Raw genomic sequence first — 60948 nt, 5'->3', positions numbered from 1 at the left:
GTCCAGTTAAGGCTCTGTCCATTAATCTTTGAAAAGTAGCGGGTGCGTTTTTAAGACCGAATGGCATTCGATTGAAATGAAAGTGGCCTTGCGGTGTCGAAAAAGCGGTATATTTTTTGGATTTCTCGTTCATTGGAATTTGATGAAATCCTGAGGATAAATCAAGCGCCGAAAAGAATTTCGCGTTTCCTAGTTGTGTCAAAATGTCGTCTATGTCAGGTAAAGGATAAGCGTCTTGTTCCGTGAGTTCATTTAGTTTCCTAAAATCAATGACTATCCTCCATTTCTGTTTTCCTGAGGCGTCTAATTTTTTCGGACCTACCCATACCGGAGAGTTATAAGGGGAATCTGATTCTTCTATAATATTTTTCTTTAACATGTCTCCTATTTGTCGCGAAATTTCGTCTCGATGACATTCCGGTGGTCTATACGATCGTGTGTTAATGATTTTATCTTTGGTTAATGGAATTGTGTGCTGGGTTAAATTAGTACAGGGCAAAAGGTCGGTTTCTAAATTAAAGATGTCAACGTAGTGGAGAATAATCTTTTCTATGGATTCGCAGATTGGCTTTTCAATGTGATCTGTTCTCACTAGGCTTTTTAGTTTTGATACGTTGGAAACATCATGGGAATTTTGAATATTATTAGAAATTTCAATGTTTTGCTCACCAGTGTTGATAAAACATACTTTAGTTGGTTTGCCTTCCAGATAGATTGTTTGAACTCTGTTTTCTCCAGGAGTTAATTGTATTGGTTTCTGAAATAAAATGGTTTTGTCATTTAGTCGGATTCTGTCATTGGATATTGAATAGTTATACTTCTCTAAACATGGTAGCCCAATGATTCCGTCTTCGATGATTGGGAAGTTATCCGGTACTATGTGAAAGATGTGGTCTTGTCCAAAAATTCGTTTCGTTACGTATTCGTTCGTTTCGTATTTGTCTCGTCCCATAGAAAATTTTTGTCTAGGCCCTATTTGTATCGCGTTGACAGTTTTGTTACGTTTCACTAGGTTTATCCCTGCTCCTGTGTCGACCAGAAATACTCGCTCTGTGGTTCGGGTTGACAAAGGTATTGTGAGTAATCTTCCTGTGGTGATGTTGACTCGTATGTTTCGCGCGGTTCGTCTATATTCTGGTTCGATGTTACTTCTCGTGTTTCGTCCCTTTCTTGAACTGCTTGAATTCTTGCGGGTGGTCGGTCGTATTGGCTCGGTTGTAGAAAATTTTGGCATTTGTTGGCCATGTGTCCCAGCTTTCCGCATTTGAAACACTTCATTTGCGCGCGTTCAGCGGGTGGCCTATTCTCTACTCGGTCAAATGTGGTAGGTTTCTGAGCTACTAGTGCGTTAGGCGATCTAGATAGTGTATTAGATCGTCTTACCTGCATTGATTGATTGTTGAGGCGATTACTAGCGGAAGGCAAGCGTCTACTTGACCAATTGGCTTGCCGTTCTTCTCGTGAATAGCGTTCTAAGTCGGCTGCTTTCTTTTCAGCTTCTTCAAGATTCACGGGTTCAATGATTAATAATGTTCGGCCTATGTCGCACCTGAGTCCCTTTAGGTACACACGGACAATCTTCTTTGTAGTTTCTTCGATCATTAGCTTGCGTAGAAGTGGTTGTGGGTACTCGTTGGTTACTGCGTACAGTAAACGGTTGAGTATTCTTCTGAACCGAATATTAAAACTCTGCACTGATTCTTCTCGTCCCTGTCTCAACTCTTTTAATTGTTCCCGATATTCTTCCGAAGTCACTTGAGCTGCCACATTGTTCCTCAGTGCGTTGTACAGATCACTGTAGCACTCAATGGGGATGTTGCGGATACTTTGAGCTGCTTTTCCTACTATTTTTTCTACCTTTATTGCTTTTAGCAATAAATCTTGCTCCATGCAACGATCTTTCATACTGCTCACTTCTTTGATAAATTCTTCCACACCTACATCATCGTCTCCGTTGAGCATTGGAATACAACGTATTGCATTCTTAATTCGCAGAGTGGAAAGAGCGGGTGGAAAATAGCCTCTTTCTTCAACCTCGGGTTGTTCGGTGTCAATGTGCGCAGGTGGGATGCCTGGAATCGTTAACCCGGTCGGTTCGCGTGCCCTAACCGTACTCCCGGTGCGATTAATCGCCGTCGATTTACTTTCGTTGCTTTCGGTAATGATGGAACCAGAATCATCGGTCGCAAGGGATCCGAACCCAGTCCGTAGCTCTGCGACGGTTCTCCCAAGACTTCCGAATTCTGTTACCCAGTATCTATTTGTTTCGTCACTTTGCATAGACAAACGTAATATATCCTCTTGTAAACGGGCAATACTCTCTTGCTGTTTTTGAATGCTATCCAATATTGTTCGCAACGTTGGATCCGTTGAGGTAGAAGTTTGAGATTCGTTTGTCTTAGACATCTTCCTGCTTTCGGGCGAAGATGAGTCTTGGCTACTGAAGCTAGATTTTCTTTCACGGTAACGTACGAAGGAATCCAGTTTACCTTCCTTTGTCACTTCACTCGGTTCGTGATAGTTACTTCGTTGTTGCGGATGACCGTAGTCCCAAATAATTCTATCTTCCGTAGATGATGAATGTCTTTTGGTTTCCGAACAAACACTTTTCACTATCCTGGCAGGATCGCCAAAAATGTCACGTAAAATAAAAAGCAGGAGGCTCGAACGAAAAGAAAAAATTAAGATAACAAAAAAAACGAGAGAATTTATTTCTGAATTTACACTGACGGCGATTTTGTTCTGAGCTCCAGCCGTGACTTTCCAAGACTGCAGCTCTTACAATTTGACTTTCGGTAACATCTGTTTCTTCTTTGTTTGTCATCCCTTAATATCCCCACTACCCTGTAGGCGTACGTGACCGTTGTCACACTTCTAGGACGTTCGGTGGAAGGACCGTTAGGATACAGATGACTCATTAGGCACTTCGGCGATATACATTGTCGCCAAGGCCGCCACATCTCTATCTCCATCATCGGTCCATCGGATTTGAAGTATGCCGGTCGTGACAACATCGTCGAGACGGAGATTCATTCTTTCGTACGATCTCATCGACGAATGACAGTGCCACCTTACAACCAGCGAATACATCACATCTAGTTAATAAAGAGTTAGACTTGAACTGTGCGAGAACATACGTTTACCATCCCGTGACCGCGGATTCGTTTCGAACCTAAGGTCATCATCACTAGTGCGTAATCTTGTTAATAAGCCCGTGCTAATAAACTCTCCATTGTATCACGGCAATGGCTAATTCCAATGAAAATTCACTAAACGCCCATCCCCATAATCCTGACTTTAATCCGACATCAGAAGTGGGATCAGGGCCATACGTAACGATGGAACAACTCATGGCCATCGTGCGCCAGATAACTCAGCCGCGAGAGCAAAGACCGAGTGAAACATCTACGATCGTGCCGCTTCCGCGTTTTAACCCCGGAAGCTTGGGTTCTGACCCAGCCGCATGGTGTGCGACTGTTGACGTGATCATGGAAGAAAAACCTTTGCAAGGCGGTGCTCTACTTTGTGCCTTGAGTGCCGCTCTAGAAAGCTCGGCAGCGCAGTGGCTTACACAAGTACCTGCTACTCAAATTTCCTCTTGGCCAAAGTTTAAAGACCGTTTCCTTACACGCTTTGGTGGGAAAGAGACAGCCGCCACGGCGCTATGGAAGATGAAAAACCAAGCACGACTGGAGGGTGAAACCCTGGGAGATTACAGCAGCCGTTTACGTTCCTTCCTGATGCCGAGGCGGGGTTGTACCAAGGACGAGATAGTCAACGCTACCGTGCTCCTTCATATAGGTTCACAGGACCAGCGCGTCCTACGGATAGCACTCACGAACGATATCAAGACCGAGGACCAGCTCACAGGCGAAATGACAGTGCTCTCCGATTCTGTGAAGAGGCCGGCGTCTTCAGTAAGCAACTCCTCCGCGAGTCCCGAAGCTAAACGGCATAAGCCTTCTGACTCCCGACACAAGTGCTACCACTGTGGTAGACACGGACATAAAGCATCTGAGTGCCGCGAGAGGACAAGACTGGAGGCGGAGAAACGCAATCGAAAATCAGGGGAAAACCGGGCTGCCACGTCTTCGAAGGTGTCCTGCTACAGGTGTAACGAGGAGGGCCACATCGCGCCCAACTGCCCGACCTTACGTAGAGGAAACCCTGCTACGAAAGAGGAGCGACAGGTTAACTTCTGTGTGGTGGAGGCCCTGACCGGTAAATTAAGTCACGAGGGTGAGTCGTTCCTGTTTTGTTTTGATTCCGGAGCTGAATGCTCATTAATCAAAGAATCGGTAGCTTCAAAATTTTCCGGCAAGAGAACGACCGAGATAGTAGTAATGCGTGGAATTGGGAACACTTGCGTTAAGAGTACGACCCAAATTCTGTCCGCCGTATGTATCAGCGGTCTTACACTGGAGGTAATTTTTCACGTCCTTGCCGACAATTACTTAAAACACGATATTATTATTGGGTGCGAAATTTTAAGCCAAGGCTTCGACGTACTCATGACGCGCAATAGCCTCGATATTTGTAAGTCGAAAACGGTTAATGTCTGTAATAATATCGCCGAACCTGCGATCGATCTCAATGATGTAGACACCGAGGTACTCGGCGACGATAAAGACCGATTGATTTCCATTCTCGGCAGATTCAAAAACTCGTTCATCACGGGTTTCCCACGTACCCGCGTAAATACGGGTCAATTAGAAATACGGTTGATCGACCCTAACATTACCGTCCAAAGAAGCCCCTATAGACTTAGCGAGGAAGAGCGGAGAATCGTACGAGCGCGAATCAGCGAACTACTCAGAGCTAACATTATAAGACCTAGCAATTCGCCGTTCGCGAGCCCCATGCTACTCGTGAAGAAAAAGGACGGTTCGGATAGATTGTGCGTAGATTTTCGAGCGTTGAATAAGAATACGGTCGCGGACCGGTACCCCCTACCCCTTATCGCGGACCAAATCGCGAGGTTACAAACGGCGAAATACTTCATTAGCCTGGACATGGCCAGCGGGTTCCACCAAATTCCTATACATACTAATTCGGCGGAATACACGGCGTTCGTTACACCCGACGGGCAGTACGAGTACGTAACGATGCCGTTCGGATTGAAAAATGCACCGTCTGTTTTTCAGAGGGCCATTTTCAATGCCCTGGGCGACGTTGCGTATTCCTACGTCGTTGTCTATTTGGATGACGTCCTAATTATCGCCGACTCAATAAATCAAGCCTTAGAGAGGTTGGACATCGTGTTAAGTACCCTTGTAAACGCCGGGTTTTCGTTTAACTTTTCTAAGTGCTCTTTCCTGAAGACGTCGATACTCTATTTGGGATACGTAATCCAGAACGGAGAAGTCCGTCCCAACCCGGGTAAAGTATATGCCTTAAGCTCCCTACCCGCGCCGACGACCGTCACACAGCTCAGGCAGTTCATAGGGCTAGCCTCGTACTTTCGGAAGTTCATCCCTAAATTTTCGCAATTGTTAAAACCCTTATACGCGCTTACGTCCGGCAGTAAAAATATAACATGGGCGGACAGGCACGAAAAAATAAGACAAGAGGTAATCTCCGTTCTGACCGACGCACCGGTGTTAATGCTATTTGACCCCAATTACCCAATAGAATTACATACCGATGCTAGCTCCGAAGGATTTGGGGCTATTTTGATGCACAAGGTGGAAGGTAAAAATCGAGTAGTAGAATACTATAGTAAAAGAACCAGCCTCACGGAATCCAGATATCACTCTTATGAACTCGAAACATTAGCTGTTGTAAACGCCATAAAACATTTCCGCCACTACCTGCACGGACGGGAATTTCTTGTCGTCACGGACTGCAATTCATTAAAGGCGTCTAAGAGCAAAGTACATTTGAATGACAGGGTACACAGGTGGTGGGCTTACTTGCAAACGTTTACCTTCGACATTGTGTATCGGGAGGGCAAGCGAATGGCCCACGTAGATTTCTTTTCGCGAAATCCCACAGGCGTTGACCCTATTAGATTCGATAAAATCAAAGAGAAAATGGTTAATCTGGCCGAAATTTCGGAAGACTGGCTACTAGCCGAACAACGTCGTGACCCCCAAATTTCGGGAATTGTCGAAAAATTGCAAAATCATGAGCTCGCGGAAGACATCGCGAATACTTACGAATTACGGTCCGGTACTCTCCACCGGAAAATTCAAAGAAGAGGCAGGACTCTCAGTTTACCTATTGTTCCAAGAGGGTTTAGGTGGTCCGTTATTAACCATGTGCATCAGTCAATTATGCACTTGGGTTGGGATAAGACGCTCGAGAAACTGTACGAGTATTACTGGTTCGAAGGAATGGCGAAGTACGTTCGCAAGTTCGTAGAGAACTGCCATGCTTGTAGAGTTTCGAAGGCTAGTTCAGGTAAGATACAAGCCGAACTGCATCCCATACCCAAGGCCAGCATACCTTGGCACACGGTCCACATGGATATAACGGGCAAGCTGAGTGGTAAAAGCGATTCGAAGGAGTACGTCATTGTGTTGATCGACGCCTTCACTAAATTCGTATACCTGCATCATACTCGTAGGATAGATTCTTTTAACACCATTAAAGCGCTTAAATCCGCTATATTTTTATTCGGGAGTCCCTGTCGGATAATAGCGGACCAGGGAAGGTGTTTTACGGGTAAAGAATTTCGCGAGTTCTGCGAAAGCAAACGAATTAAAGTTCACTTGATAGCGACCGGTGCCAGTAGGGCTAACGGACAAGTAGAACGTGTTATGGGCATGTTGAAAAACATGTTCACGACAGTAGAGACGACCGGGCGGCCGTGGCAAGACGCGATTGGGGAAATGCAGCTAGCGTTGAACTGCACCGTCAACCGCGTGACTAATTCGAGCCCCTTACAACTACTAATCGGTAGATCGGCGAGACCGTATGACCTATTGCTACCCGACAATATTGAAGAAAAAGAAGTCGATATCTCCGATGTAAGGCAGCAGGCCGTACAGAACATAGAAAGTAACGCCCAATACGACAAAGAAAGATTTGATAGGAACAAAGCTAAAGTGGTTAGGTTTAACCTCGGCGACTTCGTACTACGCAAGAACGAGGAAAGAAACCAAACCAAGCTAGAGCCGAAATTCAAGGGTCCATTTGTAATAACCAAGATTTTGGAAGGAGATAGATATATTCTAAAAACGCTAGACGGTAAACGATCGTATAAAGACAGTCACGACAGATTAAGAAAAATGCCGGACAGTCGCGTTCCCGCTGAGTTGGATGTCGGTAGTGACGGCAATAACAGTGACCACGACGACATGAGTACCTCGATCTCGGAAGATCCTTAGCACAAAGACCTTACGGAGTATGTTATGAAGCTCGGTAAAGGGGCAAGTGATGTGTTCACGCGCACCATGAGCTATAGAGTTATGAAGCTCGGTAAAGGGGCAAGTGATGTGTTCACGCGCATCATGAGCTATAGAGTTATGAAGCTCGACTAAGGGGCAAGTGATGTGTTCACGCGCACCATGAGCTATAGTGTTATGAAGCTCGACTAAGGGGCAAGTGATGTGTTCACGCGCACCATGAGCTACAGCGTTACGAAGTTTGGTGCGGTCGTGCGATCTAGAAAAACGAGATCCATTGGGGTACGAAATCGAGACTGGTCCATTTCGCCGTTATGACCCGACTGATAACCCACAGGATGCAACTAGCACTTCCAATATTAATTACAACGTTACTAATTCATGTTCTCTTCTATTCCTTTTGTTGTCAAACCTCCGAACAAAATTTTATTGTTACACTGGACCCTCAGCTTATTTAGACATTAAGTTAAATTGTAAACAATGTTAATTGTACCGAGACTAACGTTAAGAAAACTCTCAATATTGTAGCTACACCCGAGGACGTGTGATAGTCAGAATGGCCGTGTCGGAGATGAAAGAACGCCGGAGCTCCTCCTTGGATTCGCGGGAATACCGCAACTCTGTAACTTGGATTAAACGAATGCCGCTCCGATTGTTCGAGATTTATGATCATGAGCTTGGGCTCGAGGCGACAATCAGTCGCCGAACGTAGCCGCGGTCAAAGGGATGAACGTTTTATCTAACAAAGGCACAGAGTAACTCTATACCTCTCCTTAAAAGAAATAGTCGTAGCGATACGTGGCAGTAAATACTTCAATAGTTTCTATCCCGCGGCCCGCCACACGCAGATTTTGTCGTTCGGGTAAGATGATCGCCGGGTGTCGGCATGCCTTTGTGGCGTATGTTTAGCTAACGTAAGGACCCGCTATAGATCTTAAGATTTAGTCAAGCGAAGTCCGTCAAATAGACTTTGTTGCAACTACGGGAAGATAGGAGAAACCTATCCTCCACGAGCGTTGCCCCCCGTCAACAACCTCCCCTCAAGGGCGGCCAGCATCTCTTTCAAAACGCCGATATGGAGATCGACCAATTAGCAACAGCGCTAATTTCCCTCTCCTTTGGAACGAAAGCTTTCTTTGACGAATCCGAGGATCTCATATCCTTAGACCCACCCAATATAGTTTTCCTCGACGACATCGTCGAGACGGAGATTCATTCTTTCGTACGATCTCATCGACGAATGACAGTGCCACCTTACAACCAGCGAATACATCACATCTAGTTAATAAAGAGTTAGACTTGAACTGTGCGAGAACATACGTTTACCATCCCGTGACCGCGGATTCGTTTCGAACCTAAGGTCATCATCACTAGTGCGTAATCTTGTTAATAAGCCCGTGCTAATAAACTCTCCATTGTATCACGGCAATGGCTAATTCCAATGAAAATTCATTAAACGCCCATCCCCATAATCCTGACTTTAATCCGACATATATATATATATATATATATATATGTCGGGTTGGCGTTACGATTAGAGTTAGGGTTAAGGGCGTAAACGAATCCCTATTGACACTAGACGTGATCACTACGCAATAGAGGGGATATTTACTAGTGCAAACATGACCATGTTGGAATTGGACAAGTAATCGCAATAATTTGATACTCGAGAAGCTAATGACAATGATCTTAGGCTCAATAACGAATCCACGGTCAACGGGATGACGAACTCTACTCTTCTTTAGCGTCTAAGTTGTACTCAATGTTAATGCATGGGGCAATCACTACGTATCCGAGAGTTACTTGAATCGTCGTCGAGATCATACCGGAGAGTGGTTCTCCATCACGGTAACGCTGTCGAGGAAAACCATGATGGGTGTGCCCAAGGGCACGAAATCATCGGATTCGTGGAGAAAAGCCTCCATTCGGAAAGTGAGGGAAATTGGCGTTACTGTTAATTGGTCAATTTCCATGTTGGTGGTTAGAGAAGGGTGCTAGCCGCCCTTAAGAGAAAGTTCGAGAAGAGGAAGCGTCGTTGGTGAGAAAAATAGATTTCTCCTATTTTCTCGTAGTTGGGACGAGGACTGTTTGTCGGTTTGAAGGACTTTAGTTAAACAGACCTTAAGATTTATAGTGGGTCCTCGGGCTAGCCGAACATGTACTGTGGAGACGCGTCGACATCTGGCAATCATCTTACTCAAAGAATAGAGTCTGCGTGTGGCGAGCCACGGGGTAGAAATCGTTGAAATACTTACCGTCGTGCCCCGTCCTAATTATTTCTTTTAAGGAGAGCTATAGGGTTACTTCATGCCTTTGTTAGACAAAACGTTCATCCCTTGACCGCGGCTACGTTCGGCGACTGGTTGTCGCCTCGAGCCCAAGCTCACTCTCATAAACCTCGAACAATCGGAGCGACATTTGTTTAATCTAAATTACGGCATTACGGTATTCCCGAGAATCCGAGGAGAGGTTCCGGTGTTTTTCCATCTCCGACATATATATATGTAGTAAACAAATTCTATCAACAATACAGGAGTGATATTATTTAATATAAACAACGTATATAATTTAACAGAGACATTGATCTTTTTTCGTAAGTTTGATTAATTTCTTATTTCTTAATTTCTTCTCACTTTTTAATTCTATTTATTCAAAACATATATATTTAATATAATCGATACAGCTGCATAATGCGAAGCTTCATTAATTAATATCAAAAATGTTCATCGTTTTCAAACGTCAACTGTAAAAACAATAATAATATATAACAAATTATTAAAAAACAAAGTAGAATTGTAATTGACCATTGTTATAAAATTGATAGAAAACAAAATAAGTATGCGGGGAATTGAGAATTAGAATTAAAAAAATAATAAGATTAGTAACAATTAATTGTATCTTTCCATATATAACTTCTGCAGAGTCCTCTTCAACTTCGTCCCTGTAATTGAAAGCTCTGACTGACGTAGCCCATTTCTGTTGACCATTTTAGTGTCACGTAAAATAAAAAGCAGGAGGCTCGAACGAAAAGAAAAAATTAAGATAACAAAAAAAAACGAGAGAATTTATTTCTGAATTTACACTGACTGCGATTTTGTTCTGAGCTCCAGCCGTGACTTTCCAAGACTGAAGCTCTTACAATTTGACTTTCGGTAACATCTGTTTCTTCTTTGTTTGTCATCCCTCAATATCCCCACTACCCTGTAGGCGTACGTGACCGTTGTCACACTTCTAGAACGTTCGGTGGAAGGACCGTTAGGATACAGATGACCCATTAGGCACTTCGGCGATATACATTGTCGCCAAGGCCGCCACATCTCTATCTCCATCATCGGTCCATCGGATTTGAAGTATGCCGGTCGTGACATACCCCCCAGTTTAGATTGATCTTGGTCCTCTAAGATCGTAGTAGAATTGGTTGGATTTGTTTATAAATCGTAATTCCTATCCTGTGAATTTAAGACAACTAACCAAGGGTATTGTTACTAGTGCTAGGGTCAGCATTATCCTGGAAAAAGTACGTTTTCAATCGGTTACCATGTATCTTTTTCTTAATATTGTCGATAAATATAATGTAGTAAGGAGTTTTCACATCATTGATTCTATAGGGTCCTAACCATTCAATGTCCAACTTATCTCTTTTATGGTCATTGTGAATTAAAACAAAGTCTCCTTTCCTAAACACGGTCTGAGTTTTAACAATCTTTCTTTCTTGGTCTCGCTTGTAGCGTTGCTTATTTTGAATAAGTGTTTTGTGAGCTGTTTCCCAATATTTATTTAACTGTTTTTGCCAAAGTGAGTACATATCGTCATAGGTAAATGTGGGGAATTTGGATATTGCGGAAGGTAGGTTCGCTTTTCGCCCAAAAGTCAATTCGAAGGGGGAGAATCCTGTTCCTTCGTGTTTTGCAGTGTTGTATCCTAAACAAATGAAATTAAGTACTTCGTCCCATTCTTTGTCATTGTCGTGTAACGCAGTACGAATTAAATCTTTAACCGAGGCATGTGTTCTTTCGAGGGATCCGTTACTCTGTGGGTGAAATGAAGTTGTTTTGACGTGTTTAATTTTAAAGGCCTCTTCAAATTTCGTCATTAAATCGCTAACAAAATTTTGTCCTTGATCTGTCAGAATCGTCTTTGGTGCCGAAAATATGTAAATATAGTGCTCAATGAGCGCGTTAATTATAGATTCAGTTCGTTGCGTTTTAAGGGGAACAAGGATCAGATATTTCGTAAGTTCGTCGTGAATTGAAAGTATATATTGATTTCCGCGTTTGGTTTTCGTCATCGGTCCTATGATGTCCATAGCGATTTTGTCGTTAGGGTGAAGTGGTGTGTCTGAGATCTGTGGGGACTCTTTGGGTCTGATACGTGTTAGTTTCTCCTTTTGACATGTGTCGCATGTCTTCACGAAGTTTTCTACTCTTTCAAAAAGGCCGGGGATTTTGAACTTATCCTTAATCCGTTGATACGTTTTCTGTATCCCTAAATGTCCTACGGTGTCGTTATGGTTTTCCTTTATTGCTTGTAGTATTTCGCTTTCGTCTAGTTTTAAGATGGGGTTGGGCGCATAAGTAATTTCCTTGTATGTGTCGTTGAAATATATTAGCATGAGTTTAGTCTGTGTTTTCTCTAATTCAGTGAAATCGTTATTTCCTATGCCGATTTTTGTTGTATTTTTAAGAATTTTGTAAAGTTTTCTGATCCAAAGTGTCTCGTCGTATTCTCCTAAATCGTTTCGAGTTAATTGGTAAAATGTTTGATCATTCGGTTTAATTTCTAAGAGTTTCGGGTTTTCGTTGTTGTTTTTCCATTCGTTGAATGAATTAGTGTGGTCAATTAATAGGTCGAGATTAACTATTTCGTTGCGAGTTACCGCGTGAACCCTAGATAGGGCGTCTGCAGCTGTATTATCCTTACCCTTTGTGTATTCGATTTCATAGTTGTATTCTTCGAGTCTAAGTCTCCAACGAATCAGTCGACTAGAGGGGTCTTTGCAATTGTGTAGCCACTTAAGGGCTTGGTGGTCGGTTCGAATAATGAAGCGTCGTCCTAACAAGTATTGCCTAAGTCTTTTCACGGCCCATACGATGGCCAAGAGTTCCTTTTCTGTCGTGGTATAGTTTCGTTCGGGTGGGTTTAGTGTCCTTGAAATGTAACAGCAAGGATGACCGTCTTGTGACAGTATTGCTCCTAGTCCTTCGTTACTTGCGTCGGTGGTTAGGGTAAAGGTTTTGTTAAAGTCCGGATAAGCTAGTATTGGGGAATTACAGAGTTTGTCCTTTAAAGTATCAAAGCTAGTCTGGTGTTTGTCAGTCCAATGGAATGGTGTGTCCTTTTTTGTTAAGTCTGTAAGGCTTTTCGCGATTTTAGAAAAATTCCGAATAAATTTGCGGTAATAACCTGCTAAACCTAAGAATGATTTAACGTCCGTGGCATTGCGGGGTAATCGAAAGTTTTTTACAGCGTCTAATTTCTTGGAGTTTGGTTTAACTCCTTCGGCTGAAACTACGTGGCCTAAGTATTCTAGTTCCGGTTTTACGAATTCGCACTTATCCGGTTGCAATTTAAGTCCTAATTCTCTGAGTCTCTGAAATACTATCGCGAGGTTTTCATTATGTTCTTGAATCGTTTTTCCGAATATCACTATGTCGTCCAAATAAACAAGGCAATATTTTCCTACAAGTCCAGTTAAGGCTCTGTCCATTAATCTTTGAAAAGTAGCGGGTGCGTTTTTAAGACCGAATGGCATTCGATTGAAATGAAAGTGGCCTTGCGGTGTCGAAAAAGCGGTATATTTTTTGGATTTCTCGTTCATTGGAATTTGATGAAATCCTGAGGATAAATCAAGCGCCGAAAAGAATTTCGCGTTTCCTAGTTGTGTCAAAATGTCGTCTATGTCAGGTAAAGGATAAGCGTCTTGTTCCGTGAGTTCATTTAGTTTCCTAAAATCAATGACTATCCTCCATTTCTGTTTTCCTGAGGCGTCTAATTTTTTCGGACCTACCCATACCGGAGAGTTATAAGGGGAATCTGATTCTTCTATAATATTTTTCTTTAACATGTCTCCTATTTGTCGCGAAATTTCGTCTCGATGACATTCCGGTGGTCTATACGATCGTGTGTTAATGATTTTATCTTTGGTTAATGGAATTGTGTGCTGGGTTAAATTAGTACAGGGCAAAAGGTCGGTTTCTAAATTAAAGATGTCAACGTAGTGGAGAATAATCTTTTCTATGGATTCGCAGATTGGCTTTTCAATGTGATCTGTTCTCACTAGGCTTTTTAGTTTTGATACGTTGGAAACATCATGGGAATTTTGAATATTATTAGAAATTTCAATGTTTTGCTCACCAGTGTTGATAAAACATACTTTAGTTGGTTTGCCTTCCAGATAGATTGTTTGAACTCTGTTTTCTCCAGGAGTTAATTGTATTGGTTTCTGAAATAAAATGGTTTTGTCATTTAGTCGGATTCTGTCATTGGATATTGAATAGTTATACTTCTCTAAACATGGTAGCCCAATGATTCCGTCTTCCATGATTGGGAAGTTGTCCGGTACTATGTGAAAGATGTGGTCTTGTCCAAAAATTCGTTTCGTTACGTATTCGTTCGTTTCGTATTTGTATCGTCCCATAGAAAATTTTTGTCTAGGCCCTATTTGTATCGCGTTGACAGTTTTGTTACGTTTCACTAGGTTTATCCCTGCTCCTGTGTCGACCAGAAATACTCGCTCTGTGGTTCGGGTTGACAAAGGTATTGTGAGTAATCTTCCTGTGGTGATGTTGACTCGTATGTTTCGCGCGGTTCGTCTATACTCTGGTTCGATGTTACTTCTCGTGTTTCGTCCCTTTCCTGGACTGCTTGAATTCTTGCGGGTGGTCGGTCCTACTGGCTCGGTTGTAGAAAATTTTGGCATTTGTTGGCCATGTGTCCCAGCTTTCCGCATTTGAAACACTTCATTTGCGCGCGTTCAGCGGGTGGCCTATTCTCTACTCGGTCAAATGTGGTAGGTTTCTGAGCTACTAGTGCGTTAGGCGATCTAGATAGTGTATCAAATCGTCTTACCTGCATTGATTGATTGTTGAGGCGATTACTAGCGGAAGGCAAGCGACTACTTGACCAATTGGCTTGCCGTTCTTCTCGTGAATAGCGTTCTAAGTCGGCTGCTTTCTTTTCAGCTTCTTCAAGATTCACGGGTTCAATGATTAATAATGTTCGGCCTATGTCGCGCCTGAGTCCCTTTAGGTACACACGGACAATCTTCTTTGTAGTTTCTTCGATCATTAGCTTGCGTAGAAGTGGTTGTGGGTACTCGTTGGTTACTGCGTACAGTAAACGGTTGAGTATTCTTCTGAACCGAATATTAAAACTCTGCACTGATTCTTCCCGTCCCTGTCTCAACTCTTTTAATTGTTCCCGATATTCTTCCGAAGTCACTTGAGCTGCCACATTGTTCCTCAGTGCGTTGTACAGATCACTGTAGCACTCAATGGGGATGTTGCGGATACTTTGAGCTGCTTTTCCTACGATTTTTTCTACCTTTATTGCTTTTAGCAATAAATCTTGCTCCATGCAACGGTCTTTCATACTGCTCACTTCTTTGATGAATTCTTCCACACCTACATCATCGTCTCCGTTGAGCATTGGAATACAACGTATTGCATCCTTAACTCGCAGAGTGGAAAGAGCGGGTGGAAAATAGCCTCTTTCTTCAACCTCGGGTTGTTCGGTGTCGATGTGCACAGGTGGGATGCCTGGAATCGTTAACCCGGTCGATTCGCGTGCCCTAACCGTACTCCCGGTGCGATTAATCGCCGTCGATTCACTTTCGTTGCCTTCAGTAATGATGGAACCAGAATCATCGGTCGCAAGGGATCCGAACCCAGTCCGTAGCTCTGCGACAGTTCTCCTAATATTTCCGAATTCTGTTACCCAGTATCTATTTGTTTCGTCACTTTGCATAGACAAACGTAATATATCCTCTTGTAAACGGGCAATACTCTCTTGCTGTTTTTGAATGCTATCCAATATTGTTCGCAACGTTGGATCCGTTGAGGTAGAAGTTTGAGATTCGTTTGTCTTAGACATCTTCCTGCTTTCGGGCGAAGATGAGTCTTGGCTACTGAAGCTAGATTTTCTTTCACGGTAACGTACGAAGGAATCCAGTTTACCTTCCTTTGTCACTTCACTCGGTTCGTGATAGTTACTTCGTTGTTGCGGATGACCGTAGTCCCAAATAATTCTATCTTCCGTAGATGATGAATGTCTTTTGGTTTCCCAACAAACACTTTTCACTATCCTGGCAGGATCGCCAAAAATGTCACGTAAAATAAAAAGCAGGAGGCTCGAACGAAAAGAAAAAATTAAGATAACAAAAAAAAACGAGAGAATTTATTTCTGAATTTACACTGACTGCGATTTTGTTCTGAGCTCCAGCCGTGACTTTCCAAGACTGAAGCTCTTACAATTTGACTTTCGGTAACATCTGTTTCTTCTTTGTTTGTCATCCCTCAATATCCCCACTACCCTGTAGGCGTACGTGACCGTTGTCACACTTCTAGGACATTCGGTGGAAGGACCGTTAGGATACAGATGACTCATTAGGCACTTCGGCGATATACATTGTCGCCAAGGCCGCCACATCTCTATCTCCATCATCGGTCCATCGGATTTGAAGTATGCCGGTCGTGACAGTATCGACGTCAAAGGATTAACACAGACAAATACACAATCCATACAATCCGATTTGATTGATTTTAGATCTTGCATCAAACAGATCTCTATATAAACAGATAATTTCTGATTCTAAACATTTGTATTACGTTCATCTAATTATTAGGATATTAGATATATTATAAAGGAAGATATTATGTATTAAATAATCTGCCTCTTGCAAAATATACGAATGCGATCTATATGTATAAACGATCACAAACAAGACACAACTACCGTCTGATAAATAACATATAAATAACATAATAAACAAATTTTTTTGTAAATAGTAAAATCTTATGATGATTGTAAGTATCGTAATAAATGTTAACTTATTATAACTCTGTCCTTGTTTTTGCACCTATCTAATACTATATAACGTAATATTATATAACGTAATATTACGTTGGCAACTAAGTGATTGCAGATTTTGTCATTACCACCTAATGTATATAGTATATATTATATAGTATTATATATATGTCGGGTTATGGTTAGGGTTGGGGATAGGGGCGTCAAAGGAATGTTCACGAGAATCAGCCATTGGTGCGGTACAACACAGGTGAAGTTTATTACAATAATGGAGATGTTACAGTCTTGACAATTAACCATGGCGGTTAAGCGCTCGCGACACTAGTGACAATGGCCTCAGGTTCGATAACGAATCCGCGGTCAACGGGATGATAGATGTACGTTCTCGCAAAGTCCAAGTCTGACTCTTTGTTAACAAAACGTGAAATATTCACTGATCGTAAAGACGTTACTCTTTTCGTCGATGAGATCGCACGAGAGAGAATGACTTTCTGTGCCGATGATGCCACCGAGGAAAAACTATATGGGGTGTGTCTAAGGACACGAGATCCTCGGATTTGTCGAGGAAAGTCTTCGTTCGGAAGGTGAGGGAAATTAGCATTGCTGATAATCGGTCAATCTCCATATCGGTGATTAGAAAAAGATGCTAGCAGCCCATGATGGAAAGTTGCTAGCGGGAAGCGTCGTTCGTGGAAAAATAGATTTCTCCTATCTTCCCGTAGTTGGAACAAAGACTGTTTGTCTGTTGGAATGTTTACTGTCACGTGCCGCTATGACTATTTCTTTTAAGGAGAGCTATAGAATTACTCCATGCCTTTGTTAGACAAAACGTTCATCCCTTGACCGCGGCTACGTTCGGCGACTGGTTGTCGCCTCGAGCCCAAGCTCACTATCATGGTACCCGGATGAAATATCTGGGTCTGACTCTCGACAGCCATTGGACCTTCGGCCATCATTTCGAGCGTCTGGTACCGTCCGTCGAGGCTACAGCCAACGCTCTGGGGCGTCTGTTGCCTCGGCTCGGCGGACCGGGCGTCGGAGTGCGTCGGTTGTACGCCGGGGTTGTGCGATCGAGGCTCCTTTACGGTGCTCCGATCTGGGCGGGAAGCCTGTTGGCCAATCGTTGCAGTCTCCTGTTGGTCAGAAGACTGCATCGTACGGTAGCCGTTAGGACGGTGAGAGCGTATCGCACAGTCTCGGCCACGGCGGCGTCGTTGCTCGCGGGGCTCCCCCCGTTCGAGTTGGAGGCCCTACGGTCTTGCGAGATTTATCAACACACGCGAGCACCGTCAGGCGGGGTGGACGAGGCGGCACGCGGTGACGCTGTGATGCAGGCTCGACGAACCTTATTGGATTCGTGGCGGGCCGGTCTCGCAACGGGATCCGGCGCGCCAGGCCTCAGGGTCATCGAGGCTGTTGTGCCAAACTGGGACGATTGGTTGGACGGCGGCGGACCTCCCTTGACCTACAGGGTGACGCAGGTGCTCACTGGGCACGGGTGCTTCGGTGAATACCTGCACCGAATCGGGAAAGAAGCGACCGCGCGTTGCCACCACTGTGATGCGGATGTGGATTCGGCGCAACATACACTGGAGCACTGTCCGGCGTGGGCGTTACTTCGCCGCGCCCTCGTTGCTGAGATAGGGAGAGATCTCTCTCCGCCGGCCGTGTTCGGTGCGCTGCTGGCGAACGAGAGGAGTCGGAAGGCGGTCGTCACATTCTGCGAGCAGGTGATGCTTCAGAAGGAGGCGGCAGAGCGCGAGAGAGAACGGGATTCCCATTTCGAACGGATAGGTGGACGACGTCGGGCTGGGAGTCGCGGGCACGCCATTTCCAGGCGAGCTCGGACCGCTTCGCTGTCAGGTGGGTTTTAGTCGCCGGCCTCTTCGGCGCCGCGGTGCCGCCAAATCACCTGGTCGGGGAACCAGGAGGTCTTGCACGGCGGCCCGTCGGGGGTGGCGCGATGCGCGGCCACCGCGCATCGCGCCGTTAGTTAGTTTGGCATAACTCGAGGTGAACTCGGCGCGGAGGGGGCTCGTGATGACATGCTAATGAGCGTTTCTAGGGCCCTTTCCGCCAGGCGTCAAGTACGGCCACCGTGGAGGTTTTAGCCGGTACGAATCCGGCACTACCCGGCGTCCTCTCCCCGGAGGGCGCGGGGCGCCTATGAAGGTTTCCTTCACGAAAAAAAAAAAAAAAAAAAAAAAAAAAAGGTTGGGGTTAGGTTGGGGTTAGGTTGGGGTTAGGTTGGGGTTAGGTTGGGGTTAGGTTACGATGTTAGCGCATCGTATACCTGGCGCGCCCATCAGCCTCGCAGTAGACGCGTCCGACTTTGCAATAGGGGCGGTGTTGCAGTAACGCGCGAATGACACTCGGCAACCATTGGGTTTCTTAACTAAAGCCTCAAATTTCGCGCAGCGAAAATATAGCGCGTACGATCGCGAATTACTCGCTATGTATACTGTGGTCAAGCGATTTAGACACGCCGTAGATGGGAGGAATTTCATTATTTTCATAGATCACAAACCCCACACCTATGCGTTCAGTCAAAATCGCGACAAGTGATCGCCGAGACAATTCCGTCAACTAGATTATATCGGGCAGTTCACGACCGATATAAGGCATATAAAAAGGCTGAATAACAATGCAGCCGACGCCCTATCTCGCATCGAAGCCATAGGACAATCCGTGGATCACACAATTCTCGCCGCCGCGCAAGAAAACGACAAGGAGCTCCGCGACATCATCAACTCCGATATATCCGCGTTGCAGGTTAAGAAAATTCGTTTTCCGGATTACGACGCGGAAATATACTGCGACGTATCAGGCGACATCGTACGACCGTACGTACCGAAACCCTTGCGGCGCGACGTATTCAATTCGCTCCACGGACTTTCCCATCTAGGGATACGCGCGACCCAAAAATTCGTAAAATCGCGTATAGTTTGGCCGGCGGTAAACAAAAATTAAATAAAAGCCAAACATGGACACGGCAATGCATCCCGTGTCAACAATGTAAAATAGCGAGACACGTATCAACGCCGACCGGAACATTCGGAGAGCTCGCAGGACGATTCGAGCATATACATTTAGACATCATCGTCATGCAATATTCACAAGGCTACCGATATTGTCTAACATGTATCGACCGTTTTTCACGTTGGCCCGAAGCGATTCCAATACCAGATATGGAAGCGACGACCGTTGCCTCGGCTCTTCTTTCCACATGGATAGCGCGTTTTGGCGTCCCAGCAAAAATAACAACCGATCAAGGACGCCAATTCGAATCCAGTCTTTTCAATGAACTATGCCGGATGCTCGGCATTAAGCATTTGCGTACCACAGCCTACCACCTCGCGTCCAACGGGATGGTAGAGCGCTTTCACAGGCAGCTTAAGGCCGCAATCAAATGCCACAATTCGAGCAACTGGGTTGAAAGCCTTCCCATAGTTCTTTTAGGCATTAGAACCGCTATCAAGGAGGACCTGAGCGCAACGGCAGCCGAAATGATTTATGGTACGGACATACGATTGCCAGCAGAATTCTTTGTACCAGCAAAACAACCGGCCAACGCGGAATTCGCAAACTGTCTGCGAGAGCGAATGAGCGATATTAGACCTCTGCCAACTTCACAACACGCCGAGAAGACGACATTCATGTTCCGCGATTTAAAAACGTCGCCGTATGTGTTCGTTCGTCACGATGCACTTCGAGTTCCGGTTCCGGGTGAGAGTGCTGGTCAGGCAGAATCGATGGTATGTGCATGTATTTTCACTTACATCGGGTTCACATTATGATTAGAGTTAGAGGCGCGAAACGAATCTTCATTTGGTTTAGACGTTTGTAGTTATGCAATAGAGCAGATATTTACTAGTGTAAATATGATTGTTATATAATTGGCAAGTAGTCGTGGTGATGAGGTACTCGAGAAGCTAATGACAATGATCCTGGGTTCAATAACAAAGCCGTGGTCAACGGGACAACAGAATTCGTTTTCATCCTGATTCCAAGTTGTACCATACTTCCTTATCTACGGAATAGGTAGGACTGAACAAACTCTTTGTCAAAACATAGAATATCCACCGAGTGTTATGCTCTTTGTAACTGGCTAATGTGACCTCACGAGAGAATGATTTTCCGGCACGATGATGCTGCAGAGGAAAACTATGATGGGTGTGTCTAAGGGTACCAGAACATCGGATACGTGGAGAAAAGACTTCGCTCGGAAAGAGACTGAAAGTGACGTTACTGTTAATTGGATAATTTCCAGGTTGATGGTTAGAGAAGTATGCTAGTAGCCCTTGAGGGAACGTTGCTAGCGGGAAGCGTCGTCCGTGGAAAAATATATTTCACCTATCATCCCGTAGTTGGAACAAAGACTGTTTGTCTGTTTAGGACTGTTAAGGACTTTAGTTAACTAAATCTTAGGGTTTATAATGGGTCCTCAGGCTAGCTAAACATATACTGTGGAGATGCGTTGATATCTGGCAATCATCTTATCCGACGGATGTCTGCGTGTGGCGAGACTGGGGACAGAAACCGTTGGAATGTTTACTGTCGTGTCCCGTCCCAAGTATTTCTTTTAAGGACAGATATAGAATTACTCCATGGCTTTATTAGACAAGACGTTCATCTCTTGACCGCGGCTACGTTCGGTGACTGGTTGTCGCCTTGAGGCCATGTTCGGTATCACAAGTTTCGAACAATTACAATCGGACTGGATGACTACAATTGTTTAATTGCCGCTACGGTAGAATCTAGATTGAAATGTTTCGGGATTTTCCCAAAATTCCAAATAGAATGTTGCGGTGTTCTTTCATCTGCGACTTATATTTATGTCGCTGGTAGTTCTTTCGCATTAGCTTATCGACGGCCTGGCTGGGAACGAATAGGGAAGCGAACTTTTCTGCCCGCGCACCTGGAGTGATGAATTCCTGAGTCCTCTTCGTTTTGCTCGTTTCAAACATCAGGTGGTATTATTACTTCGCGATTTTCGCTGTAATGGTGTTCAATGTTACCGTGCAATAAAAATTCACGCATTTCGGACGGTCTAAGTGTACGATTACGTTCTTGTTGCTAACTTCAATCGCAATGGTCCTTTTTGCTCTCGATATAAATTGATGCTGTCCGCCGTAGGGTGGTTGTAAGGGTGGTTTCCGATGTAATCGTGACGTAGAAATACGTAAGACTTTAGACGGCTTCCGTATTTCGACTTGGCCTGTTGCTTCGTTGGTACACAGAATTCTGCCGGCAATCGTATGCCGGTGCCATAAACCATTTCGGCTGTCGTCGTTTTCACGTCCGTAATAACTGTTCGTATGCCAAATAAAACTGTTGGAAAGATTTCTACACAGTTGCTCGTATCGTGGCATTTGATTGCTGCTTTTAGTTGACGGTGCAGGCGCTCTACCATCCCGTTGGTCGCGGGGTGATAGGCTGTCGTTCGTAAATGCCTAATGCCCAGGAAGAGGCATAATTCGTTAAATATGTTTGATTGGAACTGGCGTCCTTGATCGGTCCTTATCCTTAAAGGTACGTCGAAACGGAATATCCACGTGGAAAGGATGGCTGAAACAACGGTTGCCGCCTCCATGTCGGCGATGGGAACGGCTTCGGTCTAACGCGAAAAACGATCGATTTCCGCCAGGCAATGTCGGTATCCTAGCGTCCCGTGTCTGGGGGGGTTTGCCATAAGGTCATCGACGTCCTGTAGCTGTTGATCGCTGAGGCATTTGCCCAGCGTCACGTTCCTAATTATGCTCTAGCAGTTTATATTTCTCTAGGCAAGTTGTTTGAATGAACTGTAATTTATACCTGTTAAATCAGCGTATACTTAATTGAACCAGCCCGATGATCCTAACAGAAATAAGGTTATCGATCTGTTCGTGGCTGTTAGGAACATGATACATTTACACTGTACATGTGAATGTGCGTGTAAGCGTCAGAGGACGTCGAGGCCTTAGTTGGGACAAAAGACAAGAGTCAGTCGTTTCAAGTATCTGGAAGAGTTGGTTGGCAACAAGCGTGCGTGCGAGTAGGATTTCGAGGTCTTTAGAGTATAAGATATATGTATAACTGTTGTGTGCTAAATAAAGGGAATTATTTGTATTTCCGAACCCCTTCTATGTCCTTACAGTGGCGTCGATTATCTGATGGTAACGGTTACGACTCTCGTTTACGCGAAACATAGTTGATTTTGTTTAAATGCTAGATATAGTTTCACGTGAGTAGGGGCAGAAGGAAAGAAGGGTATACACGAATCATTTATAAACCACTTAAGAAGTATGGGCGAAAATGATTTGAAAGAGTATTTCTTTACTCAACTTGCCTTATTTTCATATTGCTATTATAACATAAATGTCATGGTAGAAACCCGGATGATAAATAAATGGCTTATTTCGTTAAACAAATTATTGCCTTTCTGACTTAAATTAGATACTTTCAATAATCCTCAACTACGAAATTTATGTTGACTCTTCTATAAATGGTGCATGCCTGTCAGTGAGATATTATAAGAACGAAGAGTTTACCATTAAAACTTTAAGATTTCGACAAAAGTTTTAAAGCGTAGGCGTCACTGTGTAGGTACGTAGGTAGGTAAATTGAGGTCAGCCGGATGTAGAGTTAGTGCCGCATTGACTACGCTGGTCTTTACCTTTCTCTCATTGCGTTCGTCAGATAATAAATATAATTTACATGTTATTATAAACTGTATTATAAATTATTATAAATTTTTGTACATAATATATATTGTTGAGGTAAATAAATTCAAAATTGAGGGAACAACGAATTCAAGTATTATCCTGTGCTTTCGGGTTACTATTGGTGGCGGGGCAGTAGCCGCTTGGGGTACGTGGGCGTTGCCTCTGGGCCGCTTCGGTCAATCTCACTCCGCGAGTAGTTGGGAACGGCTATGTCGAAGTCAGTTATGAAAGTGCGCAGTGGTTTCTCAGTCTGATTCGTGTATTTTCCATGTATGTCATATCAGATTTCTTGGATATTATTTCGTCACAGTGTAAAATGTGTCTTTTTTATACTTGCGAACTGGTTAATTCTATCGTTGTTACTGAATATTATAATATTCTGGTACATTAGTGTATTTGTAATGGTATAGAATGGATTCGGAAATACAAATAATTCCCTTTATTTAGCACACAACATTTATACATATATCCTATACTCTAAAGACCTCGAAATGCTACTAGCACGCACGCTTTTTGTCAACCGGCTCCTCCAGATACTTCTAACGCCTGACTCTTGTCTTTTGTCCCAACTAAGGCCTGGACGTCCTCTGACGCTTACACGCACATTTACATGTACAGTTTAAATGTATCATATTCCTAGCAGAATTGTTATGCGACTGATGCATCAACATACCATGCAAGAAGAATTGGAAACTAGGACAAAAAGGAAGAGCTTTGAAAGAGATACTTATAGTCATAGTAAACGACAAAAAATTCGTAGATGTTCAAGTGAATCTGACGAGGAGGATATTGATGAAAAGGTAGTTGACAATAGAAGAATACAAGTAATAACACAAGAGTCAAACAATCTCCTCGATAACGGCAAAAGTATGATGCGAATGATGGGATATAAGGCGGTTACGGCCTCGGAAATAATGAACAAGGTCGTTTAGAGTCAGTTCAAGCACCTAGACAGCATGGTCGCAGAGTCTTTGGACATCATGTTCCTGGACATGAAGATTCAGGTCTTAAATGGAATCCTGCAGAGGAAGTTATAAAGTTTGTAAAAGATATGAAATGGTGATATGAAAAGTTGACCACAGCTGATGAAATTGATTTCTGTTGTGAAGATATAGTGAAAACTGTTATCAATGCGAAAACGGTATTCGCCCATTTGGATGACGTTGATGTGCGTCGAGCAAGGACACGTTGTAATCCTCATGAAACAATTCGTGGTGCATTTTTTTTAAATCGTGCTACTGTTAAAACTGCAAATACAGATAGAGCATGTAACTTTATGTTTACTAACCCAAAAGGTTTGAGGGAGAATGGGCTGCTATACTTTGCAGATGTATGTGCTGGACCAGGAGGTTTTAGGGAACATGTTCTATGGCGAAAGAAATGACGTGCTAAAGGATTTGCTCTTACTTTAGAAAATGAACATGATTTCAAATTAGAAGATTTTTATGCGGGTCCTTGTGAAACATTTCATCCATACCACGGACCAAAGGAAAGTGGTGATGTCTTTGACCCAGATAATGAAGAGGCATTTACAAATCATATAATGCAGCATACCCATGGCAAAGGAGTACATTTTGTGATGTCTGATTGAGGATTCTCAGTAGAACGACAAGAAAATGTACAAGAAATTCTTTCAAATCAACTGTATCTTTGTCGATGTTTAATAGCATTGATGGTTGAAAGAGAGGGTGGTGATTTTGTGACAAAATTATTCAACCTTTTTACACCCTTCAGTGCTGGTTTAGTTTATTTAATGTATCGCTGCTTTGAAGAAGTTTGTATTTTTAAACCAAACTCTTCTAGACCAGGAAATTCAGAAGGTTACATAATATGTAAGAAGAAACGATCTGGGGTACAAGATGTTGTTGAATATCTGAAGCATGTTAATCGTCTGCTTTTAAAAGGTGGTGTAAATGACGACGTTTTACAACTAGTATCATATAATGAATTAAAAAGAGAGAAACAATTTGTTCAATATCTACGTGCTTCTAACAAAGATTTGGCCGGAAAGCAAATACTCGACCTGTGTAAATTTGCAGCATTTTATGCGGATAATACTCTTGTTGAGACAAAACAAGCTGATATGCGCAAACAATATCTAGAGTATTGGAATTACCACCAAATACACTTGTAAACGCAGAGGTTGTATATGAAATAACTAAGGAGTTTATATATCAGCAAAAAGTACTTGCATTGCATATTATAGATGCATTCTACTTAGGAGAAGTGGACATTAGCAAAAAATATTTGAGGAGCAGGTAAGCAACTGAATCTTATTGAGTTCAATAATAAACTTTTAGATTTCCAGTAATGAAATGTTTTTTCAAGGAGTACGTTCATGTAATACTAATGTATGACTGTTGTTTAAAGGAACGAGGAAGCGACGTTGTTCTGTGAAGCTTTGTGGAAACCAGCAGGAAATAACTATACTCGAATACGTGCCAAAGATCTACTTCCTGTTGGTACATATATCTGTGAAAAGTTGCGAGTAACACAGCGTAAAATGAAAAATAATTCCGATGCCATAGTATACGAACTTCCAGAAAAGACATTAGATGTTAATGGTTATAATAAGGGCAAATTATATTTCATACAACAGATTGTAATATTTTTAAGAAGCACCGGAAATCCTTGGAATCGGTATGTCAGTAAAACACATTCCATAAAGTATGTCTTTAATTGAAAAACAAACGAGAAGCTATTCGACCTTCATAGACCAAGTTCAGCAGAAGCAAGTTTCGTTAAATCTTTTAAAGGTCGCCTTATTTGTCATTGGCCTAATGATTCATCACTTACTACAAACAGATTTGCAAAATTTATTAAAGATAAGTGTCCGGCATACAATACGTGCTTAGAATATTAAAACTACAGGCTGTACATATATTCGTACACGACTTGATCCGCATAGATGTCAAACAGATTAATTCCGTTAATTTGACTGTTATTTCAAATATGAAATACTTGTGATATATTTCAGTATTTAGCATTATATTTGTATAGAAATAGAAGTGTAGCGGTACATGTGTCATAGGACAAAGCAAATAACGTCGTTGTCGCCTCGAAGTACCTAGACCGCTGAGCTACAATTAATGTAAAAACAATGTCACCGCAACCAGCAATTGTCGTCAGGTAGGCAAATACGAATTCTTTTAACCCCCCCTCCCCCGGCGACTAGTATAGGTAGCCTTAACTCAAATACATCTGACGCTTACAACAACAAAGACTCCGTTATTAGTCCACATGACCTTCGTCCTCTTCACACACGACAACTACAGAGGTAATACCGGAAAATATAATTAATAAGATGGTCTTCTGAGTGGTTTAATTGCAATACTATTTGGGATGAAATATACTTTTTCAAATCATATGCGGCATTTCGTATAATAACTGAATGGTTATAGGAAAGAATGATGACGTTAAACTGTACGATACGATTGCATAGCATATTTTATAATTGTATAACAAATATTTCCCGCAGGGAGGGCTCGCTTATGTGAGCCTATGAGGGCTGGCAAACCCACTTTCCCGAAGCCAGGGGGACCGTCGGGACAAGGGTCCCGCTTACGTGAGTCCCTGTGTACTCCGCAGGGAAGGTCGTCGGAGGTGTAAGGCGTTTAATTACTATTACATCCTCTCTACGTGGCCTTGGGCAGTAGCGCACCCACGATCCTGATGCCAAGGATGGGACCGCCGGGATAAGTTCCCGGGTACAAAAGTACCTTGAGGCCCCCGCTTACGTGAGTCCCATCTGGAACTGCCGAGATCGGTTAGCAGGTCGCTGGCCGGCTATCACGTGGTCGTACATCCATACGATAGTCCCACCAACGACTAAGGTTGGTACCACGGGCGATCGAGTTACAGCCCGGAGGGAGAAGCGACCCCTCTGATCGGCCAATTAATGGGTATGGACTCGTGGTGGCAGTGGTTGATGGACAAGATGCTGGCAAGAGGGCCGATTTAAGGTGGAGACTCCACGGAATGGACTTCGGCGGATGAGCAGCGTCCCACCTGCTCCGAAACCGTACTGGTGAGACGGGATGGCTTAGAATGTGCCCCGTTCGACCTGATACGAGCGACAGCTCCTGCAGGCTAAGCTGATCCAGGGAGCAAGGTATTGGGTGCCTTGTGCGATGGTTGGGCGTAATCTCAACTCCTATGGTCCTAGGGGGCCCGGCTACTGTGTGGAATTATAATCGAGGAAAGCACCCGTTACCAAAAGACAATGCTATTTGTATAACAAATATTTAGTCGACACAATTTGTCTTTATTTGGAATGATTAGATACCTGCTTGTGGCAGCTGCTCCCATAATAGAATAAGTTGCAGTACCTTAGTCTACAATCCATTACTTCCCAACATCAATATTTGACTCAGGTCTTTTATAATGAAATATGTAGAGGACAGGGTATATGGGACTTTTGACCGTCAGACTTATTTGAGGTTATCGATTGTCGTCGTAATCGCCGAATTTACTTAAAATAATAAGGTAAGGTACAGCCTATGGGCCCTGAGTCGTAGATACAATGTGTAAAAATATTCCATAAATGTTCGTCACGAAATTCAGCAGATCGCTCGTTGATACTCGTAGGTATTCGAAGATACTTTACTCTTTGGGTTGCCTCGGTTTACTTATACTGGTCGGGGCGGAAGTCGGAAGATTCAAAATCGACTTTGTTCGAAGTAGCGGCATCATTTTTATGCTCCGAGTGTATTTACTTGTATCCTTACGATCCTGATACTCCGAGGCAAAATAACAATAGGATTTGAATTTCCCTCTGGCTCATATGCCGCAACAAATTTTTATAGTTTGTGCTCATGTATAGGTACTTATGAACTATCTAAAATATATAATAAGCTGAAGTACTGTAGGGAAGTAATTTACAGTGTTACTAGGTTTGGTTACATATTTCAATATCGTTCACGCCATCGCAAAAGCTAGTATGATGCTGCGTCGGCGTATATGCACACGGGGAGGTGATGGACGAGGCGAGGATGATAGCCTCCCGCGAAGTAGCGCCTGGCCCTGACGGAGTCCCGTGACGGGTATGATGGGAGATGATGCGGGTCATGGCACCTAGACTGCGACTTCTATTTACATCGTGATCGAAGGAGGGTGCCAACCCTCGGATATGGCGCACGGCGAGGCTGGTATTGCTTCGGAAGGAGGGACGACCAGCCCTTGTATCGTCCGGTATGCCTATAGGATGAAGTGTGCAATTTCTTCCAAAGAATCATTGCCAGAATCATTGTACTGTTCTCAGTCGAAAATGTTCGTGAGATGTCAACAACGACTTTTGGCATCAATGACGTAGTGTAGTGATAACTACACTATCAGCTAGGGCCATCTATAGGCAAATTCCGGTTTCATATTTACAGACCTGATACGCTCGATTTGACAGGGATCAGTGCGGATGTCACGTAAAATAAAAGAGAAATTTTGTAAGAAGAAGAAAACTTTATTTTTACTTCATTTATACAATTATAAGACACTTCCGAGCTCTAGCCGTGACCGTACGAGAGTGAGTCTCTTACAATCTTTTTACATTCGGTCATCTGTTCTCTCATTATCCCCACTACCCTGTAGGCGTACGTGACCGTTGCTACGCTTCTGGAACATTTGGTGGAAGGACCGTTAGGCCATAGATGAATCCTCAGGTACTCCGCCAATATACATTGTCGCCAAGGTCGCCATGTGTTTCTCTCGTCGGTCCATCGGGTTCGAAGTATGCCGACCGGGACACCATCCTGCCCGCGGTATGTGTGTGTGTCCTGGTCTCTGATGTGATTTACGTTACATACCTCCCTTCTTAGATTGATTTTGGTCCTCCAAAATCTCAGTGTTTCTTCAGGATTGTTTTATGGAGGCTAATTGGCTAAAAAGTGTGTTTTCTTCTTTGTCTTAATCAACAAGACAAAACAAAAACAAAGTGCATAACTGCTACTTATGGAGAAGGTGAAGACCCTCCTGGAAAATAAGGTTTAATACGATTACCATGTATTTTCCTAATCGAGTCATTCACCATTATTTCGTAATAAGGGGTTTTTACTTTTTCAATGGTGTATGGCCCTAGCAATTCAGTATCTAACTTGTGTTTTTTATGATCATTATGAACTAATATTAAATCTTCTTCTCTAAAAATGGATTGAGGTTTAATAATTTTTTTTCTTTGATCTCTTTGGTATCTTTGTTTACTCTTCATTAAAGTTTCCCTGGCTTTAAGTAGCTTGGCATCCCATTCTCGTTTCCTGAAGCTGACCTCATCAGCGTATGTTCTTTGCGTATTTTGGGATATGGTAGATGGGAGATTGGCCTTGTTTCCAAATGTTAGTTCGAAAGGGGTATATCCAGTGGCATCATGAACCATAGTGTTATATGCTAGACACAAAATTTAGGTTTTGATCCCATTCTGTTTCATTATCGTTTTGTATATCTTTTAACATGTCGGATATTACAGCATGTGTCCGTTCTAGGCTTCCGTTGGATTGTGGATGGAATGAGGTGGTTTTTATGTGTTTGATCCTAAATGCTTCTTCGTATCGTTGCATTAGCTCGCTAATGAAACTTTGTCCTCTGTCAGTTAATATACGTTTCGGTGCGGAGAATATATAAATGTAATGATTCAATAAAGCATTCCAGATTGATTGGGTCTGTTGTGTTTTTAGGGGCACAAGTATTAAATATTTGGTTAGTTCATCGTGTATAGAGAGAATGTATTGGTTTCCTATCTTGGTCTTTTTCAACGGGCCTATCACATCCATAGCGATTTTGTCGTTAGATTCTAACGGGGTGTCGGTTATCTGTGGTTCCTCCTTTCCTCTTATCCGAGTAGTCTTTGATGTTTGACATGTCGCGCAAGTTCCTATTCTGCCTTTTATTCTGTCTATTAGGTGTGGGATATCATATTTGCCTCGGATTCTGTCGTACGTCTTTTGTATTCCGGGATGTCCTACCAAGTCATGATTTTCTTTTAGTACTTGTTCTATTTCCTCTTCGCTTAAACTCTGTATTGCTTCGTAAGCAAATTCTATGTCGTCGCGTTGGTCATTGAAAAATAAAAGAAATCTTTTTATGTGTGCTTTGTCTTGTGCGTTTAAGTTATTGTCTCCTATTCCTATCTTTCTATTTGTTTTAAGTATGTCTGATATTTTCTGTAACCATACGGTTTCGTCATATGGGCCCAGATATGGTTTTGTTAATTGGAAAAAGTTGTCTTTGTTAGATGTTAGTTTCAATAATTTTGGTATTTCTTCTGATTTTTCCCAGTCTCTGAATTGTCTTAATAAAACGTCAGTTTGTGTTATCGCGTGTACTCTGGATAGGGTGTCAGCTGCTACGTTTTCCTTTCCTTTTACGTACTCTATATCGTATTTATCTAATCTCAATCTCCATCGAATCAATCGACTAGAGGGGTCCTTGCAGTTGTGCAGCCATTTAAGGGCTTGGTGGTCTGTTTGAATTTTGAATTTGCGGCCTAATAAATATTGCCTAAATCTTCTAACTGCCCAAACGATGGCCAATAATTCTTTTTCCGTCGTAGTATAATTTCGTTCAGGGGGGTTTAATGTCCTTGAAATGAAGCAACAAGGGTGTCCGTCTTGTGAAAGGATGGCTCCTAGACCTTCATTACTGGCGTCCGTTGTTAACGTAAATGTTTTCGTATAGTCGGGGTATTTTAGTACTGGTGCTTGGCATAGTCTTTCTTTTAATGTATCGAAGCTAAGTTGTGTTTTGTCAGTCCAGTGGAATTGTATGTCTTTCTTAGTTAGTTCCGTTAACGGTTTGGCAATTTTCGAGAAATTCCTAATAAATTTTCTATAGTATCCGGCTAACCCAAGGAACGATTTTACATCCGTAGGATTTTTGGGTAGTTTGAAGTTCTTTACTGCTTCTATCTTTTCAGGGTTAGGTTTTACTCCGTTTGCTGTCACTAAGTGTCCTAAGTATTCCAATTCGGGTTTTAGGAATTCACATTTATCCGGTTGTACTTTTAGACCTACTTCCCTGAGTCTTTGGAGTATAATGGCTAAGTTTTTATTATGTTCCTCTATCGATTGTCCGAATATAATGATATCATCGAGATAGACGAAACAATGATTATTAATTAAGCCTCTTAACGCGGTGTCCATCATTCTTTGAAAGGTAGCGGGTGCGTTCTTGAGCCCGAATGGCATTCTGTTATAGTGGAAGTGTCCTTGTGGTGTGCTAAATGCAGTGTACTTCCTCGAATTCTCATCCATGTGTATTTGATGGAATCCCGAGGATAAGTCTAAAGCGGAGAAATATTTTGCGTTCCCTAATTGCGATAGCATATCGTCAATGTCGGGTAATGGATATGCGTCTTGGTCCGTTAATTCGTTTAACTTCCGAAAGTCAATCACTATTCGCCACTTTTGTTTCCCCGACGCGTCGATTTTCTTTGGGACGACCCAGACGGGAGAGTTATAGGGAGAGTCGGAGGGTTCTATAATCTTTTTGTCTAACATTTCTGTCATTTGTTTGTTTATTTCGATTTTATGGTGTTCGGGAGGACGGTAGGATTTTACGTTGATGATTTTATCTTCTTTCAATTTAATGGAATGTTTAGCAGGAGATGTACACGATAATGTTTCGCTGTCTAAATTAAATACATCCATGTAATAGAGAAGAATCTTTTCTATAGGTTCTCTGAGAGGTTTTTCTATGTGCGATAGTCGAATCGAAGATTTGAAATTTTGGATTTGATCTATGGTATTTGTATTTTCGATAATGTTAGAAACTTGAATTGAGGACTTACCACCATTGATAAAGCACACTGGCGTTGGCTTCCCTTCGAGGTATACAATTTTTTGAATGGTTTCTCCTGGTGCAAGGGTTGGTTCTTGTTGCAGCAGAAGGGTGTTGTTATCTAATTTCAATGTTTCGTTGGAGAGTTCGAATCGATATTGATTCAAACCGGGTAAGCCTAATACGCCATCTTCTGTAATTGGGAAATCGTCACCTATTAAAGAGAAGTCTATCTTTTTGTCGAACAAATTCAATTTGACTTTGTAATTAGATTCGTATTCGGAATGTCCCATGGAGAATTTCTTTGTGTCTGGTATTGTTGTCTTTCCTGGGTAGCATCTTTGTTTAAGCAAGTTGATTCCTGCCCCGGAGTCAACGAGAAATCGCAATCCTGGTCGTCCTGGTAATTGTAATAGTATTGTGGGTAATCTTCCTGAGGTAGCATTGTTAATTCTGATTGTTCTTGAACGTGGTTTATTCCTGGAGGGGCTTTTCTTTGAGGCGGTATCGGAAAATTTTGGCATTGATTGGGAAGGTGTCCCAATCGATTGCATTTGGGACATTTCGCTTGCGTCCTTTCGCTTAATGGTCTGTTCCCAAACTTCGTAAAATTGTTCGTTCTTGGTAGAATATTTTGTGTGAGTGGAGTTTTATTATTTGTGTTACTTGTAATAGCGAGGCGATTGTCTACTGGATGAGAAGCCTGGTTACGATAAAATGGCGGGGCGGTTGTCTGTCGCGTCATCTGTCTGCGAGAGCTGTGCTCGCGGAAGTATCTCTCCATATTCATTGCTTTCTTTTCTGCTTCGATGAGATTTGGGGGGAGATTGTCCATTAGCGCCTGCCCTATTTCTGGACGAAGGCCTCTTACATAGTCGGTCACAGAGTCCATGTATAGTTGCTCGTTCATCACCCGTCGAGTTAGTTCGTCTCTATACTCGTTGGTAATGCTGTGTTGGAGTTTGTTAAAAACACTTCGAAATCTGATGTTATAGTTTTGCACGCTTTCGGTTAATCCTTGCCTCATTCCTCTTAATTCGTCCTGTTGTTCTCTCACTGATACTTGCGCAGCTACATTACGTCTCAATGCTTCGTACAGAGATTCGAATTCGGTAATACGAATATTGCGGATTGCCATTGCGGCTTTTCCTACAATCTTCTCTATTTTAATCACTTTTAGTAATAGTGTTGGTTCGCTACACGTTATTCTTACTTCTTGTATTTCATGAATAAAATCCTCCACGCCTATATCATCCTCTCCGTTTAATATCGGAATGCATTTTAATGCACTCTCAGCTTTTATCTCTGGTTGCGTATATTGTTCAGGAAAAGTCCTTTCCCAGGATGGTTGAGGTGGTGTTTGAAGTAATGGGCGATGTTCTCGAAGGACCGATTGATCTTTAGCGGTGTGGGTTACTTCGTCTACGGTTATTAGGGAACTGGCTTCGGATACATTTCCCGTTTTTGTTTTTACTAGAACTTCATCCATACGCAGTGTAAGCATACTCATTTGTTGGGTCAGTCTCTCATTCTGCTTCTACATTGCATCAAGCAAAGCTTTAACTGTTGGGTTTATTCCGCTGTTAGTTAAAGCGGCGCTAACAGTTTCGGTTTTGTCTTCTCGTGGCGTTGCCATTGTTATACTAATTGTGCTGTCTGTTCTCGATCTGTATTTGACAAAAGAATCCAGGGCTTGCTCACCTTGATCGTTTAACCCGTAGGAAAGGTTCCGTTGCGGTGTTCCTTTGTCGAAACTTCGAAAGTGTCTGCTCTGTTACAGTGGTCCACTGATCCTCAATCTTCAAAGTTGACCGTAGCCCGAAATGCGTATTTTCGTTTTCTTGAAGTTGATGGATCCTGGCAGGATCGCCAAAATGTCACGTAAAATAAAAGAGAAATTTTATAAGAAGAAGAAAACTTTATTTTTACTTCGTTTATACAATTATAAGACACTTCCGAGCTCTAGCCGTGACCGTACGAGAGTGAGTCTCTTACAATCTTTTTACTTTCGATCATCTGTTCTCTCATTATCCCCACTACCCTGTAGGCGTACGTGACCGTTGCTACGCTTCTGGAACATTTGGTGGAAGGACCGTTAGGCCATAAATGAATCCTCAGGTACTCCGCCAATATACATTGTCGCCAAGGTCGCCATGTGTTTCTCTCGTCGGTCCATCGGGTTCGAAGTATGCCGACCGGGACACCATCCTGCCCGCGGTGTGTGTGTGTCCTGGTCTCTGATGTGATTTACGTTACACGGACATAGCGCTAATTGTCTAGTGTGCGCTGAATTGGGCAAGAAATCTGGAGTACCGGGCATATCGAATACTCGGCATGTCTGCAACAGCAACGGAAATACGGGGATTTGAATATTTGAGTCTGAATATGCAAACCTGCAATGACGCCGTATTTGACACGGCCCAGAGTTGACATAGAGCAAACCGGCTGGAGTATGCTGTATTTGGCAGCAAATGTGGAGTATAACATGCATCCTATTGTGAACATACTTACTATGAAAACGGAGATACATTCAGTTGAATATTTAGGCTTGAATGAGCAAAACTACAAATACGCTGGATTTGACTCGTTCCGTATTTAACATGGCTTAAACCAGATCAAGCGCCCAGTGTATGGCAGTCGATGTGGAATATAACGCGCACCGATTTGTCGACATATCTGCAACAGAAACTGAGTCACGTCGATCTGAATATTGAACCCTGATCATGCATTACTGCATTTACGCTTGATTTCACGGGGTCCGGATTTGACATAGCGCAAACCAGATGATGCGAGCTGTATTTAATAGCAACTACGGAGTATAAAGCGCATCGAATTTTCCACATATCTGCAATCGAAACGGAGATTCGTTGATTTGATTATTTAGGTGTGATAATGCAAAACTGCAGTTGCGTTGGGTTTGACCGGACCAGAGTGGACATAGCGCTAATTGGATGATATTGGTTTAATTTGCAACAAATGTGGAATGCAAGTATTGGCGACACATTTCCAACAGTAGCGGAGATGCGTGGATTTGAATATATAATAATGTATATGAAAAACTGCAATTACGCTGGATTTGTCGGTGATCGGAGATGACATAGTTTAAATCGAATGATGTGCACTGTACTGGCGGCAAATGTGAAGTATAACCTGAGTCGAATTGTCGGCATATCTGTAATAGAATCGTAGATACGTTGATTTGATTATTTATGCACGAATTTGCAAAACTGCAATTACGCGGGTTTGACACGGGCCAGAGTTGACATAGCGCCAGCCCACTAATGTGCGCTGTATTTGGCAGCAAATATGGAGTGGATGTCGGCACATATGTTATAGAGGCGGAGACACATTGATCTGAACGTTTATTCCTGAGTATGCAAAACTACAATTACGCTGCACTTCACAGGGTCCAGAATCGACATAGCCCAAAGCGGCTGATGTGTGCTGTATTTGGCAACAATTTTGGCTTATAACTCGCTTTACGTTGTCGGCATATCTGCAATAGAAGCGGAGATACGTTGATTAGAATATTTCAGCCTGAATATGCAAAGCTGAAACTAAGTTGGATTTGTCGTAGACCAGAGATGACATAGCACAAACCCTCCGATGTGTGCTTAATTTGGGAGCCAATGTGGAGTATAACACACATAAATTCATCGTCATATCTGCATTAGAAACAGAGATACGTAGATTTGAGTATTTAAGCCTGAATATGCAAAACTGCAATTTCGCTGGATTTCACACGTTCCAGAGTTAACTTAGCGCCAGCCCACTTAGGTGCGCTCTATTTGGCAGCAAATGTGGAGCTACCGCGCATAGTATTTTCGACGTATATCCAATCCCAGTGCAGCAGTTGAAAAGTCGCATCCCGGATGATGCGAGCTGTATTTAGTAGTAAATGTGGAATACAACTTGCATAGTATTGTCGACATATCTGTAATAGGGATGAAGATACCTTCATTTGAATATTTAAGCCTGAATATGCAAATTTGCAATTACACAGAATTTGATCGGGTCCAGAGTTGACGTGGCACAAACCGGCTGATTTGGCAGCATATGTGCATTATTATGCGCATCGAAAGGTCGTCATTTGAGCTCTTGAGGCGGAGATACGTGGATTTCAATATTTTAGACTGAGTATGCAAAACTGCAAATACGCTGGATTTGACACGGTCCAGAATTGACATTGCGCAAACTGGCAGATATGCGCTGTATAGGTTTATTTGAACATTTAAGCATGAATATGCGAAACTACAATCATGCCGGATTTGACTGAAACCAGAGAGGACATAACGGAAACAGGCTGGTGTGCGCTGCATTTGGCAAGAAATGTGGGGTGCAAGTCACATCGAATTCTCGACATATTTGCCACAATGACGGAGATACGTTGATTTGATTATTCGTGCATGAGTATCCAAAATTGCAATTACGCTGGATTTAACAATGGTCAGAATCGACATAGCGCAAACCGGCTGATGAGTAATACATTTGGCAGTACGATACTAACTCGAATTGTGGACATATCTGCAACGGAATCCGAAATAGCTTGATTTGAATATTTAATCCTGAAAATGGAAAGCGCTATCAACACCACTCTCAGCATCGCTAACACCTCTCACAACTCGACAACGCTAACAACTCCACTCTCAACAACGCTAACACCTCTCGCAACTCGACAGCGCTAACAACTCTACTCTTCGACTTCTCGATTAACTCTGAGCTCTCGACTCACTCTTATTTCTCGATCAACCGCTCAACGCTTCACGGTCAGCCAATCTTTAAAGTTAAATCGTCCCCTACCATTAGCGTTAGATTTTCCAACTCTCTAACCTAATTCTGTCAACGCTCCACAAGTACAAGGTGACTTTAGTCACATAAGCTTTCTCCCCGATGTAAACTAACAACCGAAGGACAGACGACATTGTTTTGATCGATTTCTAATGAGGAATTTCCCTCAGGATGCTACAATATGTTGACTTGAATATTTAAGCCTGAATATGCAAAACTGCAAATGCGCTGAGGTTGGCTGCGCCCACACGTTACATAACTCAAACCAGATAATATGCACTGTATTTGGCAGCGAATATGGAGTATAACGCGCTTCGTTCTGTCGGCATATTTGGAATGCAAACGGCGATACGGTGATTTGAATAATTAATCATGAATATGTATAGCAGCAATTTCGCTGGATTTGACAGAGCCCGGAGTTGACTTTTCGGGTAGTTGACTCGAGGGCATATGATCACGACAAAATCTACGGATTTTTATTAACCTTCGGTAACCGCCTAAGGTTGTCGGATCTATAATAAACTCATCTTTCAGTAAACACGATTTTTTGTGTAGCGGGTTCACTAGACCGAAACCGTTATGAATTTTACCTACGAGTGCCGCTACAGTACCCGCCTGCCAGTGTTAACGTTACTTCTTTTTATAATTGTTTATGTATGTTAGCGCGGTGCCCATGCTAACCGCTTCATTCAAACCGGTTTGAAAGCGGCGAGGAGAACGAACTCTCCTGCCCGAACGCGTGGTATAATTGGTTCTTGCGTCTCCGTCGCTTTGTTGCGCTTGCTCGCTGCTTTGCGGTCGGAAGATTTTCCCAGGTAAAAATACGTCGTAGGTTTCTGCGCTCCTTTCCAGATGCTCAATATCTTCCGACACGATGAAGGCGGGTTTTATACGATCTACGGAGACTTTCACGCTTTTGTCCTTCATCCGTATGGTAATGGTTTTCATCCACGCTGTGTAACCTGATAGGGGCCATCGTATGGTGGTTGCAGTGGACCTCCGATTGCATCGTGGCGTACGAAAACGCACAGCGACGTTTCTAAATCGCGGAACATGAACGTTTTCTTTTCGCCGTGTCGTGAAGTCGGCAGAGGTCTAATATCGCTCATTCGCTCTCGCAGACAGTTTGCGAATTCCGCGTTGGCCGGTTGTTTTGCTGGTACAAAGAATTCTGCTGGCAATCGTATGTCCGTACCATAAATCATTTCGGCTGCCGTTGCGCTCAGGTCCTCCTTGATAGCGGTTCTAATGCCTAAAAGAACTATGGGAAGGCTTTCAACCCAGTTGCTCGAATTGTGGCATTTGATTGCGGCCTTAAGCTGCCCGTGAAAGCGCTCTACCATCCCGTTGGACGCGAGGTGGTAGGCTGTGGTACGCAAATGCTTAATGCCGAGCATCCGGCATAGTTCATTGAAAAGACTGGATTCGAATTGGCGTCCTTGATCGGTTGTTATTTTTGCTGGGACGCCAAAACGCGCTATCCATGTGGAAAGAAGAGCCGAGGCAACGGTCGTCGCTTCCATATCTGGTATTGGAATCGCTTCGGGCCAACGTGAAAAACGGTCGATACATGTTAGACAATATCGGTAGCCTTGTGAATATTGCATGACGATGATGTCTAAATGTATATGCTCGAATCGTCCTGCGAGCTCTCCGAATGTTCCGGTCGGCGTTGATACGTGTCTCGCTATTTTACATTGTTGACACGGGATGCATTGCCGTGTCCATGTTTGGCTTTTATTTAATTTTTGTTTACCGCCGGCCAAACTATACGCGATTTTACGAATTTTTGGGTCGCGCGTATCCCTAGATGGGAAAGTCCGTGGAGCGAATTGAATACGTCGCGCCGCAAGGGTTTCGGTACGTACGGTCGTACGATGTCGCCTGATACGTCGCAGTATATTTCCGCGTCGTAATCCGGAAAACGAATTTTCTTAACCTGCAACGCGGATATATCGGAGTTGATGATGTCGCGGAGCTCCTTGTCGTTTTCTTGCGCGGCGGCGAGAATTGTGTGATCCACGGATTGTCCTATGGCTTCGATGCGAGATAGGGCGTCGGCTGCATTGTTATTCAGCCTTTTTATATGCCTTATATCGGTCGTGAACTGCCCGATATAATCTAGTTGACGGAATTGTCTCGGCGATCACTTGTCGCGATTTTGACTGAACGCATAGGTGTGGGGTTTGTGATCTATGAAAATAATGAAATTCCTCCCATCTACGGCGTGTCTAAATCGCTTGACCACAGTATACATAGCGAGTAATTCGCGATCGTACGCGCTATATTTTCGCTGCGCGAAATTTGAGGCTTTAGTTAAGAAACCCAATGGTTGCCGAGTGTCATTCGCGCGTTACTGCAACACCGCCCCTATTGCAAAGTCGGACGCGTCTACTGCGAGGCTGATGGGCGCGCCAGGTATACGATGCGCTAACATCGTAGCGTTAGCTAGGGCGCGTTTTGACTCGCTAAAGCTCGTTTTGGCTTCCTCCGACTAAATAATGGGCATGTTGCCCTTTTTCGCCCCTTGCAACAAATCGTTGAGGGGTTGCAAAATTTTAGCTGCCACCGGTATGAAACGTCGGTAAACGTTAATCATACCGAGGTATCCGCGTAGTGCCTTGATGTTCGCGGGGAGCGGTGCTTCGTTTATGGCTGTAACGCGATCGGCGAGCGGTTTTATTCCGTGCGCGTTTACCGTATGGCCTAGGCAGGCTATTTCATTAATTCCGTACTCGCACTTTGCGAGGTTCATAACTACGCCGTACTGATTTAGACGTTCGAACAAGATCCGCAAGTGCCAGCGGTGCTGCTCCTCGGTTTCCGAAGCTACCAAGAAGTCATCTATGTACGCGTAAACGAAATCTAAGCCTCGCGTCGACAAATCTTTGACACGTTTGCGCGGCGTTTCGAAGCCCAAAGATCATGTTGTTTGCCTCGAAAAGGCCGAATGGTGTCGAAATCGCGGTTTTTGTAACGTCCTCAGGCGCGATTGACATTTGATGGTAGGCTCGAACTAAACCAATTTTTGAGAATATTCGCCGACCGTGTAAATGCTGCGCGAAGTCTTGTATGTGCGGTGGAGAGCACCTGTCGGGTACAGTTCGGGCGTTTAGCGCCCTGTAGTCACCGCAATGTCGCAGACTTCCATCCTTCTTTGGGACGACGTGTAGTCGAGATGCCCGGGAACTCTTCGATGGGCGCATGACTCCTTGCTCGATAAGTGTTGCAAATTCCGCCTTGATTGGCTTGAGACGGTCCGGTGCGAGAGGGCGGGGTTTGCAATATACGGGCGGGCGGGGTGTGGTTTCGATGTGGTGCTCCACACTGTGCCGTATTTTCTCTCACCCAAAGGCCGGTGGGCGCGTTAGATCTGCACATTTCTCCAACAATTGGTGGTAGACCAAATCCCCGTTTACGGTCTTAATCATAAGCTTTTCGCAGTTGACGGCGTATCCCCTGGTCGATAGCTGGTTTGTTGTGTCGAGAAGTCGTCTTTTTCTTGGATCCACAAGCAACCCGTAATGACTTAGGAAATCTAGGTCGATGATGGGGGTTTGCACATCGGGGACAGTGAAGTGCCATTTGAAGGCACGTCTAAGGGACAGGTTCAGCTCAATCGCTATAGTGCCGTACGTTGCGATGCGCGTCCCATTGGCAGCGAATAGTTCATACGTTGTTTTCTTTACGTCCCTAGATAGCCTGCTTCGGGGATGAACGCCGATATCAGCACCGGTGTCAACTAAGAACGAAGTCTTCGTTCTCTGGTCCAAAATAAAGATGCGGCGAGATCCCAAACCGTCGCCGTCCTCCGCTTTTACGAACGGCTGGGGTCGTTTCCCGACTTCCACTTACAATCGTGGCGCGATCGCCGAACCTCGCATGATAGAAGCAAATTCCGTCCTGGCGCGGATAGTCTCGGGAACGCGAACGGCGGCGGGGTCGAGTGAGAGAATTCGAACGTCTTCGTAGTCGATGATACCCGCTGATTCCCATAGCCTTAATCTGTTCTCGCAGTCTACTGACCTCGGCGGCCAGTGCGTCGTTTTTGCCTTCGTGTGATGCCGGTGGCTCGATTGTGACTACCTTAGCGCGCTGCCTGTTACGATTATACGCCTCATCGAGTTTATCCGCTCTCCTGGTCAGTTTCTCGATACTCGTATCGTCCACTGCAGCCAGGACTTCCCTGACGCGATTCCTCCACAAGCTGTGGATGAATTCATCGGAAGCGAGGGGGCTGGCTAATTTTTTAAGTCATTATAAAACTGTGAGGGTTTTCTGTCGCCCATCTCTTCACGTTCGACTAACCTTTCGAACTTGGCGCTGTCCGATTCGGTCAGGGCGCGGATCAGCTCGCTCTTCAATTTGTCGTACTGGCCTGTGGCGAGGAGGTTGGTCACTGTATCCTCAATCTTCGCGAGGTAATGTGGGTCGAGGAATCCCATGAGGGCTAAGGATTTTTCATCGTCGTGGAAGATGCCGGGTACCCCGAAATATTTCTCTAAAATGGAAAACCAAATCCTGGTCATCGTGGGCATAAAGGGCGGCACGCGGAACGATGAGCCGCCTGGAGTTCGTTTGCTCTCCTTTTCCATTGTGTGAGTTGCGGACTATGATATTCAAACTGCGACTAGCCTATCGCTGTCACCTCTTACACAAAAATCACGTCGGTGTCACCAGTTTGAGATGTATGGTAGCGATTTAGGCTTAAAAACACAAGAGTATATTTAACTGTGTAGTTTATTAAAATATACCCTACGTGTACACTAGACGTATAATACACTTGTTATCTTGATTCGTGATTACGAATAGATCGGCGCAAAGAAGTATCGACTTAACTGCTACTGCTCGTGTCATTCGATAACAAAGAATGCCTCGCTACCCTGTTCGCTATATTTATATGCGTCGGAGTTGACAAAAGGCGTTGGGATTTAAATTTCCAAGATGTTCTCGAAAAATCACAACGGACGCTGAACTCTCGACCTTGTTTACAAATGTTGACATTTCGGGTAGTTGACTCGAGGGCATATGATCACGACAAAAACGACGGAATTTGATTAACCGTCGGTAACCGCCTAAGGTTGTCGAATCTATAATAAACTCATCTTTCAGTAAACACGATTTCTTGTGTAGCGGGTTCACTGGACCGAAACCGATATGAATTTTACCGACGAATGCCGCTATAGGTGTATAATGAATCCTCAGGCTAGCTTAACATATACTGTTGAGATGCGTTGACATCTGGCAATCATCTTATCCGACGGATAGAGTCTGCGAGTGGCGAGACACGGGACAGAAACCGTTGGAATGTTTACTGTCACGTGCCGCTACGATTATTTCATTTAAAGACAGCTATAGAATTACTCCATGCCTTTATTAGACAAAACGTTCATCCCTTGACCGCGGCTACGTTCGGTGACTGGTTGTCGCCTCGAGGCCAAGTGCAGTATCAAAAGTTTCGAACAATTACAATCGGACTGAATGGCTACAATTGTTGAATTACAGCTATGGTAGAATCTAGATTACGATGTTACGGGATTTTCCCAAAATTCCAAACGGAAGGTTCCCGTGTTCTTTCATCTCCGATTTATATTTGTCCTTGATCTGTCTGGGACCAGTCTGGATATAGCGCAAACTGGCTGGCAAACGATGTATTTGGCAAGAAATGTGGAGTACCAGGCACATCGAATTGTCGACATATCAGCAACAGCAACGGAGATACGTGGAGTTGAATATTTGAGTCTGAATCTGCAAAACAACAATTACACTGCATATATCAGAGACCAGAGTCGATGTTCTGGCGCGCAACACATCTGCACTCCATCCCCCGCGGCTTGACAGCCAACGGTCCACGTGCCATCCTTCGAATCTTCCATAGGCCCAAGGACCCATCATAAAGCCGAAATCCCAACTGCATTGTTCGCACATATGGTCTAAGTCAATCTGTTTGCCCGAAAAGACTTTCTAATTCTAGAAGTGTTTTCGGTCGGTTTTTAGAAAGGTCCTTGGGTTCATTACGCCCTCTTAAGAATTACGGAGAAGGCGGATATTGGCCTAACTAAAAAAGCGGACATCTACCGAACGGAAATTCTGAGTTTTCCCATAAACAATGTCGCCTAGGACCCACGTTAGTAGGAGGCTTCTTCCTCCTCTCTTCCTTTCTAACATTAGTCATAACCAATCGGCATCGCGGATAATTGCCCTCACTTTCCTAACTAACAATGTAATCAACGAATCCGCGTTCTTCGCTCAAAGGGCACACCAATACCGAGCTTCGTACTCACATCAGAATAAACTTTAGAGTTACATCATCTCTCACGGTGACTAGAGTTCCTGCAATCCCTATAACTCTTACCGTTCCTATATCTCTCAGAGTTCCATCGTCTCTCACGGTGACTAAAGTTCCTGCAATCCCTATAACTCTCACCGTTCCTATATCTCTAAGAGCCTCCTATTTCTCTCACAGTATCCAGAAGTCCGACAGCTCCTACAGCTCTCACGGACCTGGAGCTCCTATAGCTCACACTCTCATCTAAGAATAATCCATCTCTTCGTTACCTGAATCTTAAGCAACGGAGTTCTTACTCAGTGTGATTGTATAAATCGTTGGAAATACATATATTTTTTATAACTTTGTGACTTCCAGTGTTATACCACAACGACTACACCTATTATCCTAAACGAAATACGGGGATCGAACTATTCGTGGTGTCGATTATTAAAATGGTAACGGGAATTTACGACTCCCATTGACGCGTATTCAAACGACCGCGTCTCCCCGCGATAGCTCGAAAATACAGTCGACATGGCGCAAACCGGATAAGTGCTGTATTTGGCTGTAATTGTGGAGTATAGCGCGCATCGCATTTGCGACATGTATCCAATAGCAGCGCTGATACATTGGTTTGAACATTTAGGCATGAATATGCAAAACAGCAATTACGCTGAATCTGTCAGTGACCAGAGAAGACGTAAGACAGAAGAGAAGATAGAATCCGAAGATGTGTTCTGTGCTCACCAGCAAATCAGGAGCATAACGCTCACCGAATTGTCGTCATATCTGCCACAGAAACGGAGATAAGTTGCTCTCGATATTCAAGCATGAATATGCTAAACTGCAATTATGGTGTATTTGACAGGGACAAGAGCGTACATAACTCTAACCTACTTATGTGCGCTGTATATGACATCAGATGTCAAATATAACGCGCACCGAATTGTCTGTAAGTGTGCCATAGAAACGGAGATTCGTTGGTTCGAATATTGAATACTGAATATGTAAAACTGCAAATACGCAGGGTTCGGCTGGGTCCCGATTTTACATGCATCAAACGGGAAAACGTGCACTGTGTTTGGCAGCAAATTTGGAGTATAACGAGCATCTAATTGTAGCCATACGTGCTATAGAATCGGAGATACGTCGGTTTGAATACTTAATCCTGAATATACGAAACTGCAACTACGCTGGATCAGGCTGGGTCCAGAATTTACATAGCGTAAACCGGATGATGTGCACTGTAGTTGGCATCAGATGTGGAATATAACGCGCATCGCATGGCCAATGTTTCTGCAAAACAAGCGGAGATACCTTGATTTGAATATGTAAGCATTAATATCCAAAACTGCAATTACGCTGGATTCCTCCGAGTCCAGTCTTGACAGTGTGCAAACGGGCTGATGTGTGCTGTATCTGGCAAATGTGCAGTATTACGTACATCCTATTGTCGACGTACCTACAATGGATACGGAGATACTTTCACTTGAATAACAAGGCTTGAATATACAAAACTACAAATACGCTGGATTTGACTCGGTCCGGATTTAACACGGCTTAAACCAGATGAGGCGCTCTGCGTATGGCAGTCAATGTGGAATATAACGCGCATCGAATTGTCTACATACCTGCAATCGAAATGTAGTCACGTTGATCTGAATATTTATTCCTGAACATGCAAAATTGCATTTTGGCAGGTTTTGGCAGAGACCAGAGTTGACATAGCTCAAACAAGCTGATGAGTAATGTAACTGTAGCAAATGTAGGCGTATCGTATTATCGATATATGTGCAAAACAAGCGGAGAGACTTTGAAAGCAATATTTTAGCATTAATAGCAAAAACTGCAATTCTGCTAGATTTTACAGGGTCCAGAGTTGGCATAGCACAAACCGGCTGATTTGGCATCAGATGTGGAATATAACGCGCATCGTATGGACAATGTTTCTGCAAAACAAGCGGAGATACCTTGATCGAATATGTATGCATTAATATCCAAAACTGCAGTCACGCTGGATTTCACCGAGTCCAGTCTTGACAATGTGTAAACTGTCTGATGTGTGCTGTATTTGGCAGCAAATGTGGAGTATAACATGCATCCTATTGTCGACATACCTACAATGGATACGGAGATACTTTCACTTGAATAACTTGGCTTGAATGTGCAAAACTACAAATACGCTGGATTTGACTCGTTCCGTATTTAACATGGCTTAAACCAGATCAAGCGCCCAGTGTATGGCAGTCTATGTGGAATATAACGCGCACCGTTTTGTCGACATATCTGCAATAGGAACTGAGTCACGTCGATCTGAATATTGAACCCTGATCATGCAGTACTGCACTTACGCTTGATTTCTCAGGGTCCGGATTTGACATAGCGCAAACCAGATGATGTGAGCTGTATTTAATAGCAACTACGGAGTATAAAGCGCATCGAATTTTCCACATATCTGCAATCGAAACGGAGATTCGTTGATTTGATTATTTAGGTGTGATAATGCAGAACTGCAGTTGCGTTGGGTTTGACCGGACCAGAGTCGACATAGCGCTAATTGGATGATATTGGTTTAATTTGCAACAAATGTGGAATGCAAGTATTGTCGACACATTTCCAACAGTAGCGGAGATTCGTGGACTTGAATATATAATAATGTATATGAAAAACTGCAATTACGCTGGATTTGTCGGTGATCGGAGATGACATAGTTTAAATCGAATGATGTGCACTGTATTGGCGGCAAATGTGAAGTATAACCTGAGTCGAATTGTCGGCATATCTGTAACAGAATCGTAGATACGTTGATTTGATTATTTATGCACGAATTTGCAAAACTGCAATTACGCGGGTTTGACACGGGCCAGAGTTGACATAGCGCCAGCCCACTAATGTGCGCTGTATTTGGCAGCAAATATGGAGCGGATGTCGGCACATATGTTATAGAGGCGGAGACACATTGATCTGAACGTTTATTCCTGAGTATGCAAAACTACAATTACGCTGCACTTCACAGGGTCCAGAATCGACATAGCCCAAAGCGGCTGATGTGTGCTGTATTTGGCAACAATTTTGGCGTATAACTCGCTTTACGTTGTCGGCATATCTGCAACAGAAGCGGAGATACGTTGATTAGAATATTTCAGCCTGAATATGCAAAGCTGAAACTAAGTTGGATTTGTCGTAGACCAGAGATGACATAGCACAAACCCTCCGATGTGTCCTTAATTTGGGAGCCAATGTGGAGTATAATACACATAAATTCATCGTCATATCTGCATTAGAAACAGAGATACGTAGATTTGAGTATTTAAGCCTGAATATGCAAAACTGCAATTTCGCTGGATTTCACACGTTCCAGAGTTAACTTAGCGCCAGCCCACTTAGGTGCGCTCTATTTGGCAGCAAATGTGGAGCTACCGCGCATAGTATTTTCGACGTATATCCAATACCAGTGCAGAAGTTGAAAAGTCGCATCCCGGATGATGCGCGCTGTATTTGGTAATAAATGTGGAATACAACTTGCATAGTATTGTCGACATATCTGTAATAGGAACGAAGATACCTTCATTTGATTATTTAAGCCTCAATATGTAAATTTGCAATTACACAGAATTTGATCGGGTCCAGAGTTGACGTGGCACAAACCGGCTGATTTGGCAGCATATGTGCAGTATTATGCGCATCGAATGGTCGTCATTTGAGCTCTTGAGGCGGAGATACGTGGATTTCAATATTTTAGACTGAGTATGCAAAACTGCAAATACGCTGGATTTGACACGGTCCAGAATTGACATTGCGCAAACTGGCAGATATGCGCTGTATAGGTTTATTTGAACATTTAAGGATGAATATGCGTAACTACAATCATGCCGGATTTGACTGAAACCAGAGAGGACATAACGGAAACAGGCTGGTGTGCGCTGCATTTGGCAAGAAATGTGGGGTACAAGTCACATCGAATTCTCGACATATTCGTCACAATGACGGAGATACGTTTATTTGATTATTCGTGCATGAGTATCCAAAATTGCAATTGCGCTGGATTTAACAATGGTCAGAATCGACATAGCGCAAGCCAGCTGATGAGTAATACATTTGGCAGTACGGCGCTAAGTCGAATTGTGGACATATCTGCAACGGAATACGAAATAGCTTGATTTGAATATTTAATCCTGAAAATGGAAAGCGCTAACAACTCTACTCTCAACAACGCTAACACCTCTCGCAACTCGACAGCGCTAACAACTCTACTCTTCGACTCCTTGATTAACTCTGACCTCTCGACACACTCTTATTTCTCGATCAACCGCTCAACGCTTCTCGATCAGCGAAACTTTAAAGTTAAATCGTCCCCTACCATTAGCGTTAGTTTTTCCAACTCTCTAACCACATTCTGTTAACGCTCCGCAAGTACAAGGTGACTTTAGTCACATAGGCTTTCTCACCGATGTAAACTAACAACCGAAGTACACACGACATTGTTTTGATCGATTTCTAATGAGGATTTTTCCTCGCGATACTACAATATGTTGACTTGAATATTTAAGCCTGAATATGCAAAACTGCAAATGCGCTGAGGTTGGCTGCGTCCACACGTTACATAACTCAAACCAGATAATATGCACTGTATTTGGCAGCGAATATGGAGTATAACGCGCTTCGTTCTGTCGGCATATTTGGAATGCAAACGGCTATACGATGATTTGAATAGTTAAGCACGGATATGCAAAACAGCAATTTCGCTGGATTTGACAGAGCCCGGAGTTGACATAGTACAAACCTGCTGATGTGTGGTGCATATGACATCAGATGTGAAATTTAACGGATATCGAATTGTAGCCATATGTGCAATAGAAACGGAAATACATTCATTTGAATATTTTAACCTGAATATGCAAAACTACAATTACGCTGGATTTGACAGGGACCAGAGTTGACATAGCGCAAACCAGCTGACATGCAGTGCACATGATAGCAAATGTGACATATAACGCGCATCGAATTTTCCGAAAATGTTCCGTAGAAAGGGACATACCATGAATTGAATATTTACGACTGCAAACGCAATACTACAATTGCGATGGATGTTTCAAGGACCAGATCTGATGTAGCTGTAACCAGCTAATGTGCGGTGTATCTGAGTGCAAATATGAAGTGTAACGCGCTATTTGTAGTCGAAATATATGCAATAGAAGCGGAGATACGTTTTTGTGAATACGTAAGCCTGAATATGAGCAACAGCAATTACGCTGTGATTGACAGAGCCTAGAGTTGACCGCAAACTTGCTGATGTGCGCTGGTTATGACATGGGATATGAAATATAACGGGCATCGCATTGTAGCCATTTGCGCTATAGAAACGGAGATACGTTGATTTAAATATTCTAACCTGAATATGCAAAATTGCAATTACGCTTGATATGTCAAAGACCAGAGATGATATAGTAGCTCGAGCCATCTGAAGTGCGCTGTATTTAGCAGCCAATGAGGAGTATATCTCGCACCTAATTGACGACAAATCTGCAATTGCAGTGGTGATACATTGTAGTTTATAATCAATAATGGGCCCATTACGATACAGATAGTATTATCGTGACTGAAACACATTGCCGTCTCAGTAAAACCATTTTATTTCAAGCTTCGCGCTACAGTTCTGAATCCGGACAAGACCGTTTCAAGTTCTCGCAAGAGCAAGCAGTCAAATTAAGGTACTTACACGAGTTAGAGTCTAATACATTTTATTGGTCCAACATCGATGGGGCGATCTCGCATCGAAATTTTCAGAGGACCGCGAAACCTTTAAACGACGACCGCCGTACGAGCAGCGGATAAACTTATTTCGTGCCTTAGGTTGCCCTCACCACGCCCTCTACTTCTTGATTCTTGGTTGGTAGCTTTAGCGGCTGCAGGTCCGAGAAATTGCATCTTGACCCGCTTTCTCGTATGTCGCATGTGACGTCTCACTTTCCGCCGTAGACACTTGTCGGATCTACAAACGTTGAACCATTTGCGCGAGACAAGCGCGGCGCTCTGCAGGGACGAGGGATCCAATTTTCGAAGTATCAAGTGCGATACCTCCAGTGGTAGTTCGGAAATGATATCTACTTTACTTGGCACGAACAAACCAACGACGCGTAGCAGAGATCTAAAAAATTCCATGTTGCTTCTACTGTTGCGCGAGCACGACTGACGGTCTGGCTAAGAGTGGAGGCTTATATATGTGCTGTTCGTCACGGTGCACTGCGAGTTCCGGTTCCGGTTCCGGGTGAGAGTGCTGGTCAGGCAGAATCGATGGTATGTGCATGTATTTTCACTTACATCGGGTTCACATTATTGTTGGGAATATGATACATTTACACTGTACATGTGAATGTGTGTGTAAGCGTCAGAGGACGTCCGGGTCTTGGTTGAGACAAAAGACAAGAGCCAGTCGTTAGAAGTATCTGGAAGAGTCGGTTGACAACAAGCGTGCGTGCGAGTAGGATTTTGAGGTCTTAAGAGTATAAGATATATATATAACAGTTGTGTGCTAAATAAAGGGAATTATTTGTATTTCCGAATCCATTCTATATCTTTTCATGGTAGCAGAGCGTGGTTCATAATTTTGTAAGTTATTTTAGTGCGTGTTTTTCAATATTGCGAGTTAGTTCGTGTGAATTCTCAGTAAGGAAAGAAACGGTCAAAGGTTACAAAGAGGAAAAATACACTTCGAGCACGTAGGAACGCTTGAGTAAGAGATAAGGAATCATTTAAAATGGAGAGATCGGAAATCATGGTACATATTTTCGATGGTGAGGATTACGGTATGTGGAAGCAAAGAATAACGATGCTTCTCAGATATAAAGAATGCGAGATTGTCACAACTAGGGTGAAGACAGAAACAGACAATGAAGACTGGGACAAACAGGATCTGAAGGCAATAAATATAATTTATAATGCCGTCACAAATAGACAATTGGAATATATTAGAGAAGAAAAAACGGCATATGAGATAGTAAAAAAGTTTGATAAAATGTACTTGAAAGCGTCGACGGCACTACAGATCGTATGCAGAAGGAGATAGGAAAAGATAAGACTTGAGAAATACACTGATTCAGCAACGTTCTTTAGCGATTTCGAAAAATTAATAAACGAATTAAAATGTGCGGGTGCACAAGTGAGTGAGAGGGAAAAACTAAATTACATGCTGAATACGTTACCCGAAGAATACACCTACATAGCGGATATAGTAGATGCATTAAAAGCAGAAAATCAAACGGTAGCGTATGTAAAAAATAAAATTGAAATAGCGGAGAAGAAAAATAAGTCCAATCGAGGAGAAATGCAAACCAACGCCTTTTCTGCAAAAAAGGAAGGATGCTTCAGACGTGGAAGAGTAGGACATTTTGGGAGAGAGTGTCAAAATGGCGTCGAAGCGGGAAGCAGTAACAGTTTTTGGCGTGGGTCAACACGTGGTCGCAGCAGAGGAAGAGGAAACAAAGGAAATACGAGCAGGGGACGTGGAAATTTCCATCGTCAATCAACAACCGGCACGAGCGAGCATGGTAACTCAAGATCAGGCACATTGATAGCAACGGCGCACGCAGCACACAGCGGCGAGGCGAACGAGATAAGTAATAATGAAGTAATGTGGCTATTAGATAGCGGTTGCACAGATCACATAATTAACAACGTAAATTATTTCGACAATTCTATTGACCTTAAAGAACCGGTAAATATATATTTAGGCGATAATAGATCGATAAAGGCAACAAAAGTAGGGAATGTTATAACTTATTTTGAAGCATTTGGAAAGAAAATGAAATAAATATGAATAACGTTTTTTACGCGAAAGAAGGGTCCGCAAACTTGATTAGTTTAGGCAAGCTAACAGATAATGAGAACACGGTTATTTCAAAAGGAAATATTGCAAAAGTAATAGGTGAGGACAATAAGCTTACAGCGGTAGCGGTTAAAGAAAAGGGAACATATAGAATGAAAAGTATATTGAAAGGGAAGGAGCACTTAGCAAAGAGCGCCGAACGTAGTGGTATGAGTAAAAAGGAAAGATGGCATTGGATGTTAGGACACGTAAATTTTAAATATTTAAATATTTTGGGTAAAGAGCAGCTAGTTACTGGTATACCGAATGAAATTGAGAAGGAATTTTTGAAATGTAGGGTGTGCATGGAAAGAAAAATGCACAATTTACCATTCAAAAATAACCAAACCAAGGCTAGGGAGATAATGGAAATTATTCATACGGACGTGTGCGGTCCCTTTAAGACTACCGAATTCAATGAAGAGAAATATTTCATCTCATTTATCGATGATTATAGCAAAATAGCTAGAGTTTATTGTATAAAATCAAAGGGTGAGGTCTTTGATTGTTTCGTACAGTTTGTAAATGAAGCCGAGTATTTGACGGGCAAGAAGTTAAAAATATTGAGATGTGATAATGGAAAAGAGTATTTGAATAATCGAATTTATAAATTTGCTAGGGATAAAGGTATCAGAATTAATAATTGCCCAACCTACGTATATGAGTTAAACGGGACAGCGGAAAGGTATAATAGAACAGTTATGGACATGGCGCGTTGCTTGTTAGCGGAAGCGAAAGTACATAAAAGGTACTGACCGGAAATAGTTTGTACAACGGTATACTTGAAAAATCGAATACTGGCAAATACTATAGAGAGCAAGACACCTTTTGAAATATTCTTCGGGAGAAAACCAAGTGTTGAAAATCTACATCTATATGGAAGTAAAGTTTTTGTAAGAAGACCAGAACAAAAAAGAGTTTCTAAATGGGATAAGAAGGCAGATATGGGAATTTTGTTACGATATAGTGAAGTAGGTTACAGAGTCTTATTAGGTGGGAAAATAACAATAGCGAGACATGTAGAGGTCATAGGAACAGACACAAAATGTATCGGCTTTGTGGAAAATTCATTCGATAAAGATAACGATGACATTGTGGATAATGATTTATTGGTAAACATGAATAAGGAAGAGTTAGAAAGTAGGGAAGATGAAAATGATAACAGCCTTGAAAGCATAAACATCCCTAGAAGATCTACACGTAATAAGAGAACTCCAGTAAGATATCCAGAAAAAGAAAACATTAGTGAAATCCATGCAAATTATTGTAGAGTAGATATCCCTTGTACATTTGAGGAGGCGATTTGTTGCGAAGATCGTGAAGATTGGAAACAAGCTATGGATAAGGAAATGGAATGCCTTTATAAGAATAAAACTTGGAAATTGGTAGAAAGGGTAAAAGGCAAAGATGTATTAGATGTAAAACGGGTTTACACGAGAAAATCAGATGACAGGTATAAGACTAGATTAGTGGTAAGAGGATTCCAACAAAGAAACATACCTGATGACATATACTCCCCAGTAGCGAGTAATCAGACATTTAAGATGTAGCGGTACTTGTCGACAAAAGTCATCATGGTTTTTGCCCAGCAAATCCGCTACACAAGAAACCGTGTTTACTCAAACACGAGCTAATTATAGATATATCGACCTTAGGCGGTTCCGATCATTAGGCCAAATCCGTCGTTTTTGCAGTGACCATAGGCTCGTGAGTCAGCTACCCAAAAAACCAACAATTGTAAACAGGTCGCGAGCTCGGCGCCCGTTGGGACGTTTCGAGAACATTCTCGAAATTCAAATCCCAACGCCTGTTGTCAACACCGGCGGATATAAATATAGCGGACAGGGTAGCGACGTATTCTTTGTTACCGAGAGATTCGAGCAGCGACAGTTAACCGATACTTCTTTGCGCCGATCGATTAGCGATCGCGAAACGAAACTGCAAGTATATTGTACGACTAGTGTAAGCATTTGGTATATTCTAATAAACTATGTAGTTAGGTATATTCCGGTGTTTGTGAATTAATCGACACCTTATCACCTCAAGATATTGCTATCATATTGTTGTCAAAATGGATTAATTATTGAGCAAATGGATGTAGAAACTGCCTTTTTAAATGGTGAAGTAACCTCGGAGGTATATGTAAATCAACCAAAGGGATATGCGGACGGAACGAATAGAGTTTGCAAACTATCGAAAGCGCTGTATGGGTTAAAAGAAAGTCCAAGGGACTGGTATGAGTGTTTTGATAAGTATGTGACGAAATTAGGTTTTAAGAAGAATAACATAGAGTTGTGCCTATATACACATGGAGAGGGAGAAAATGTTGTTTATTTACTAATGTATGTAGAAGATTTGCTGATTTGTAGTAAAAATAAAAGGAAGATACAAAGGGTAAAGAAGTTATTAACTAATAGATTTGAAATGAAAGATTTAGGCGAAGTCAAAGAATAGAGAGGATATTGGCTACAAAAATTTAATTGGCGCATTGTTGTATATTAGTGTAAATACCAGACCCGATATAAGTTATATTGTGAATTATTTGAGTAGATTTCAAGATTGTTGTAATGAGACACATTTTAAATATGCTTTGTGAATATTGAAATATTTGTACCGGACTAGAGATTTAAGATTAGATTATGAAAGGAATGAAAAATATGATAGATTGTTATGTGGACGCTGATTGGGCAGGAGATCATTTAGATAGGAAATCGACTTCTGGATATATAATTAGATTGTATGGGAATGTAATTGGTTGGAAGTCTAAAAAACAAAGGTATGTGACAAAAGCCTCGACGTATGCAGAGTATGTAGCTCTATCGGAAGCGGTGAGTGAATTAATGTCTATTAGGGAAATTATGAAAATCTTCAATGTAAATCTAGACGATAACCCTGTAAAAATTTATGAGGATAACTCTGGAGTGATAAGTATAGCAAAGCACGGAAATTTTACGAAAAATTCTAAACACATTGAAGTTCATTACCACTACGTTCACGAATGCTTAAAGGAGAACAAGATAAACATACTTAAAGTAAGTACAGACGAAAATACTGCGGATATTTTTACGAAGGCACTGTGTAGAGAGAAATTCGAATGGTTTAGGTCATGGATGAATGTAAACTAAGAGGAATGTAAATAAAAAAGTGTTAAAGTTTCTGTTACGTAATTCGTCAAAGCATGTAAATACGATTAAGTGTACAGTATAAATGTGAGGAGGCGTGTTGGGAATATGATACATTTACACTGTACATGTGAATGTGTGCGTAAGCGTCAGAGGACGTCCGGGTCTTGGTTGAGACAAAGACAAGAGCCAGACTTTGGAAGTATCTGGAAGAGTCGGTTGACAACAAGCGTGCGTGCGAGTAGGATTTTGCGGTCTTGAGAGTATAAAATATATGTATAACAGTTGTGTGCTAAATAAAGGGAATTATTTGTATTTCCGAATCCATTCTATACCTTTTCAATTATGATTAGAGTTAGAGGCGCGAAACGAAACTTCATTTGGTTTAGACGTTGAAGTTATGCAATAGAGCAGATATTTACTAGTGTAAATTTGATTGATATATAATTTGACAAGTAGTCGTGGTAATTAGGTACTCGAGAAGCTAATGACAATGATCCTGGGTTCAATAACAAAGCCGCGGTCAACGGGATAACAGAATTCGTTTTCATCCTGATTCCAAGTTGTACCATACTTCCTTATATGCGGTGTAGGTAGGACTGAGCAAACTCTTTGTCAAAACATAGAATATCCACCGAGTGTTAAGGCTCTTTGTAGCTGGCTAATGTGACCTCACGAGAGAATGATTTTCCGGCACGATGATGCTGCAGAGGAAAACTATGATGGGTGTGTCTAAGGGCACCAGAACATCGGATTCGTGGAGAAAAGACTTCGCTCGGAAAGAGATTGATAGTGACGTTACTGTTAATTGGACAATTTCCATGTTGATGGTTAGAGAAGGATGCTAGTAGCCCTTGAGGGAACGTTGCTAGTGTAACGTAAATCACATCAGAGACCAAGACACACACACACACCTCGGGCAGGATGGTGTCCCGGTCGGCATACTTCGCACCCGCTGGACCGACGAGAGAACACATGGCGACGTTGGCGACAATGTATATTGGCGGAGTACCTGAGGATTCATTTATGGCCCAACGGTCCTTCCACCAAATGTTCCAGAAGCGTAGCAACGGTCACGTACGCCTACAGGGTAGTGGGGATAATGAGAGAACAGATGACCGAAAGTAAAAAGATTGTAGGGACTCACTCTCGTACGATCACGGCTAGAGTTCGGAAGTGTCTTATACTTGTATAAACCAAGTGAAAATAAAGTCTTCTTCTTCCTTATAAAATTTCTCTTTATTTTTACGTGACACTAGCGGGAAGCGTCGTCCGTGGAAAAATAGATTTCACCTATCATCCCGTAGTTGGAACAAAGACTGTTTGCCTGTTTAGGACTGTTAAGGACTTTAATTAACTAAATCTTAAGGTTTATAATGGGTCCTCAGGCTAGCTAAACATATACTGTTGAGATGCGTTGACATCTGGCAATCATCTTATCCGACGGATAGAGTCTGCGTGTGGCGAGTCACGGGACAGAAACCGTTGGAATCTTTACTGTCACGTGCCGCTACGATTATTTCATTTAAGGACAGCTATAGAATTACTCCATGCCTTTATTAGAAAAAACGTTCATCCCTTCCGTTCGGTGACTGGTTGTCGCCTCGAGGCCAACTGCAGTATCACAAGTTTCGAACAATTACAATCGGACTGGATGGCTACAATTGTTGAATTACAGCTATGGTAGAATCTAGATTACGATGTTACGGGATTTTCCCAAAATTCCAAACGGAAGGCTCCCGTGTTCTTTCGTCTCCGATTTATATTTGTTCTTGATCTGTCTGGAACCAGTGTGGATATAGCGCAAACTGGCTGGTAAGCGATGTATTTGGCAAGAAACGTGGAGTACCAGGCACATCGTATTGTCGACACATTTCCAACGGTATCGGAGATGCGTGAATGTGAATATTTAATTATGTATATTAAAAACTGCAAGTACCTGGATTTGAATCTATACTGATCTTATATAGCGTAATTCGTATGATCTGCACTGCATTTATCGGCAAATATGGAGTATATCGCGCATCCAGTTGTCGACATATCTGCAATAGAAACAGCGATACGTTGATCTGAGTGTTCAGGCATGAATATGCAAATCTGCAATTACACTGGATTTGACAGGGTTCAGACTTGACGTAGCTCTAACTAGCTGATGTGAACTGTATTTGGCAGGAAATGTGGAGAACAAGGCACATCGTATTGTCTGCATATCTGCATTAGAAACGGAGATAGGTTGGTTTGCATATTTAAATCTGAAAATGTAAAAATGGAGGGTTTACGGCTGGATTTTACATCGGCCAGAGTTGATGTCAATTTGTCCAACCGTGGGGAGATTTGATCGCGTCGAAGCGCGTCAACGGGAGTCGCAAATTCCCGTTACGATTCTAAGAAACGACACCGCATATTGATCGATCCCCTGATTTCCGTTAAGATAATAGGGTGGTTGCGATGGTATAACTCTGCGACCAACAATGTTATTGATGAGAATTGTGGATCTTGATGTCCGAAATATTGTTATGGAAACATAAAATTTACACTGGCCTTTACTAATAACGTAGACATATTTTTATTTTATAAACGATTTTTACAATATTTATCGTTACACAGCTGCACGCGTCTCAGCACTTTCTTCCATACCCGACCTTATGTAGACTGTTAACCGACCGAACTGTTTACATTCGTCTGTTTTTCAGTCGCCGCGCACACACATATCTCCACACACTGATATCCACATAGAAACATCTCCACTACGCACTCGACCTAGTCCAGCACAAAAATTTTACATATCTCAATACACCTCCTTAATTATTGTGCTGCATATTCATTTCCTTTTGTGAAAATTAAACCATTTTTAAAAGTAATCTAAAATTTTCAAAATTATTTCTCCCTAGAGCCTTCGTTAGAATATCTGCTACATTGTTTTCTGAATTTACTTTTATAACGTCAATCTCTTTATTTTCCCAACTTTCATTTACAAAATGGAAATGTACTTCAATGTACTCATAATTTTTTGTCAAGTTTCCAAATTTTGATATCGCAATCGCTCCAGAATTATCTTCGTAAATTTTTAGTGGTCTCTCGATCATTATTTTGAAATTTTTCAATAATTTCTTTACAAATTTTATTTCACTCACTGCTTCTGACAAAGCTACATACTCGGCGGCTGTTGATGATTTTGTCATGCTGTTTCGCTTTCGCGATTTCCAGTAAATTACGTTTCCGAAAAGTCTTATGATAAATCCCGTAGTAGTCTTGTAGTAGTCTTATGATAAATCACCGTCAACAAAACAATCAATGATTTCAGCGTTCAAATTTCTTTTATAAGTCAACCATAATTTTCTGGTTAAATATAAGTATTACAAAATTCTCAACGCATATTTATAATGTGTCCCGTCGTAGCTGTTTTGAAATCGACTTAAATAGTTTACACTATAACTAACGTCTAATCTTGTTCCAGTACTAATATATAATGAAGCTCCTATGAGGTTTCTATAACTTATATCGTCTGAGACTGACTGTGCGGGTTCTAAATTTAAGCTTTTTTCCTTTGGTGTAAAATATAGTTTACTATTTTCTATATTCTATCGTTTCGCTGATGACTCTATATAACTACTTTGATCTAATTTCATCTCACATTTCTTATTCTCACATTTCGTATTCAATGTTTATTCCTAAGTAAGTCTTTACTTCACCTAAGTCTTTCATCGATTTGTTTGACAATTTATTTTTAATTTCATCTATTTTTCTTTTGTATTTACCACACATTAATAAGTCATCCATGAAGAGAATTAAGTATATAACATGATCGCTCTCATACTTCATATACAAACAATAATCACTCTCACTTCTTTACAAACCTATTTTACATACTTACAAACCTAGTTTACATACTTTCCCGCTTTTATCGGCGTAACCCATAGGTTGTTTTACAAAAACTTCCGATTTTATAGTTCCGTTTAGGAATGCTGCTTCTACATCCATTTGCATAATCATCGAACCATATTGACAACAATAAGATAGCAATAACTTCAGCGTTTGCATTTTTGCCACTGGAGAGTATAAATCTTCCGGTATTTCCTTTTGTTGGAAACCCCGAACAACTAGTCGCGCTTTCTTACGATTATCGGATTTATTCGTATATACCCATTTCAAATCTAATACCTTTTTATCTTTTGGTTTCTCTACTAATTGCCAGGTTTTCATTTTTGACTAAACTATTTATTTCACGATCCATTGCTTCTTTCCATGATCTGCTGTCATCTCCACTTAAAAGCTTCTTCATAGGTTTGAGGACTGCCTGCGCTAACTACATTCACATAAATGAAATATGAGCTCGTTTGGCCATATCTTTGAGGTTTCTTTGTTTCCCGTCCTGGCCTTCTCAAATTATTTTCTATGTCCTCAAATTTTTCTTCTGATTCGTTACTTAAATTTCTCTCCCTTCTTATTACAACCTGCTCGACCTTTTCGTCACTTGTTTCACTTTCATGAATTTCGTTTGTATCCGAATGTTCTCCAAAATCCTTTCCCGTTTCATTATCTGATTCTTCCATTCCTTGAAATCCTACTAAATTATCATTTTCACCTATAAATTCTACGTGTCTTGCAATTATAATTTTATTATTAACTAAGGTCCTATATCCAACGTTTTCATAACCTACAAGTATTCCAATATCTGCCTTTTTGTACCATTTCGAATTTATTTTAATTTCAGATACTCTTACGAAAACTATACTCCCGTACAATCTTAAATTAATTATATTCGGTTTCCTTCTTAACAATATTTCAATTGGTGTTTTATTTTCACATATTTTCGTAATGGTTCTATTTTTTAAGTACACCGCGGTTCTAGCTATCTCCGACCAATATTTAATATTTAGTTTCGAATCATGTAATAAGCATCTAGCGGAATTCGTGATTGTTCTACGGTAGCGCTCAGCTGTTCCATTTAACTAGTGAACATAAGGTGGGCATGGTTCTAGGAAAATTCCCGTTTCCCTAATTAGATTGTACATGTTTTTGTTCATATATTCTTTTCCATTATCGCATCTTAGTCTCTTTATCTTCTTACCAGTAAGATTTTCAACTTTATTTATATAATCAAGGATTCAATCGTAAACCTCATCTTTCGATTTCAAAGTATAAATTAATGCGCACTTCCTATAATCGTCTATAAATGTTAAGAAATATTTAGATCCATCAAACCTGGTATTTTTATGAGGCCCATTTAAATCGGTATGTACCAATTCTAAAATCTCGCGAGCTCTACTACAGTTACTCTGGATAGGTACATTGTGCTATTTATTTTGCATACACGCACCACATTTTAATGGAACTTGCTCCAATTTTTCTGGCATTCTCTCAATTAATTTTTTCTTACACATCGTATCTAAATAATTAAAGTTTACATGTCCTCGGATTCTGTGAAATTTTTCCCTGTTCGTCATTTTTTCTACATTTTTGGCGTGAGATTCTTGCCTTCCAATGTAACTAGTTATTTTATATAAACCATGATCTTTGAATGCGATCCCTATCAACTTTCTATATTTGTTATAGATCTTTGAAGTATTCCCTGCTGAGACTATCTTATTTTTATTCGTTACTCTCGCATAGCTAACCAAGTTATTATCCATTTCTTCTACATAAAATACATTTGACATTATAATTTTAACCCTTCTTTTGTTTACTTCAAAGTAAGTTAAAATTTTTCCAACTTTTGTTCCTTTTAATGTTCTACCGTCTCTTAGTTTTACATTTATCGGGTTCTTTAAGTTTTCGTACTCAATAAAATACGAGTCATCATTTACAATGTGATCTGAACATTCACTATCCAATATCCGATCTATTTTTCGCGTATCGCTGGTATATACTGTGATAGTATCCTTACTATAATCGCGCTGCACTCGCATTAGGAAGGAGTCAATTCCTTGGTCGTCGTAGTCCTGGCTGTTTAAATAATTTGCGTCTTGTCGACTTGCCCCATTGTAGCGTTGCTGCCAACCTCTGCTCCGTCCTCGTTGACCAAATCCACGCTGAACATATCCTCGTCTTCTCTGGCCAGAACCTCGTCCGCCGCGACCCCTATTCTGCTATGGCTGATTCGCACCTCCTTGCCATTGCGCTCCTCCATTGATTCCGCCTCTGCATGTATTCGTGCAATTTTTTATCACGTGGCCGTACTTTCCACAGCCATGGCACTTTATTTCTCTCTTTTCTCAACTTTGAAGACATTTGACCATTTCCTGTCACTTTTACTCTCCCTACGTATTTCCCACATTATAATTTTATTTTTTAAAAAATCACAAGTTCAATCACTTTCTTTCAATGAGTCGATTAAGTCATCAATATAAATCAATGATTCTGGTAGTGTTTTCAGCATGTAATCGAGTTTTTCACGTTCACTTACGTTTGCACCAACACCCTTTAATTCATTTATCGTCTTCTCAAATTCCGTGAAAAATGAACCTGATTCCTCAAAATCTTTCAACCTCATCATGTCGAGTCTACTTCTTATACAAAGTTGCAATGCTGTTGATTCCTTCATATACATCTGATCAAATTTTGTAATTATTTTGTAAACAGTGTCTTGATCACCAACAAATTCTAATTGCTCATTTGTTATACTACAATAGATGTCGTTCATCGCCCATTGATTCTTTTCATCCCAATTATCTTTCGCATCCGTGTACATTTTCTCTCGTGTATCCAATTCATAACATTTTTTACACTTTAAATACATTAATATTCTTTTCTTCCACGCTTTGTAATCACGTACATCGAATACTTGCATTTTAGTTTTATCGTCCATTGGCATCTTGTTTCGTCTTTTCATCTTCACCCTTTTTTCAAAAATAGTTCTCCTCACTATACAGATTTCTTTTATCTGCTCCGCCAACAGCCTTTTTATCTCTTCAGAACATATTTCCAATTCTTTCAAAATGAACCTTTTTTATACATTCACGCCCGGTTACACGTGGTCCCATAACCTTAAATCTCGTCAACCACGATTTTTGCTACCATGTTGAGAATTGTGCATCCTGATGGCCGAAATATTGTACGC

General features: G+C 42.2%; 1 protein-coding gene across 1 annotated transcript; it reads right to left on the bottom strand.

The window, feature by feature from the left end:
• Positions 1-884: 884 nt before the first annotated feature.
• LOC126926918 (uncharacterized) lies at positions 885-15314 on the bottom strand. The gene is made up of 2 exons (XM_050743235.1): positions 14418-15314; positions 885-1383 (listed from the first exon to the last, which is right to left on the bottom strand). Exons 1-2 carry the CDS (start codon positions 15312-15314, stop codon positions 1015-1017), a joined length of 1266 nt encoding a protein of 421 aa, XP_050599192.1. The 3' UTR covers positions 885-1014.
• Positions 15315-60948: the final 45634 nt, after the last annotated feature.

This window comes from Bombus affinis, unplaced genomic scaffold (genome assembly GCF_024516045.1).
Source record: "Bombus affinis isolate iyBomAffi1 unplaced genomic scaffold, iyBomAffi1.2 ctg00000064.1, whole genome shotgun sequence".
Classification (NCBI taxonomy): domain Eukaryota; kingdom Metazoa; phylum Arthropoda; class Insecta; order Hymenoptera; family Apidae; genus Bombus; species Bombus affinis.
This window is presented reverse-complemented; position numbering and strand designations above follow the sequence as displayed.

Excerpts from the sequence above, each read along its gene's own strand:
- LOC126926918 (XM_050743235.1), bottom strand. The coding sequence starts at position 15,314 with ATGCAAAGTGACGAAACAAATAGATACTGGGTAACAGAATTCGGAAAT. Across the intron at positions 1,384-14,417 it reads TCAACAATCAATCAATGCAG|GTAAGACGATCTAATACACT; the intron begins GTAAGACGATTT and ends CAATCAATGCAG.